Here is a 60,948-nt window from a genome sequence, read left to right as displayed (position 1 = left end):
TTAATCCATGCATCTTGCTGCTGGTTGTCTTCTTCTCTTTCCTTCCATCTTCCCAGCATTAGAGCCTTCTCTAGCGAGCTAGGACTTTGCATAGTGTGTTTGAAGAAAACAACGGAAAAAACACTTGATACAACAGGTTAGCCATCACGTCCTTGGAATTGTCAACATAAGAGAACAAAGGATTTGGTTTTCAGATTAAGTAGTTTCTTTCTTTTTCTCTTTTGTTGGTTTCTACTCAAATGCAGTTTTGATGGAGTGTTTCCATTGCACCATGATATAAAATTTAAGGAACCCGAGCCACAGTGGAATAAATCCAACTGGAAAATATAATAGAAACTACAGCAAGAGTCAGAGTTAAATTTGTAGATATAAATATGCCCAGTGGTGGGATTCAAGTAATTTAACAACCGGTTCTCTGCCCTAATGATTTCTTCCAACAACCACTTTGCCAAACTGCTCAGAAAGTTAACAACCGGTTCTCCCAAAGTGGTGCGAACTGGCTGAATCCCACCACTGAATGTGCTTTCATGAGCATTATTTGGTGTCTTCAACTTTGAAATTTTCTCCTCAATTTACATGTGGGATATCGGACTATTGGTGCTAGAGCAAGATCGGTAAAATTTGAAATGTGCTTTTGTTTAATTGTTGCAGTTCTCCAAGTCCAGTTTAATTAAAGAAGTTTGAAAACCCTAGTAGGTAACATCAACAGTGCAGGAGTTTCGAAGAAGTAAAATTTATTGGCTGGGAAGGGTTATACATCCTTTTGTCTCGATTGCTTTGCAGTTGATTGGATAGGATTGGTGGGATTCCTATGGATGGGTGTCCACTTGCAAGTGATTGATGTCTTGCTTCTGGTAGTTTATTTAGCAGCCAAGGTGCTTGCTCTGTTTATCTATGTGTGAGATAGTGATACAGTAGCTGAGTGATAGGATGGTTTACCAGGAAGATGTTGTAATTGTTGAATTGTAATTGGGTTTTGATCAAAAGGTTGATAAAGAAATACTGGTAGTTTGAGTTTATCTAGGTATTGGCTTTGTCTAGACATTGGTGTAGGGCAGGTGTCAGCAACCTGCGGCTCCGGAGCCACATGCGGCTCTTTGGGTCTTCTGCTGTGGCTCCCTGTCAGGTGATCCCACCACTGGCTGGCCCTGCCCCTCGTCCTCCCCTCCCAGTCATTCCTTGCCTGGCCTGAGAAGGTAAGGGCGACTGCAGGGGATGGAGAAGCGGCCAGGGCAGAGACAGAGAGATACAGAGAAAAGGGGTGAGAGAGAGACATAATGAGATACTGAGAGAGAGGGGGAGAGAGAGGGGTGAGGGAGGGAGAGAGAGAGAAATGTCAAAAGGATTTTGTGGTTCTCACTGTTTTTTAACAACTGGTTCTCTGTCCTAAAGACCGACTGAGTAGGTGTGGCTGGGGTCATGTGACCGGTCGAAGTGAATGACATCGAATTGGCCATTCCCACCCAGGTTTTGTGGCTCCCGGTGTTTTCTTTTCTGTGGAAAACAGGTCCAAATAGCTCTTTGAGTGTTTAAGGTTGCAGACCCCCGGTGTAGGGTCATGAAAAATCCACAGCCCAAAAACCAAGTTCAGAAAATTCCAACAATGCAACATACTAATTGTGAGCTTCAGTGGTGTGATTTTCTTCTCCCACCTGCCTGGAAACATGTTTGAGTCACAGTTTCCTGTGTTTGAAGTTTTGATCAGACAATAGCATAGCAACTCTACTTGAACCTACTTGAGGGGGCCAACCAATTATTGAAGAATTATGATCTCTTGTACTCTTAACTTAGTTTAAAAGTTGGTTTTTTGTGGAAGAGAAAAGCAACTGGATTGGGATTGCAGTTGTGAGGGAAAGGTTTAAACTTTTCCCCAAGTACTCTTTTCAGAATCTAGGCTGTATCTCTCTTCTTTTTCTTCTTTGCTTAGGAAAGCACATACAGTAGTCACTAAGAAACACTGTACTTCATAGAACAGAATCCTTGGTTTACATCACTTTGCTCTGAATTCACTAAACCAGATTTTTCTATCTCAAACCCACTTTTGCAATATAAAGTTAATGATGATGCTTATCTATTTTATAATAGCATTTTTCTAATTTATTAGCCTGTTATGAGGATTATTGAAGTAATACATGTGAAGTACTTGGACTATTCTAAAGCAGGGGTGTCAAACTTACGTCGTCACAGCGGTGTCATGTAACATATTGGGATTTCTCCCCCTTCGCTAAATTGGGCATGGGTGCGGCCAGTGTGTAATGCAGCCCTGTTCTAAAGCATTCAACCCAACCCAGGCTCTGGCTAATTATTTGCCCAATCTACCAGACTCCCTTTCCATTTATTTATTTAGCATATTTTAATTACAAAAAAAAAAAAATGGAAACCTGACGCTTCCTGCATGTAGTTGATCAGAAGTTCTTAGAAAATGAGGGTGACTGCAGTCCAATATATTATTCTGTGTTCCACCAAGAACACAAAAAATAAGTTGGTATGATAGTGAACATCCCATATTTTTCAATTGTACTTAGAAGCCTATTGGTAGACAGTGCAACTCCTGCAATACAGATGTTACTTGGGTTCTGTGTTTTGTACCAGTTGCAGTTCTGAATATTCTTCAGAGGTCTTCTCCTTCAGGAATATCCAAAACTGGTACATGGTATGCCACCTGAAGTTATACAAAGGATCCCTTAGCCACAGCCTCTACCTAGCTGCCTACTATCTACCTACCTATTGTACCTACCTACCTACCTACCTACATCTATCTATCTATCTATCTATCTATCTATCTATCTATTGGTATCTATCTAATCTTATCTATCTATCTAATCTATCCCTATCACCATCATTATCTGTCTGTCTATCTATCTATCTATCTATCTATCTATCTATCTATCATCTATCTAATCTATCTATCTAATCTATCTAATCTAGCTCTATCATCATTATTATCTATTATCTATCTATCTATCTATCATCTATCTAATCTATCTCTATCATCATCATCATCATTATTATCTATTATCTATCTATCTATCTATCATCTATCTATCTATCTATCTATCTATCGGTATCTATCTATCTAATCTATCTATCTAATCTATCTATCTAATCTATCTCGATCATCATCATTATTATCTATTATCTATCTATCTATCTAATCTATCTCGATCATCATCATTATTATCTATTCTCTATTCTATTCTATTCTATTCTATTCTATTCTATTCTATCCTATCCTATCCTATCCTATCCTATCCTATCCTATCCTATCCTATCCTATCCTATCCTATTCTATCTAATCAGTAACCACACTCATGGTTCCCCACCAGGTAAAGGCTGGGGAGATATAAACATTGAATAGATTTAACACATTATTGATAAAGACAAATAATTAGGAAATCTCACACCCCAAATCTCAGTTCTGCGCAACCTGATCTATTTTGCATCATGGTTTCCAATTAGGATTCTGACCTATCAGTCACAAGTAATGTTATATGTGGGACTTGCTATACAATGCAACTTTAAAACAGTGGCATAAAATGGGTAGGAACACATGGATTGCCATCTGAAAAGACATGCTTCTCTTAAAACTGTGTAACAAAATAAAATCAAGAAAAAATGGTTGGTTGGTTGATTAGATTTATATCCAGTTCTTCAATCTGAAACTTGAGGTGGTATACATGCATTTGTGTGCACGCATACATGCACAAATGGGTGAGCATATGTACTGTGCATATACAAATGATCATTTTTTCAGATATAAATACATGCATAATCCTGAGGAGGAATGCAAACACAATACTCATTCATTCCTAACCATCCAAACTGAATGTATAAATCCACAGAAATTGTGCAGCTGACCATCTCACAGGCACTTTAATTCTTTAATTCAAAAAGGTTGATCTCTTGACTGAAATTGTTAGTTTGCATCTGTCCTAGTTGACCAGTTTGGGGACTCTAGCAAAAAAATAAAAATAGACCTGTGATTCCGAAGTCCGTCCCTTTTTTATAGAGAAGGCATGGCTTTAGTTGGAGAGTGGGGGATATGTAATGTTGTTGTTTTTTTGTTTTTTTAACTGACTGAGAGCCACAGTAGGCAGAAAGTTACTGCAAAGTGGGCAAGCCAATTCTGATATATGTGAAGTTGGAGAATCATGGTTCTGACGGATTAGACAGTTTGTTGTTGCTTTTAATTGTGTGAAGCTTATTTTAAGGGGAAGTGAAGTTTCCCAGCTTCAGTGGCTTGATAGGCATACTATTGATTTTCATCCATCATATTGTTAAAATGCAGCTGGGTTGTTGAAGGTTTCCCTGGCCCTAAAAAGGGGATCCTGGGTGTGTCCATTTCCCACCCCAGCTGTAGAGAAGCTGGAAGACGAGAGGCTGATCTTCCAAACAGATCTCCTTGTGGGTTGGCAGAATCACCAGCAGAGGTCAGTGCTAGGAGGCCCCAGCATGGACATCAAGGCCCCTCCTGTTAGGGTTGTGAACAGTGTCTAATCCACATGTCAGATTTCAGGGACAAAAAATAGAGGAGCAACTCTACTAGGGATGAAAAGTAATGTGCTACAAATTGCTTTGGGAGTGAATGTTTGGGATCCACTTAAACTGTCTCCAGCATCCTTCACCCAGGCAGCAATTGTTAGGCAGCCTTACTATTAACAGAAAGGTGAGATTCTTTTTAGCACTCTTTTAAATCACAAACATTTGCTGAAACAGAATAATATAGGGAATCTTGTCACTGTTGAGGACAGTTTTGGTCATGTGCATATCTCTAACTATCATGTTTATATCTTGCTCGACAGTGTTTTTCTTTTTTGTTTTTTACCAATAAAAGAGAATATTTATAACTCAGGGTTGAAATGAGGGATCCTTTGTGCTCTCTGAGCTTGGTTGATTTCTTGCAGCCATTTCATTAACCAAACTAGTTGCAATATCAGTAATTTTTTTTTAAATTTCCTGAGGCATTTGGATGGGCCAATGTTGAAAGCAGAAAAATGATTCCACTGGACTTTTGGATTAACCTGGCTATTCTTGTATCATTTCATCCAGCATCATTGATCAGTGCAGCAGTGCAATTGCCATGAAGTGCAAACTAATTCTAAAACATCCTATTTCTATGGGGGAAAGCCAAAACAACAGCCTTCCAATAAAGCTTTTCAGTTCAACTGTCAGGAATGGAATGGTGCTTGTGCATGGCTATGTACAGGCAACAAGGAAATATTTTGGCTATCAAATAAGAAAATGTGTGATAGCTGTAGCTAACTCTTATGGAGGTTCTCCCAGGGAAACATTTTTTTTTTCTTCAAACTTCCTGTTGGGGCTGAGCCTTCTAAGGAAGCTCAAGATGGTCATACAAAGTGCTCCCTCCTCCTTTGTGTTCTCGCAGCAGCAACCCTGTGAGGTTCGTTGAGTTGTGAAAGTACAACTGGCTCAAGATTATCCACACCAGTCTTGTTTGAAGGAGGAATCAACCCTGCAGCCACTCTTTTTGGCTTCCCTCAGGCATGAAATGGCCTGAGCATTATCCCTAGATTTGATAGGTTTGCTGCTGAGAGTAATCCAGCAAATATGGACCATGCTATATATCAGGGGTGAAATTCAGCAGGTTCTGACAGGTTCTGGAAAACCAGTAGCAGAAATTTTGAGTAGTTCAGAGAACCGGCAAATACCACCTCTGGCTGGCCCCAGAGTGGGGTGGGAATGGAGATTTTGCAATATCCTTCCCCCAGGAGTGGGGATGAAATGGGGATTTTGCAGTATCCTTCCCCTGCCATGCCCACCAAGCCACACCATGCCCACCAAGCCACACTCACAGAACCAGTAGTTAAAAAAAAAATTGAATTCCACCACTCTCTATATTCTATGTATCTCAAAAATTCTTGAACTGCTGCTGCCCTCCAAGATAGCTGCTGCTGACAGACAGACTGAACCACGCATAACAGGTACCAGTGAGTGAAGACTGCTTAATGGTGACACAACCATGAAAAGCTTCAAATGGAGTCCTGGATCAAGCAGTGACATGGATGGAGGCCTTACAGGTCAAATAACTTTCATAAGATTGAAACACTAAATGATTCTTCAAAGGCAAGACTTTCCTGGGGTTTTTTTTGGCTTCCATAATCTATTTGGTGACCTGGAACAAGAGGCATTTGATCTCTCAGGCTCTTATACTCTTATACTTATTGGCAGTTTCAACTATTCTGAGGAGCTCTGCAGTATCCATATCTTTTGTTTTTCACTTTCAACTGCAAAGGGGAACATGACGTGGCCCTAGAGGAGATGGCTGTAAGAAACAAAAAATTGGAGGACAGAGGCCTAAACTCTAGCCTAGGCCCTAGAGCCTAGGGCTTCTCTATGATTACCCTCGCTAGCCAAATCTAATTACTCAATAGCCCTGAATTTAGCAGAGGCCTTCTGCACTCTAGGGCTGGTCTATCATAATGATCTTTTGCAATTGTTTAAACAGGAGAATGCCTTATATCCCATTTGAAAGCATGTGACCTGCTTTATACTATATATGTTAGCCTTCTTGAAACAATTTTTGGCATCACTGAAGATTGAAAGCTGTAGAGCAGACGTAGCATCACTTTGCATCCAATCTCAAAGATGGGCTTTAACTTTGGCCTCTGCTCCTCTCCTTTGCCATCGACTCTTCAACTCTATCAGGTTGCCTTTCTTGTGAAGCACTACAAAGAACATCTTGTTCTTTTCTAGGCAGCCTCTAGGGCAGTGATGGCTAACCTTTTTGTTGTTGCGTGCCAAAAGCAGGCGGCGCGCGAGGGGGTCACGCGTGCACGTGCCCACACCCATAATTCAATGTCCCCCGTGCCCCGCCCCGTTGCACATGTGCGTGTGACACCCCTGTGCTCCCCCCGCTTTTGGCACGCGATGGCAAAAAGGTTACCGGTGGGCCCGGTAGGTCCGTTTTTTGCCCTCCCCAAGCTCCAGAGGCTTTCTTGGAGCCTGGAGAGGGTGAAAACGGCCTTCCACACACAGACACGGAGGCTGTATACAGCCCATTTCTCAACTTCTGGTGGGCCTGGAAGGCCTGAAAATCAGCTGGCCAGCATGCACTGCGCGCCGGAGCTGAGCTATGGCAACGCTTGCGTGCCCACAGATATGGCTCCGTGTGCCACCTGTAGCACACATGCCATAGGTTCGCCATCACGGCTCTAGGGCCTAGGCTAGAGTTTAGGCCTCTGTCCTCCAATTTTTTGTTTCTTACAGCCATCTCCTCTGGGGCCAAGTCATGTTCCCCTTTGCAGTTGAAAGTGAAAAACAAAAGATATGGATACTGCAGTGCTCCTCAGAATAGTTGAAACTGCCAATAACCTGCCTCAGCTGCTCAACATACAAACGTTAGGTCCAAAGCTTCTTGTTTTCAGCACCATCGATGAATGGACAGGTCCCTGCATGGATCTTTCACCTGCTAAGGTGCATAAAGGTATAACTGTATTAGTTGGTTTCCCTCCCCCCTCTTTGGAATATGTAGTAGATAGAGGCCTAAAATGGCAGGTGTCAGTTATCTCAAGATTTATTTCTCAATGGAGTCCTTCCCCGTCTTCTTTTTAAAAAATCAAAATACTGTATGTATTGGCATTCCTGGAACAATTTTTTAATCTGTATTAATAACAAGCCAAGTGCAATACCTGATCATGTAACTATGTCTCTTCAACCAGGCAAATCTGAATTTACCTTTGCTTGAGCTACATGTTTACTTATTCAATAAAATCTTCTTGCTATAAGTGATGAATGAGCCATGATAACATGGCTTTGCTTGTTTACATGTTCTGACCCTGTCACTATTCTTTGAAGAGATGGGCTTCTTAACATAGTAGACACAGTCGTAACAAGACGTTGGAGCCTTGTACATAAACTCAAGCTGGAATTGGAATGCAGCTTTTTAAAAATGCAATAATATTGGAACAGATCAGCAAGGGATGTGGTAAATTATCTAATACTTGGAGACTTTAACTGATGAATGGCTGAGTCCTCCAAATATATGTTCTCATTCAGCTGCAAATAATTGGACTTAAGAGCAAAAGCTGCCAGACAGAACTCCATGATTTGTGTTGAGAGGTCAAATTAGGCATCAAGTGTTCATAATTGCACCAACCTGAACAAGGGTGCCAATCACATCTGTGCACAATCAATGCACAGTTAGATGCAAGATAACGCAAGGCAATCCAGGATCAGGCATTTGAATTTTGTATAGTACAGCAAATACATTAAACTCGGTTAAATTGATAAAAATATATACTTTATTCTTCTCTAAAATGTCGCGAAAAGATTCAGAAACCATAAGTCTAGGAGCAAGAACCTTGCTTCAGGCCTAAAGGAATATGAAACAAGCAATAATAAATATTTTATTTACACACATCTGCAAAATTATTAGCAATCCCAGTCACTTCTTCAGTGCATATTATTTCCGGGGGCGGGGGTTTCTCTGAGTGAGTGGATGACAGAGCAAAATGAAAGGAGGGGGGGAAATGTTTAGAACTGTCGAAAAAACATCAGTATTTTTTAGAAGCATATTTTCTTAACAAAAAGGTTCGAAAGTCAGAAGTCATACACATCCTTGCATGCATGTTCCCCACCTCCACACAGCAGCACAAAAATTGTGTTTGAGAATAGCTGTAAGCACAGGGAGCAACGTGTAATTAAAGGGGAGCCGCCTGTTTCCCTTGGACCTTTGAGAGATCAAAACTCTCTACTGCCACTTTCCTAGATAACAGATGCAGCACCCAAGGCCAGATTCTAGGACAATGACGGCGAAGTGTCATTTAGACACCAAGTGCCCAAACTGTGCGTGCGGGCATGCCCGAACTGAAATGTGCGCACGAGTCTGTGCACATGGCAGACATGTGCACAGACATGCACAAACATGCGCAGGCGTGGACATGCGCGCATGCGCAGCATAGACTCAAAGACCAGCTGGCCAGCAGGAGGCGGGGTATCCCAACACTGGCAGTGTGGCAAGAGGTAAGATCTTTTTCTTTCGGGAGCTTCTGTCGTTTGCAGGGAAAGAGGAGCTCACGAATGAAACGCCAAGATCTGACCTAGGGTGATGGTGCACGTGCCAGCAGAGTGGGCTCTGCATGCCACCTCTGGCACGCATGCCGTAGGTTCGCCATCACGGTTCTAGGACAATCTTCCTCAGCTTGGCTAGTCTTCCGACATGTGGACCGAATAAGCAGAATTAACTGCAATGCTTTTGCTGACAGTGGTCGGTCCACACATCTAGATGGCACCTACGTTGGGAAATGAGCCAAAGGGTCTCTAGTACAAGTAGTCCTCGACTTACGACCACAATTGAGCCCAACATTTTTCTTGCTAAGTGAAACATTTGTCAGGCAAATTTTGCCCCGTTTTACGACCTTTCTTGCCACAGTCGTTAACTACATCAGTGCAGTTGTTAGTAACACAGTTGTTAAGAGAATCGGGCTTCCCCATTGATTTGGCTTGTAAGAAGGTCACAAAAGGGAATTCACACGATTGTGGGATATCACGATCAGAAGTATGAGCCAGTTCTGCCAAGCGTCCGAATTTTGATCATGTGACCATGGGAATGCTGCAATGGTCATAAGTGTGAAAAATGATCCTGTCCATTTTTTTTTTCAGCGCCGTGGCAACTTTGAACAGTCATTAAATGAATTGTTGTACGTCGAGGATTACTTGTACTAATACCATGGAAAATAAGTATCCAAGATAATTTGCTACAAACGTCCCATTAGACCAATGAAAGATGGTCTACATCAGCAGACATTCATTACTATGGGATCAGTCACTGGAGAACCTTCAGCTCAATTGTGCTTCCTCATGTATTCAGAGACCACAGAGGCTCTAATGATATGCTTTGAGTTGCATTTCTCTTGGAGCCACATTAAAAGTAGTTGGGGGGGGGGGAGGGAAGGGAAATAATCTAATTATCATACACAGGGCTTACACCCCTGAAAGTCAGTTCAGAGAAGCTTGTGTGAGGTCTGTAAAATGAAAGGTGTCAAACACCACAGGGAAGACACTTCTTGTGACCTGAGCATGTGTCTCGGATGAGGGAAAGCCATTCTGCCTGAAGTCGGAGGTGTCCCCCCCCCCCCTCGCACCTTCCATTCCAGTCATTCAGGAGGTCCAGAAACAAAGAAAGGAACTAAAGATTTCAACCAATCAAAATGACACCTAATAACCTGGGATAACTGCAATCCCTCAGGGTTGACGTTTTCAGATCTAGTTTAAATTAAGCTCTACGACGACAAATCTCAATTAGCATGCAAAAAAACACAAAAGGAGCTCCTTGCACACTCGGCCCTGGCAAACCTAGGCATAACCGGGTGTTGATTTCTCATGGATATTCTGCAGCCATTTCAACCTGGGTTGATTCTCCCAAGACGGGAGAGGTGAGACATTTGTAACCATAAAGATGTCTGCTATCTGGGCCAAGAAAGGGTACTGTGCTCCTGTGGGGAAATAGGGAGATGAGTGTGTGTGTGTGTGTGTGTGTGAGGCGAGTGCCTGGGCCTTTTCGTGAGGTCTTCTTTTTCTCCGAGCTGGGTGCTTCTTGTTGACTCGTTGGCCAAGCATGTCCTTTGCTTCCCTCACAAGCACTCGTGCAGCACTTGCATGTTGGTGCAGTTCAAGCAGCTGACGTGACAGCACCAGTGGAAGGTGCAGTTGCATCTCTCAGTGACGCGCTGTGTCCGGGTGCGGTAGCCCCTCCCACAGCACAGCAACTCACAGCCGTCCAGAGCTGGGGAGGTGCTGTTGCAAAACCGTCCAGCCGTGCCCGCTGTGCCCGTCTTACCGCTGTAAGTGCAGAAATTGGGAGACTTCTCAAAATAGACCAGGTCGTGAGGAGAAGGAGGCTTGTGAGCTGGATTCTCTGGCTCCAGATGGTGCAGCTCCATGCGGGAAGCTCGGTTGCTGCCTTTGTTGCCGTAGATGACCCGGGAAGCGCCATCAAAGCGATCCTTGAGGAAGTCCCCCACGGTCCGAAAAGTGGGCAGACGCATCCAGCAGGTCTTCACCGTGCAAGAGCCTGACATCCCGTGGCATTTGCATTCCTGGCGCATTTCTGTGAAAACGGTCTGGGGAAGAAAAAAAAACAAAAAAAAAAAAAACAAGAAGACCAAGAAGCCTATTAAGAGTGTCAGAAGAATAATTCGGGGTTCCAACTCGAGACGGGGTTGCGCAAAAATGAATAAAAATGAGATCCAGACAGCTGTGAGGAAAGAAGAAACATTTACTCCTAAAAGCAAATCAGTTTGCCTTTAGGAGCAGGCTGCAGAGAAATGGGGTACAGCAGCAGATTTTTACAGGGGTGGTGGTGGTTTGTCTGGGGCGAAGTATCTATGTGGTGATTCTAGGGTGACACGTGAGAGCCGTGTGTGCGTGCATGCGTGTGTGTTTAGCAATAGCACTGAGACATATTTAGCGCTTCACAGTGCTTTTACAGCCCTCTCTAAGCAGTTTACAGAGTCAGCCTATTGCCCCCCAACAATCTGGGCCCTCATTTTACCCACTTCGGAAGGATGGAAGGCTGAGTCAACCTTGAGCCTGGTGAGATTCGATCTGCCAAACTTGCTGGTAATCAACAGTCAGCAGAAGTAGCCTGCAGTACTGCATTCTAACCACTGAGCCACCACAGCACTACACCACATTCCACAGTGTAGCTATGTTTATTCTTGTGAACATGCAGTTCCTTCTGGGAGACCTAATTTAATTCATTCTGTTTGTGTTTGCAGGCCTTATCCTTTGATATGTGGATTAGGTCTGGGTAACTTATTTGGGGATTTGAGGAAGTTTTGCTAATTTTAATTGATTAACTTAGTTTCAGCTTCACTGTCAATTATCTAATGGAGATACTGATTCTCAGACCATTGTGGGTTCTGGTAATATTGTCAGGGAAGATGGAAACAGTATAAAGAATAAAACATATTTGGATATAAAATTTCGTACAAGAACAAATACACTTTTTCAGCACTCTGGGCTGTCCTGCCCCTAAAGCCCAGCGCCTGGTTCCTAAATTGAGAAACCTGTCATGCTATGATAAAAATAAGGGGTCCCAGACTCCAACACTGCCCTTGTCACAAAACTCACTAGGTAGCTTCAGGCAAGCCAATCTTCCTAGCCTCAGTTTTCCCACTGAGTAAAGAGAACCGATCCATTATAAAAGCTGTGAAGGTGACTGGTGTCAGGCCTAGAGGATTACGATCTTCCAGAAACGGCTGAACTGCAACTCCCAGAAACTTCATTTATGTCCATGTGGGCTAAATCCAGAGGTGGGTTTCAGCAGGTTCTGACCAGTTCTGGAGAAGTTCTGGTAGTGGAAATTTTGAGTAGTTCGGAGAACCGGTAGTAAAAATTCTGACTGGCCCCGCCCCCGTCTATTCTCTGCCTCCCGAGTCCCAGCTGATCGGGAGGAAATGGGGATTTTGCATTAACCTTCCCCTGGATTGGGGAGGGAATGGAGATTTTACAGTATCCTTCCCCTGCCACGCCCACAAAGCCATGCCACACCTACCAAGCCACACCCACAGAACCGGTAGTAAAAAATTTTGAAACCCACCACTGGCTAAGTCTACCGGGAACTGTAGTTCTTCAATTATCTGGACAGCCAGAGAAGTTCTCCAGGCTTTGAACAAGCTAGCTAAAGAAGGCTTTTTCAATCCAAAGCTGTGAGGACTACAATTCCCAGAATTCCTAGTCTTAGTTATGCTGTCTAGAAACTCTGGGAATTGGAAAGGAAGTCAAAAGTGATGATGACAGTGACAATAACAATACAGTACTGTAGCAATGATGGTACTGGTAGTTGAGAAGCTACAGTACGTCCTATTTTTTCTGCTTCTTGGAGCAGAGGTGTCCTGGGTGCCAGGACACCTCTGCTTTTCCCTGGAAGCCATCTCTCCCTTTGTTGTTCTGTTAGCAAATCTCTTTTCCAAAGTCCATTTCTTTCCCCTTTCCTTGCAAATGGGAACAACTGCCCCCCCCTTCCCATCCACACACCACAGATCCCCATCCAGTTAGAAAAATGTGGATGTGTTTCTCCAAGCCCGCAGTTTTTCTTTCCAAAGGGGTTTTTATTGCAATTAGAAGAACTGGAATCATTTCCTTCCAGATGTTTAGGAGCCCACACGTCAGCCTAGCTTGTGGTTCTGGTCTTGGCTAGCCTGCCTAAGGGCTGGCCTGATTAAGGGAGGCTTGCCCCATTTTTGGAGGGGACATCCCATTACCGCAGCCCCACCCCTCTCAGGTTGCTACCACTCTCCTCACAATGTACGCCCTGTAAAAGCAAACAAACATTTGCTTCCCAGTCCGTGCAATAAGCAGAGAAAGGAAATACATTTTTATGCAGCCAAGCCACATACATACACTAAGCAGGTATATTCTCATGCCCAGAATTCAATCTGTTGTTTCAATCTGTTCATCAAGGTAAAAGGCCTTCGCCATGAAGTCAGGCAGCAAATCTGGGCATTTCTAAGGGCAGCAGATAGGCAGATCGCAACCAATCAATTGGGATGTTTTCCTTAAACAACTCTGCTAAACGGCTGGACTTAAGGGACTTAAGGGCAGCTATTCGGTTCCTGCCTTCTGCCAAGGCATAAATACCCCACTGCATTATGTCATCTTAATTAGTAGCAAAGAAGTAGTTTGGATTTTTTTTATATATATTACCTGCAAACTCTAGTTTGCATATCTCACACAAGGCTAAAAGGGGTGTAGCATTGGGGGAGTAGAGTTAAAAGCATCAACAGCTTAGAGTCGCTGTGTTCCCACAAGGACTCCAATCCTTCCTGAATTCCATTGACCCTTATCTGGTGCCAACTTAGTGTTGAACTTTAGTTCATCAGATTCTTCTCTACAGGTAGTCCTCGACTTGTGATCACAATTGAGCCCAAAATTTCTGTTGCTAAGTGAAAGATTTGTTAAGTGCGTTTTGCCCCATTTTACGACTTCTCGTAGGAAATAGCCTGATTTAGCAAAGCAATTCTGTTAGTCATATTTAGGTAGGACAACAGCTTGAGCTGAGTTCTCCTGAAACGAATTCTTCCCTGGATGGAGAGGCGGATTCTTGCACTAGCTCATGCTTGTTCAATAAAGTGCATAAATCATTGCAAGGATTGGAAGGTAAACCCTAATGCAAATTCTCATACAGGAACTGGCAGTCTGTTGCTTCCTTCTGTCGTATTTGTAGGGCAACAGTAAGGCAACTGAGAGCTTGTTATAATGTGCCTGCACGTATTCCCAGCATTCTCGTAAAACAACAAGCTCCGGGAACACATTGTTTAGATTTTACAATACAAACTCTATGCCGTCTTGGACACCAAATCCAATTTCATCCAGGTGAACAATACACAGTAGTGGCCAAAATTGTGGAAATCTTTTGGGAAAAGAGTATTTTTGAGGTTTGATGTCTAATAACACCACTTTTTTGGGGAGTTTCAAGATAATCATATTGCATTGCTGGAATGGCCTGGGAATAGCCCAGACCTTAACCCAATTGAAAATCTATGGAGCTGACTAAAGAAACTTGTTAGTCAGAAGTGAGCCACCAATAAAACCTAGTTAATAGAAGCAATTATTCAATCTTGGTTTCATATTATAACAACTGCAGAACCAAAAGACTTGATTCACTCCATGGGAAGATATTGTAAGGCTCTAATTCTTGCTAAAGGTTACCCAACTAAGCATTAACTGACATGATAATTTTTGTATATCTTGTTTTTTCTACGTATTTCGCTTTTCTTCTTTATACTGTAACTGCTATTCTAATAGCAAATCCTTCATAAAAGTTATTGCATTACAGTCTTGATTAAATTATCTTTCCATTAATTTTATGGTATCGCTCCAAAAAAAAAGTGGTGTTATTAGCTAGTTTTAGAAAATACACTTTTCCCAAAAGGTTTCCACAATTTTGGCCACTACAGTATAGAACTATAATCACATTAACTCAATCACACATCTGCATAAGTGCATAATGATCTGAGTGGGACTTTTTTTGCATGATATAATCTTAATAAAACATTAATTACTTTGGAGGAATTTGATGGCTAGTTTTTCCTAGGAATAGATCAACATAACTAAAATCTTATCTCTACAGAAAACAATGAGCTGGTATGAACAGAGTGAATCATGGTCTGAACATATGTTGAAAGCATTCATGATGCTTGCTGACATGAAAGGCATTTTCAATGCATGCAATTCTACGTAAAACCCCGTACCCCGTAGTGGTCCCCATTCTCCCTACCAGACGTCCTGCCTCGTTGTTGTGTAAATTCATCAAGAAGCGCAGGTCTCTCCCCTTCTCGTTGGAGTCCACAAACTCTCGCCCAAAGACCCGTCCAAAGTCCACATTGTCACTGCAGCCACCCCAGTGCCAGTCGGGACCTCCTGGGCCCCGCCGTCGGTAGTCACAAGTGCAAGATTCGATGGAGCCTTCCGAGCAAGAACGAGCCACCGAGTGGGTGACCCCAGCGCTGGTAATAGCAAAAATGAAGGCAGTCTCTCTGCAACCTGGAGGCAGAAGGGAGACCATACAATGTATCAGTGAACAGCACCGAACCCAGCTTAGTACAGGTAGACCTTGACTTAAAACAGTTCATTTAGTGACGTTTTGAAGTTACAACGGCACTGAAAAAAAGTGGCAGTTTTTCACACTTACGATTGTTGCGGCTTCCCCCTGGTCATGCGATCAAAATTCAGACAGTTGGCAACTGACTCATATTTAATGACGGTTGCAGTGTCCCAGAGTCATTTTGCGACCTTCTGACAAGCAAAGTCAATGGGGAAGCCAGATTCACTTAACATAACTTAACACCTGCAGTGATTCACTTAAGAACAGTGGCGAGAAAGGTCGTAAAATGAGGCAAAACCAGTGGTGGGATTCAGCCAGTTTGCACCACTTTGGGAGAACCGGCTGTTAACTGTCTGAGCAGTTTGGTGAACTGATTGTTGGAAGAAATCATTAGAGCAGAGAACCAGTTGTTAAATTATTTGAATCCCACCACTGGGCAAAACTCACTTAATGTCTCACTTAGCAACAGAAATGCTGGGCTCAATTGTGGCCGTAAGTTGAGGACTACGCGTAGTTCCCAGTGAATCCATAATAAAGGCTGCCTCGTGTGCTTGGAGACCAACAACACATTCCTGACACAATGCAGGAGCAGCAGCATTCCTTAAAGCTTTCTTCCTCGTTTAAAAAAAAAGTGGTATTATTAGTTTCAAGGAATATTCATGGTGGTAGCAACCATAGCAGTAAAAGTGGTAGCAGCAATAAGAATAGTAAGGTGATGATGTTACTCATCAGGCCATTTCAAGCAGCTGTACATTGCTTTGGAACAAATATCAGAGCTGGGTAGGAGGCACTTCATATGAGAAGAAACCTTAAGTGATGTATCATACTCTGCCTTTGTAAGTGAAGCGAATGCATAGTTAGGAGCAGTTGAGATGCTGTGCAGAGATGCAAGGAGACCAACATGGGAAGCATTTAATGGAGGTGGATGTTTAACTCCCCCAACCATCAGTATGAGAATTCCATCTTTCAGTTTCATAAAACCAATGGGCTTGAATCTTCTACTGGTACGTCTATCTATCTATCTATCTATCTATCTATCTATCTATCTATCTATCTATCTATCTATCTATCTATCTATCTATCTATCTATCTATCATCTATCTAATCTATCTATCTATCTATCTATCTATCTATCTATCTATCTATCTATCTATCTATCTATCTATCTATAGATGTAGATAGATGTAGATGTAGATAGATATAGAGATACAGAGATCTAGATGTAGATGTAGATATATAGATATAGATATTTCTTCCTTTGTCAGATTGAGCCTAGCAGGGTTTAGGAAGTGGCGGCTCTTTCTGTCCTCATCCAAGAGCCTCAAAAGTGAAAACAGAAGGGTTACTCTGACTGTAGGGTTACACGCAGCTACTTTTGCATATGAATGGAAGGATTAATAACTTTGAAAGCATGTTTGAAAATGATACCTTCACTATCTTAGAAGAGGCATTGCCTCTTGAATGAAAAAGAAACCCTCTTCCATAAGAGCATAGCACCATGCATGCTGTTTGCAAACATTCTGGCATTGATTTATTTTATTTATATAGCATCTTTCCTTCTGGAAAAAAAAAAAAACCCTTTTCATTTAAATTAAAAATGCTTTAAAGAGCATTCTCCCAAGGGGTGAAATTCAGCAGGTTCTGACAGGTTCTGGAGAACCAGTAGTGGAAATTTTGAGTAGTTCGGAGAACCGGGAAATGCCACCTCTGGCTGGCCCCCGAGTGGGGTGGGAATGGAGATTTTGCAATATCCTTCCCCCAGGAGTGGGGAGGGAATGGAGATTTTGCAGTATCCTTCCCCCAGGAGTGGGGAGGGAATGGAGATTTTGCAATATCCTTCCCCCAGGAGTGGGGAGGGAATGGAGATTTTGCAGTATCCTTCCCCTGGAGTGGGGTAGGAATAGAGATTTTGTGGTATCCTTCCCCTGCCATGGCCACCAAGCCACACCACACCCACCAAGCCATGCCCACAGAACCGGTAGTAAAAAAAAATTGAATTTCACCACTGGTTCTCCACCCCATGCTGCCTAAGAGCATTTTTTTTTACCGGAACGATCTAAAAATCAATGGACTACATGCTGCATCTCATAAAAAAGGAAGACTTGTGGATTATTTTCTGGACTGTGGATCTTTGTTGTATTTCTGATTAATAATCCCCCTTTTCTTATTTTTGCTCAGAAGGGAGAGAGAACTGGAGGGCTAGAAAAGGAACATTCAAGCAATAGAGTTTCAGTTTGTGGGAGAGGAACGCTGCAGCTCTCCACGGAGTGGGATGGGAAAGGGGAAAAGAGAGAGTAACAATCGCTTACTATAAAATCTGACATAATCTATGAAATCTGATGGACGAATCCCAGCTGTGAATATTTGGAATGGATGCCTGGGCTGGGTTTAGATCTTAGAAACAGATTTCTGTACTCTACTCATGCAGCTTCTCTGGGCAAGGTCAATACACAAGTCACTGTTTTGTTGATGGGCAGGGTTAAAGGAAGAGAACCAATATCGGATAAGGACTGATACGTCGAACTAAGGCTGGAGAAATTCAAGTTCAAACTCAGGCAGCCAGGAAGCCCTTGGAAGAAACTCAAAGAGAGGTAAATCAGCTAAAATCTTTTAATCTAAACCAATGGACAAACATTTGGTGGGAACATGTTGTTACATGCATAAAAATTGCATATGTGTTAACAACAACAAAAATATCTTGATATGAATGTATAGTTAATCCTGAGGGACAGCAGTGAGTTACTCCTAAGAAATAGGTGTACATAGCAAGGTCTTCATAGAGAGCCAGTCTGATGTGGTGATTAAGGCCCCAAGTTAGAAACTGGGAGACTGTGAGTTCTAGTCCTGCCTGAGGCACAAAACTGGGTGAAACCTGGGAGCCTTAGGAAGAAGATAATGGCAAACCACTTCCAAAAAGCCTTGCCAAGAAAATGGCAGGGATTATTCTAGGCCAGGGGTTGGCAACCTTAAACACTGAAAGAGCCACAAAGGTCCTAACCAGAAGCCCCCCATTCAATTTTGGAGCCGACCGGAAGTCCGGTTTCTCCACCATAGAGTCTCCTCCTAGCACGGCGTTCTTTTTCCTCTACCTGTCCTAACCGAAAGCCCTATCAATTGTGGAGCCAACTGGCGACAAGGAGCCACAGCAGCAGGATGAAAGAGCCACATGCGGCTCCAGAGCCGCGGGTTGCTGACCCCTGTTCTAGGCAATTGTCAGGCATCATAATGTTGGCCTCTAGCCAGAAAGAAATTGCACACTTTATCACAGGTTTTTATATTCTGGGTTTCCCATTTTTTTGTACAGGTACATAAGGAAATTCTGAGTCAATGACTACAAGTCTCGCTTTTGGATGGAGGGAGGTGCGTCATCTATTTATTGCTCAGAAGATGGAAAAGAACAGCTACAGAAGGATCAACGCCTTCATCGATCAACTGAGGACAGAGATCCTCAATTTTATTTTGATACAATGTATTTAGAATTGGGAAATGCGACTCTCCTAAAGAAATAGTTCCATGCAATGGTCATGGCCAGTCAGAAAACAAATATTTGCCGGTCATGCCTTGATTCCAGAACATGGAATCATTTATTTTTAATTCACAGTTTTCTATTCCAACACAAAAAGAAAAGATTCAGAGTCAGGCCACTTGGCCAAGAGACTGATTACATGGCAGAGGTGAGATCTGACCATCAAAGGCCACCGAATAGCCTACTTACCTCATTAAGCACAAGAGAATACAGGTAGTCCTCGACTTACAACAGTTCATTTAGTGACCATTTGAAGTTACAACATCGCTAAAAAAAGTGACTTATGACCACTTTTCACACTTATGACCATTGCAGCATCCTCATGGTCACGTGATGCTTGACAATTGACTCATATTTATGATGGTTACAGTGTCCCCAGATTTTGTGAACACTTTTTGCGACCTTCTGACAAGCAAAGTCAATGGGGGAAGCCAGATTCACTTAACAACCTGGTTATTAACTTAACAACTGCAAGGATTCACTTAACAACCGTAGCAAGAAAAGTTGTAAAATTCTCACTGAACAAATGTCTCACTTATCAGCGTAAATTTTGGGTTCAATTATGGTTGTTAAGTCGAGGACTACCTGTACTAAAGGCATATCATTATGTTCACGGACACATTTGTAAATTAAACTTTTAAAAACAAATTGAAAGGGGTGGGGACAGGGGTGGGCTGCTGCCGGTTATAACAATCGGTTCACCCGGAATTGAAAATGTGAGTGCATGTGCATGGCATCGAAAAACCGGCAATTATATAGGACGAGATAGCGCCAGAGCAGATGGGCGGGCCCAGCCCTGGTCAGAACAACTGGTTCATCCGAACCGGTCTGAACCGGCAGCAACCCACCACTGGGTGGGGAGGATAGGGCACCAAGACTCAGAGGTATCACACTGGAGTGTCAAGTCTTAGAGGTTCTCTGTGCTTCTCCCAGCTGTTGTCTTTCATCTGGACGGTCTAAATGGCAATTTCCTCAGCCTTCTAACCCAAGTAAAGTATTTCCTTAGTTTATAAACCTATAACCAGCCTTAAATGGTGCTCATGAAGACATACTTTCAGCCATCAGAACCAGTGGTGAAATCCAATTGTTTTTACTACAGGTTCTGTGGGCATAGCTTGGTGGACTTGATGTGGCTTGGTGGGCGTGGCAGGGGAAGGATACTGCAAACTCTCCATTCCCTCTCCACCCCAGGGGAAGGATACTGCAAAATCTCCATTCCCATCCCACTCTGGGGCCAGCCAGAGGTGGTATTTGCCGGTTCTCCGAATTGCTCAAAATTTCCGCTACCAGTTCTCCAGAACCTGTCAGAACCTGCTGGATTTCATCCCTGATCAGAACTCATTTTATCACAATGATCAAGCATACTATTTAGCAAAGTTAACCAAAGGACTTCCCACTAAATAATAATGTTTCCATGGCAACCTATATACAAAGTGAGAAGACTGTAATAAAGCAGATTTTAATAATAGTCAGTGCTGGGATTCAGCCAGTTCTCTCCGGATTGGGTGAACCGGTCGCAGCGACTGCGGGAGGCTCTGCCCACCCACCCAGACGTAATGCGCGAGCACTGTGCATGCACATTTGCGAACCGGTAGGGAAGGTAAGTGAATCCCACCGCTGATAATAGCCAATGGTGTACAGTTATTGTCACTCCACTGGAGATATGCTTGTTGATTGGTCCAAGATTGTAACAGCAGAACAGGAGCGGAGGGGATTCTCAGCCGTTCTTCCGGCTGTTTTCCCCCTCCCATTCTGCTCCAAGGGATTCCCCCAATCTTATGGGATATATTGGAAGGGAGATGGAAGGCTCCCAGGAAACAGGAAGAGATTGAAAATCATTTCCATCCCCACCATTCCATCAGTGGCAGCTTCCCGTAAGGCAGAGATGGGGAACGATGGCCCCTTTATGACTTGTGGACCTTAACTCCCAGAATTCCTGAGCCAACATGGTTCATGCAGGAATTCTGGGAGTTAAAAGTCCACAAGACATAAAAGGGCCATAGTTCCCCACCCCTGCAATTCTACTCATTTATTTGTTTCTCAGGTTTATGTCCCATCTTCTTGTTCAGGGAATATGTCCTGCTTCCTCCTCCCATTTTTCTCCATTACAACCACCTGGTAAGGTCACCTGGGCTGAGAGAGAATGAATGATCCAAAGTTATTTGGTCAGCTTCCATGGCTGAGGGGCAACTAGAACTGTCAATTAATTAATAAGCTGCTGCTGCTGCTGCTGCTGCTGCTGCTGCTGCTGCTGCTGCTACTATTATTATTATTATTATTATTATTATTATTATTATTATTATTATTATCATCATCATCATCATCTCTTTTATTCATTAAACATGAAATTCAGTCACCTGAACATTTAAAAATGCATCACAAATACCATTGACTGGTGCTAATGGTTGATACGGGTTGCTGCCAGCGTCCTAGGTATCAACCAAATACCTTCTTAAGATGTTCGATGTTCCAAGTAGCGCAGTTTTTTGCGCTGGTATTATTGGTGTTATAGCAGGTGTTATAGCTGGCGTTATTGCAGGAAGCTGCAACTTCTTGATTTGTTTTGTAAAATTCTTGGACATGGTACCAAGTGCCCCAATGACAATGGGTATCACTGTGACATGTTTCATCCATAGTCTTGTAGTTTCGATGGCCAGGTCGCGATATTTTGTTATTATTATTATTATTATTAGTATTAGTAGTAGTAGTAGTAGTATCAACATCATCATCATCATCATCATCATTATGGTTGGTCACACATTCAACCAGATGTTTAGACTGGATTTGGCATTTATAACCACCTATTGACTCCTTCCCAAGGACCTGGGATAGGCAGATATTATTTGATGGTGTTAAAAATATTGTTGCAGGATGTAAACCGTGCCAAGTAAGGCTGCCTTTTGTAATTGACTGATGGTGGTTGTGTCAATGCCAATGGTGTTCGTGTGGTGCTCCAGATGTTTTATTTATTTTATTTTATTTATTTACATCCCGCGTTTATTATTTTTACAAATAACGCAAAATGGAGAACATATCCAACATACCTTCATTTCCCTATTTTCCCCACCATAACAAACCTGAAGAGTGACTGGCTGAAGGTCGCCCCATCTGGTTTCATGGCTAAGGTGGGACCTCAACTCACCGTCACCAGCTTTCTAGCCTGCTGCCTTAACCACTGGATCAAACTGGGGGGTTTTTTGGTAGTGGGTGGGGGGGGGAGAAAATTGCATCCAATGAGCAGGTCTTTATATTTTGCTGACATTTTCTGATTTTCTCCAGTTCTTTCTCCTATATTCTGCTGTTGTCCCATTATTCTGTTAGTCTGCTGATCTATGCTGTTAGCAGAGCTCAGTTGCTAAGCCCAGCGTGGGATATCATCGTTAATATCATCATCACGGCTGTGCCATGATCCAAATTTGAAAGAAGGGGAAGAAAGGTGATTCAGAGTGTGCACGGATGCTCATGTTGCATCTGCTGGCAACTCCTTAAGGAAGATGCATCTTCTGGTGGTAGCTACTGTATGCATTCCCAGAAAATACGTATTTGACTTAATGTGCGGTAGAGTATATACCCACGCACGCCCCAAGTCGCCTTTTAATCTTCAACCAGTTTATGTCCGCTTAAGCTGTTGAAATCCCACTGAAATCCATCAGATTTAACCAGGCCAGGTGTGCTAGACTGCAATGACATGATGCTTCTAATCCAAAACAGCAAGTCTGATATTGTTCTTAATAATTCTGAAGTTATATCAATGTATTTTAGCCACATCCAGGGGTGAAATCCAGCAGGTTCTGACAGGTTCTGGAGAACCGGTAGCGGAAATTTTGAGTAGTTCGTAGAACCGGCAAATACAACCTTTGGCTGGTCCCAGAGTGGGGTGGGAATGGAGATTTTTGCAATATCCTTCCCCCAAGAATGGGGAGGGAATGAGGATTTTACAGTATCCTTCCCCTGGAGTGGGGTGGGAATGGAGATTTTGCAATATCCTTCCCCCAGGAGTGGGGAGGGAATGGGTATTTTGCAGTATCCTCCCCCTGGAGCGGGGAGGGAATGGGGATTTTGCAGTATCCTTCCCCTGGAGTGGGGTGGGAATGGGGATTTTACAGTATCCTTTCCCTGCCACGCCACCAAGCCACGCCCACCAAACCACATCACACCCACCAAGCCACGCCGACAGAACCGCTGGTAAAAAAAATTGAATTTCACTACTGGCCACATTCCAGTAATTGCCATGCAGTTTGCTTTAAAAGGTGCCAGCATGGACACCATGAAAAATTCTGAGACATTTTGTTTCTGAAAAAAGGAATGCAGAACAAAGAACAGTCGCCTGATCTTTTACTACCTGACGGTGCTCCCTTGCTCAGTTTCCCCAGGGCTCTTGGCTATTCCCCAAATAGACCTCATATGTCACATGTCCTTTGACCATTCTACAGGGCTTATATTCTGAAGGTGGAAGGCTATATAGGGGATGGGCACATCTGCTATGGTGGACATCCACCAGTTAAAATCTTCCAGAGGAGCAAAATTAAAGAGATGGAAAATTAAGTACAGGTAGTCCTTGACTTACAACAGTTCATTTAGTGACCGTTCAAAGTTACAACGGCACTAAAAAAGTGTGACTTACGACTGTTTTTCAAAGTTATGACCTTTGCAGCATCCCACATTAACATGTGATCAAAATTCAGATGCTTGCTTGGCAACTGATTCATATTTATGACTGTTGAGCTGCGTGTCCCAAGGCCATGTGATTCCCCCTTTGCAACCTTCTGACAATCTGGGGAAGCCAGATTCACTTAACAACCAGGTTATCAATGGCAATGTTTGACTTAACAACGGCGGCAAGAAAGAAAGGTCATAAAATGGGGCAAAAATTCATTTAACAAATGTCTCACTTAGCAATGGAAACTTTGGGCTAATTGTAGTTGTAAGTCGATGACTACCTGTAGAAGGTTCTAGTACGGGGGTGTCAAATGCAATTTGATTGAGGGCCACATCAGGGTTGTGTTTGACCTTGGGGGGCAGGGGGGGTATGGCTGAGGGTGAGGCCAGCTCAACATCACTCGTTGAGGCTCCGTTTTTGGTCGCAACAAGGTCCTGTAGCCCTCTGCCAGCGAAAATGGAGCATGGGTGCGCACGGTCTCTCCGAGCTCCATTTTCGCTGGCGGCGGACTGCAGGAGACCATCTCGGCCAAAAACGGAGCCTTGGAGGGCCGCATGTGGCCTTCCCAATCTCCATTTTTGCTGGCGGAGGTGCCACGGGCCGATCCGCCATTGTTTCCAAATTGGCCTGGCGGGCCAGATCTAAGCACCCTTGAGTTTGACACCCCTGTTCTAGTTGGAGGGGAAACAGCCCTCAAGGACCTGAAGCTTGGGGAGGGAAGAGACTTTGCTCCTCCTTTTCATGCTCCTGTTTTCAGCAGCAGCACAGAAACGTCGTGAGATATACATAGTGCTTCTCAGCTATGGCAGCAAGAGGCACTGGATAATGCACTGCTTTGAGCAGCTCTTACAAGGGATGGAAGTGGCAATGGGACCAGCCATCAGGATTTAGACCCAGTGGTCCAAGTGGCAGGTCAGGAAAGTGGGTGGGTGGGTTTTGTTTGTCCAGCTCTGCCCTTTGAAGCATCTGCTTCACGTAGCTAAACAGGAGAGCTGGTCCTGGTTCCTATTAGGAAGGAAAAACAGAAAACGGGGACGAGAAATTTGCGTGCTCTGTGCAGAAGTCTGCTCTTCTTGAGTGACGCACTCACTTTTGCAGCGCTCCCCATTAAAAATGGAGAGCTAACTACCTATCGCAATGCAACACACTTAGTTTCATGCCTCCCCTTGCTAAATCAGCCAGAATATAGGAGCAAGAACAAACTTCTCGGATCCATGAAGTTCACCTAGGGAACCAAACAGACTTCCATCCATCTCCTCCTCGCCGCCACCACCATTCAAACCCCTTTTCGTATCATCCCCTTACCTCTGTTGACAATCTTGCCGAACACATTGGGGCCTGGGGTAGTAGGGCAGTTCCAGCGGCGGTTGCGGAATTGCCACTTGCACTCCTTGATGGCGCTCTGCAGGCCGCTGCTGATGCTATGCAGGATGCCTGGGTTCTGGCGGATAAGCTTGCGTTGCTTGCGGCTCAGGAGCTGCAAGGAAGGATCTAGCACCAGCTGCACGTTCTTGGAGTCAGTCAGTAGGTTGGTAGACGAGGCCACGTTGATGATTCCCCTGCAAGCAGAGGTTTCAAGAGGATTACATTGTGATCAGGACAGGGTGGTCTTTGGCTCCTTAAGGACTCAGACCTCCAGAATGGACTGAAGACTTCCAGCCGCACCAGGAAAATGCCCGGATACAAACATTTTCACCCAAAATCTTACGATGTTGAATATCAAGTACTGCAAGGGCATTTGGAACGGGAGGAGTTAAGACTTGCTGGTATTCTTTGATGATTCTGAACAGCCTCTATCATGTTTTTTTTTTTTTTTACCTTTGCTTTGGCCTAAAATATCACTGCATTTAATGCTGCTAACATGCCAATGCATGTTCTCTCTATATCTCTATCTATCTATCTATCTATCTATCTATCTATCTATCTATCTATCCATCCATCCATCCATCTATCCATCATCCATCCATCTATCTATTTATCTATCTATCTATCCACACAGGTGTGTATTTAAACTCTCTCTGCCTGGTGATATATAAAACAATGGTCCAAATTGGCAAATAAGAAAATCAATGAAAACCATATTAAATAGCAAGAGAAAAAGAGAAAAACTAACATTCATTAATATACCACATAACAATAGCAATAGCACTTATATACTGCTCCATAGTGTTTTTCAGCCCTCTCTAAGCGGTTTACAAAATCAGCATATTGCCCCCAACAATCTGGATCTTCATTTTACCGACCTCGGTGAGTCCAATCTTGAGCTGGTCAGCATCGAACTGCTGGCAGTGGAATGCAGAATTAGCCTGCAATACTTCATTCTAACCATTGTGCCACCATGGCTCTTAACATCAATTCCTTACCTTTCCTAATTCAAAGAATAAAAATTAAATCTTCCCATAGTATAGCTTCATTCCCAGAAGGATCACAAGATCCATCAAAACATGCCAGATAAATCAACTAATAATCATGAGTTGCCCTTTTTCCTTTCATTGGTGGAAGATAATTAAAGAGTGAATCAGGAAAGCCTCTCTAGACAGGAACTGCCAAAATCTACAGTTGGTCCAGTTGCAAAGAAGTCCCTCTTTTATTCCGGTTCAAGTGCCCAACATACTATATTTTAAGAAGTGAGGTACCTTGCTATCAGGGATGAAATGCTCCCAGTTCGGACCGGATCGCCTGATCTGGTAGCAATGGCGGCGGGTGGTTTGGAGAACCAGTAGCAAAAATCCCTGCCCCCCCCCGCCCATGCCCAGCTGAGCCATGCAATCATCAGAGGCTTTTTTTTTAAAAAAGCATTTTTTTTACAAAGTCTTCGGCCAAAGAGATTGTAGAAAAAAATGCTTTTAAAAGATTAAAAAAAAGGCTCTGACGATTCCAGGTGAGCAGCATGATCGTCAGAGGCTTTTTTTTTACTTTTAAAAGCAATGCTTTTAAAAGTAAAAAAAAAATATTGCGCGCCATAGCTTACCACCCCCCCTCATGCGCTGTTCTACTTACCGCATGCCTCCTTTTGGCGTGCACTGCGCACGCGCACCTTGCATTTGGTGCGTGGTGCGCAGTGCGCATGCACAGCCAGTGAACCAGTAGTAAACCAGTTCAGATTTCACCACTGCCCACTATGATATTAAAACATAATTAAAAGTTTCTGCAAGTCACTTATATCATAGCAGCTGGGGCGATCACACTCTACATGACAAATGAAGAAATCATAGCAGTTTTTGGACAGGTTTTGGCAGGAGATCATGTGGATGAGGAATCAATCTACTTACTGTAATTAATAAGAGGGGAGCAGAGTGTTCCCATCTCTTGCCAGAGCCACCTCAAACATGTGGAAACAGCTAAAGGGGAATTCATATAAATTCCAAATCTAGTGCATCTGGCATTCTTGAATTAAGAAAATCTTGTCTGAGAATTTCTGTCCCCAACTTAAAGTCATCTAGGAGAAATACACATTTACTTAAGAGAGCTATCTAAAAAGCATTTGCTTTACATGATTTCTATTTGGCAGAGGAGGTCCTTGCAGGATTCATAAAGAGAGCAGAGTGTAAGGTGCAAAATTCCTATTGCTCAAGCTTTCCCTAATTTGATATGCTCAAGATGTTTTAGTATTGCAACATCCAGAATTCCCAGTCAGTTCCCTTTTTCTCTTTAAACACCATAGCATTAAACACTGGTATAAACTCCAGTCATTTGCTATAGAAATACAATTAATGCCTGATAATATAAGAGTTACAGTAACAGTACAGTAACCGTTCACTGAAATAAATATAAACTTGGTTACATTTATTTTGTTAACCAACTAGCTGAACTACATAAATGTTTTAAATAAAAATAAATAGGTTGTTATGCATATACAAAACATAGCTGTTATTATCTTACAGCTATTGTTTTTCTATTATTGTTATTAGATTGGATCGAAAATCTGGAATGTGTATTTATTTATAAAATCCATACACTTTACTTTTATTCCAGATAGGATTTCAGAATAATATGATAGCCAGTTAGTGTATTTTGTCTACACACACACACACACACATCGCACACACACAAAACAGACATGTATCACACAAATGTAAAGCCCAATTTGACCATAAGGCTTAAAAGAAATTCAACCACCATTATCCATCACAACTGCAATTCCGTGCTATTGAAAATATTAAAATATTTATTTGAAAATTTAGAACTTATTCTCCAAAGAATGTAGAGGAGGTGCCAGGTACAACAATCAGATAATATCAGAATATAAGAAAAATCATTATAAAACATGTAGAAAAGCATTAGCAAAAAAGTTTTTTAAAAATTGGAATATACAAACCACAATGGAGAGAGGGAAGAAGAGCAGCCACCTATCACCCACAATAAGGGAGCTAGGTTCCTTTAAAAGGTTACTGGTTCTCTGAGATTCCCTCCTCCCAACAATGGCCACAATTATCTTGGGAAGAGAGAGAGAGAAACAATGGCAGCAAAATAAGAAAACAACTATTCTGTATATAGAACTTGAAAGAGTCAAACTACACACCAGGCCCCACCCAGTGGAAGAGATTGCAAACAACATTTCTTCATTTTCTTCATCCAAGTAGCTGCTAGTTATCCTGTCTTCCACCACCCCAGTCCTGCACAGGTAGAGAATCTCTACAGAAGCCCTAAATGCTCTAGGCAGCAGCTCCAATTGCTCTTTGCAATGATACTCCTATTACCTCTAGGATGGAGAGCAAGGAACCCCAATGTTATGCCATTTCAGAAAAGAAAATACATTACTTCGAAGTAGCAGACTTCATCACTGGAGTTAGTATTGAAGGAAAGGGAAACTGTTGGGTACCATAAACCAACTTTCTCAACTTGGCACTCTCAATCCATACCCAACAAACTCCCATAAATTTTAGGTAAGGGAGATTAGGGGGGAAGGATTAAAGTTCATCTGGAGGACAAGACTTTGGGGAAGATTGCATGATCTGCCTTATTCAGAAAATGACTGGTGTTAAACTGTTAATTTGTGGCTGCTGCAAATTGTGGCTTCCTTTGCTTTACAGTAGTGATGGTTCTAAGCCTTTTTTTTAAAAAAATGTAGATGTTTCAACATGAAAAGCAACAATAATCTGATAATTATTAACAATAACAATCAGCTGATAATTATTGTCAGCTGGCTTTTGATGACAGCTATCTTTGATCCTGAAAGGCAAGATAAAAGCAAAGTAAATTTGTTTTAAAAAAACCCAAAATACTTATTTTCCCATGGCCAAAAACACTTTGCTCAGTGCCTAAGTGAAAATAAACTCTTTAGTAATCCAACATGCTAGACACTTGATTTTATAGATCATCACTGCTCTCTATTATTCATTCACTTTAGTTTCTGTCGGTTGATGTTTTAGAAGGAATTGTTACAGGAAGAGCTTTATCTGAGAGCTCAAATAAGGAAGGGCTATACCACTCATAGATTATTTTTGATAAACAGAATAAAAAAAAAAACCCGATAACCAACAGATATATGGTACAGGCATACTAAAATAGTGAAAGTATTTCCTATTGAGCTATGGAATTAAAATGCAGCACATATGTTTTAAGAGTATTTGTGATGGAACAATGTTTTCCCAATAAACTGTCTGTGCAACTTCTCCTTAAAACATTGTAGAGGGGTTTGTAATACTGCATACAATAGTCCAAGTACTCCCCTGAAAACCTAACTCTAAATGTGAAAGAGGATCAAAACAAACATTTCCAGGTATTTCTAAGCAACCAGAACAATTGAACCCAAAGATGCTTTTTCAAAAGGCAACTGGACTTCCTTGTTCTTCCTTGAAAACATTTCGCTTCTCATCCAAGAAATTTCTTCAGTTCTGAACTGAAGCGAAACTTCTTCAAGAAAAAAACAAGAAAGTCCAGTTGCCTTTTGAAAAAGCACCTTTGGGACAACCATGACCTGGATGACTGAGAATCTCCATAGACAAACAGCTGAATTTGCTGTCTCTCCTAACTCCTTATTCCAACACAACTCTTTCAAAGGAAAGGAGGCTCTCACCACATCTCAGGCAGAATATTGGACTTCCAGTCCATTGTCAAATTTGGTGGCAGGGAGCTGGAACAAACAGCCTCTCGCACTAAGAAGCATGGAAATCCTTCGTCTTTTTTTCTTTTCTTTTTTTCCCTTTTACTAGTACTAGCAAGGACCTTTGGGCCTCACTGACTCACTCACTGACTCACTTCACTTGGAGTACTAAAATGGTTGGGTTAATTTTCCAAAGCACTGCAGCCCTGAAATTTGGTACTATACATATGTCATCTGAGACATTTTAATAGCTTAAAACAGTTTGGAAAATTGTAGAATTCCTCCTCAAAAGATGGGATGGAGGAATTGTATTGCCTCCAAAGAGTTAGAGTGGGGTTTCCCAAACTGCAGGTCAGGACTCTCCCTCCAGGGAATCACAACCAACTTTGTGCTTGTATATGTGTGCGTGTGTGTGATCATTTTCTTTAAAGCCTGATCAGGTTGGTTCCGGCCAAGTGGAAGCAAATACATTCTTAGACTTTGTTCCTCACCTTGCCTGCAGAAAACCACTGTGGGAAGTTCCCGTGCCACAAAGTTTGGGAACTTCTGCGATATATAGATTATATTATAAAAATAAAATATAAAGTGTTGTATTTCTTTTTCGCCCAGCTCAAACCCAAATGAAAAAATTAGTTTTATTCATACAGAGCTGATCCTGGATCCTGCAAGGTTTGAGGCTATTGAGTATTTTATGCTTATGCAGATATGCCAGTTACTTGAAACTATTGATAATCTAGAATACTCTTCTTTGAAATAGGAAAGAAGAAATGTATCTGCTTCACACATGTGACACAAATGCACTTAGTCATTACTGTATCACCATGCTACCCTTATAAGCAGATATTTAATACTTATGCATCTCAAACCATACTGATTACTAGCAGCATCTGAGAAACAGGCATTCTTTTCTTCTTTCAATCGAAACCTAGAACATGACCTTCACTTCATTCCAGAAAAGACCGTGCAACATTGATCCAGTGGTTAAGGCATCAGGTGGGTGGCTATGAGTTCTAGTCCTGATTTAGGCATGAAAGACAGCTAAGTCAGTCACTCTCTCTCTCTCTCTCTCTCTGCCCAACTCACCTCACAGGCTTATTGTGGAGAAAATAGGAGAAGGAAGGAGTATTAGATATGTTTGCTATCTTGAGTTATTTATTAATTCATAAAGACAGTGTTAAAAAAACCTTAAATAAATGTGGGAATTCTCCATATATGCCTCAACGCATTTGGAGAACGGAACACTTCCATTAACTGCAATTCCCTTTTCATTTCTACATTGAACAACCTATAACTCAGCTCTTTTTTCTTCTTCTTGTTTTGTACTGAGCTGGCAGATCTGGCAATTTCAGATTCCATGCACCTGCCCTGATTCAAACATAACTTAATGGGATCTCACAGCTACCCTTCCCAGATCCCATGTTGCTGCTTCAGTCCCACATGCAGAATGCTAGTGCTCAGGCATGAGACCGAGTGGGTTATGCAGCTGGGTGAGTGGCCAGATCCAAATCACTGATGACTGGCAGTAAAAATTATATTGGAAGATATCACACCCACAAGGTACCGTATGTCGCCATTGAATTTAGATGTGAAACTTCCATTTGGTCAGGATGCTTACTGAAATGATCATTGCTTTTCCTTATTGATTCTTCCATTGGACCAAAAATCAGACATGCATTGCAGTAGAGGGGCTAAAATTTGAAATGAGATTCCTTTGCTTTCTCGGGGTTTCAGGAGATATTTCAGCAGAACCGTCAGGAATCAAAACTGAAAATGAGAGTCATATCTCTCTTCTCTGAACTATGATTGGAGGAAATATCTGCAGAACTATTTTTACTTGATTTGTCCTGGTGTCAGAACAGGCATGCAACGAAAATTGAAAGAAAGAATACAGACATGAAACACTTGAATAACATTAGCAATAACGGAAATTCATGCAACAGTAAATAGCACATCATTATAAATAATTATAGTGAGAGTGCAACATACTTCAGTTATAGGGAAAACATTTCTGTATTAATAGATAGAGGCAAAAGTAGAAGTAGTGATAGTTATTAGCAATTCTTTGGTCTAATTCCAACTACAAATTTGGCCACCCCATGTGGGCAGAGCTAAAGACCCATTTGGGGGCTTTGGACCCTATCCTTGCCTCTTGCAAACGACAGCCGGATGCTCAAGTCTTCCAAGCTTCCACCGAGCAATATCCCGCAGAAACCGAAAAGGGAATCCAGATCGCTAAAGGCAAGAACCAGCGCCTGGTCCTGCTCCGCTTCTCCACTTGGCCATTCGTCACTGCTTCAGAAGCCGAGTTTCGGGCAGCGCGAAGTTGCCAATTCGGGAGCCTCGAAACAGCAGCAGGTTCGATTTCCCTCCCCGTCCCATCATTTAACTAAGGCGATCCGGTTTCGCCAAAGGCGCAGCCGCGCGTAAAGCGCACTTACCACCATCGGCCGCTGTTATTCACCGCTAGAGTGTTGGAAAGAGAGGAAAAAGCCAAAACCCACAAGGTCTTCAAGCCTAGCATTAATGCCACGGGGCTCATCGCTTCGCCTGCCTGCTCGGCGGAACCGCAGGAGAGGGGGGTGGAGGGGTTGGAAGCGGCGAATGATAGATGGGTGGGTGGAGAGGTGGGATGGCGATGCGGTCTCCAAAGCGCTCCGCTGGCGAGGCGCGCACCGTGCGCCCGGGAAGTGGCCGTCGCTCGTCAAGAAGATGTGAGAGCCCAAGTTGAAGTTTTTAGGGGAGGGAAAGGGGAAAAGGGAGAGAGAGAAAAAAAGGGAGAAGCTGCAGGAGGAAAAAGTCCCCTTGGGCCTCACTTGCTGGCAATCCCGCCGGCTGATGACTCCCAGAAGAGAAATTAAGACGCTAGAAGGGGAGAAGCGCCGTGCGTCCTGCTAACTGTGGGCTCCTTGCAGCATGTCTGCGAACCCCTCGCCAGGGCCGGCTTCTTATAGAGGCTGCGAGGAGGGTCGCCATAGAGTGAGCCATCCAGTCAGGAAGACCCGGCGCGGTGCGCGCCCGCGAATAATGCGCCCTTGCGCAAAAGGGACGCATCACAGCTTTGGCGGGCGGGCGGGGGGAAGGGGGGGCTGTATAAAAAAAAAGAAAAGAAAAAAGCAAGGAGGCTTTTGACGGGGCCGCTCCCCTCCGCTTCAGATTAAGTTCCCGGAGTCCCGAGAGGCCGAAATCAGCTCATTCGGGAGGAGGGGGGAGGCTACCTCATGCTCGTCACTCACCCCACCCCAGTGCCTCATCCCACCCCACCCCAAAACGGGACCACGACCAGTCATTCGCTCCGAAGAACGTGTCGCCAGTCGCTCAGCTCTGTCCTTCATGACCCACGTGGAGGAGAATCCAGACAGCGCGGAAGGCACCCGAGAAGGCAGCCGTCCCGGGCACAGGCACGGAAGAGCCGGAACGCCGAGCCCGTCACGGCATCGCCCCTGCCCTGACCGCGATCTTCAACGGCCGCCTCTGCTCGTGCAGTGCCATCCCGCGGGGATCGCCTCTCTCCGGGGGACTCCCACAGCTCGCCGCACTTGGCCGGCCAGGCTTTTGCGGTGGTTTTCGTTCCTCCTCTCCGGAGTCTTTTGGCTGCCGCTAGCCAGACGTCATCCCCGCTTGGGCTTGGCCTGCAGAGTCCTCAGCGCCTCCTTTCATCCCGCGGTGGCGGAGAGAGAGAAAGAGAAAGCGGGTGGGGGTGGGGGGGTCAGCAGCAGATGGAGCGAATTAAAGCTGTTGCCACCGCCGCCGCCGCCGCCACTCGTGCGCTCAGCCCCGACGGCGCACTTCCAGCCCGAGAAATAGCAGCCGCCGAGAAAGTTCAGAGGCCCCGGTTGGAGGTAGTCCTCCGGAACTACCTTTAATGCGAGGCGTCCCACGTCCTGCGCTGGGTTAATGCTTTGCGTCATTCCAAAGGGCTCCAGGGTTCTCGCTCTCTCTTATTTATTTTTTATTATTAGTTGTTAAACTAATAATAAACTTCCGGTAGGTGAGGTGCGCTTGCGCTCTTTGTCGTCCTATTAATCAATAAACTTCTTGGACATCTTTATGTGTATGTGAGCTAATTCTTGGACCCCTAAATTCCTTTAAGGGAAGGGGGTACTGAACACCGCGGCCTAAAGACCAATGTAGATCAGTTGGACTAGAAGCGGAAGACAATCTTAACACCCTTCAGAGGCTTTGGCTTAATAGTTTTTCCTGTTGCTTGCCACTGGTGATGGTCGCATGCATTAGCTGTCTACGGAGCATAGCCTGTGTCCTCTTCGTGGCCACTTCTAGCCCTCCAAAGTCTCATTGAATCGATTCAGGGTAATTTTAAATTTTAATTTTACATTTAGTTCAGTGAAGTTTTAAGTTTTTGTCTGGACTATGCCAATCTTCTGGAGTGTGGCCCATGGATCAAATGTGGCCCTTGCAGGAAAAATGGCTTTCTGCATAATGGGCAATCTGCTTCATACCCTGATGGTCATCATTTGTTCTCTGATGGTCTCTTCAGACACTTATCATGCCTTGACATGGCAGAGATGAACAGTTACATACAAACAAAACCAGAATACATGATCTCTTCTCACACAAGCACACATATAAAAACTTCACACACTTCTGACCAATGCATAACTCTAGGCAGCTAAGTCCTCTTGCAATGCCAGAGCTCTTTTGTAGGCCATAATTTTAGGTGGGTTCAAACTAACTTGGTTCATAGTTCTGCACATTTAGCTAACCCACGCCCCCATCGGAAATACCTGGCTTGATCGAAGTGGGTCCTGCTCCTAGGGAATAATTTTTGGCTGGGGGAAATCCGCCTCCTTCTCATTGCCAGTTCCTAGCTCTCCTTCAATTAAATGTAGCATTAGTAATAGTATTTTCCATTAAATGAAAATGAATGGAATCCCAGTATTCCACTGCTTCATTATTTCATCTACGGGATTTTTTTGTGGCTGATTCATATATTAATTCTCACACAGATTGTGAAACAGGCCTCTTGCCAATTTGAAGAAGGAAAATGAAGATCAAGAAATTCAAGTCTCCAAATCTTAGGAACACATCCATCTGCGTTTGCAAGAGCAATTCAGGAGATTGTATAATGAAGAAATAAAATCCTGGTAGCTACATAAAAGATCCATTGAAAAATTCTGTTAAAAAAAATTAATGGGTCTTGCTGCAACAGCTCTCTTATCTAATATCTTTAAAAAAGCCATGAGGCCAATGCAAAAGTGTATAATGAAGCCTTGGCAGAGATCTTAAAACAAAACAATAACTTGAGAGATTTGTTTGATTCATGAGTAACCTGTAGCTTGTGAACTGCACACTAGACCCCTATCCACATTCAATCAGCTGATCAGCAACAGGTAGTCCTCAATCTACAACCACAATTGAGCCCAAAATTTATGTTGCCAAGTGAGAAATTTTACAACCTTTCTTGTCCCCCGATTGTTAAGTGAATCATTGCCGTTGTTAAATCAGTAACAAGAGTTGTGAAATGAATCTGGCTTCCCCACTGACTGTCAGATGGTTGCAAAAGGTGATCACATGATCCCGGGACATTGCAACCGTCATGAGTCTCCAAGCATCTTAATTTTGATCACGTGACCATGGGGATTCTGCAACAGTTAAGTGTGAAAAAAGGTCATATGTCACTTTTTTTCAATGCTGTTGTAACTTTGAACGGTCACTAAATGTATTGTTGTAAATTGAGGACTACCTGTGTCAGGCAGTTGGGAGGTAACAGATTACTCTTCCTTTCCTGTTTAGTTTTGATCACATCCCTCCAACTTTCCTCTTTGATTCTCTCCAGCAGTTTCCTCACGCACCCTCATCCAGGAATGTTCCAGTTGCGCGCCTACGGTATCGTTGCCAGGTTCTTCCCAAGGGATTCAGTAGGCCTTATCTATGGAACAGCTATAGCGTTATGGTTGTCACTAAAATGAGAAGTGGGCCTGCTAGATGGCAGCACTTAGCTGACAACATCTGATTTTGGAAAGTTAAGCAGCAAGATCTGGTCAGAGTTTGGAGAGGAGACCATCAGGAAATCAGAGAATTTTATAAATAAAAAAATCACAAAATCTCAAGTTAGCCACATCAAACCACCTCAGTATTTATGCTCCCAAATTAACATGGATGTGTTAATGTAGTCATTGGAATTCAAACTCAAATTATAAGGAATTTATTTAACGTTAATATCACTGGCAAGAAAGATCTTGGAATATGCATTAAGCCACTGTTTAATTTTGTCTAATTAAAATAGAAAGTTCCAAATCAAATTGTTCGTATGTTCAAAATCAATTTATACCAATGTAAGTTTGTGAACTACTGGCACAGTGAGAAGTTATCTACAGGCACACTCAAATAAAAAAATCTGTTGCCTTAAATGCTTTTCAAATATGTAAAGAATATACAGGTAGTCCTCGACTTACAACAGTTCGTTTAGTGACCAGTTACAATGGCACTGAAAAAAGTAACTCATGACCGTTTTTTTACACTTATGACCATTGCAGCATCCCTGTGGTCACGTGATCAAAATTCAAATGCCTGGCAACTGATTCATATTTATGACAGTTGCAGTATCCCAGGGTCATGTGATCCAGAGCTGAAATGTAAAATTTGTTACTACTGGTTCTGTGGGCATGGCTTGGTGGTGGGGGGGTAATGTGACGGTGGGTGTGGCCAACTTTTTTTAAAAAAACTTTTCAAAGCATTTTTTCTAATGCTTTGAAAATCCTCTGCCGATCAGGAAACTCAGCTGGGATCATCAGAGGCTTTTCAAAGCATTTTTTTTACCACCTCTTCGACCAAGAGGTTGCAGAAAAAAATGCTTTGAAAAGCCTGACTATCCCAGCTGAGCCGTGCGATCATCAGAGGCTTTTTTTTTTTACTTTTAAAAGCATTTTTTCGTCGGAAGAGGTTGTAGAAAAAATGCTTTTAAAAGTAAAAAAAAAAAAGCCTCTGATGATCCTGTGGCTCAGCTGGGCATGGTGGGGGTGGTGCAGGGATTTTTGCTACCGGTTCTCCGAACCACCCACCGCCATCGCTACCGGATCAGGCAATCCGGTCCGAACCGGGAGCATTTCACCCCTGATGTGATCGCCTTTTGCAGCCTTCTCCCAAGCAAACTCAGTGGGGATTCACCTCACGATTGCATTGATTCACATCCAGGACAAGAAAAATTGTAAAATGCAGCAAAACTCACTTAATGAATGTCTCACTTAGCAACAGAAATTTGGGGTTCAAGTATGGTCATAAGTTGAGGACTACCTATACCTATACAAGTGTTTGGCCATTCCAGAAGGACTATGATTTAGAAACACATATTTTCGTGTGTGTGTGTGTGTGTTTGAAAAAAATTACATGAATAAAAATAATATGAAAAATGTATAGCAGAAATTTAAGAAAAAAGATTAAAGAAAAAGTGCAAGAATGAAAAAAGGTACTAGAAAAAAGCTTCTGATCTTCATAGCAGTTACAAACAAGCTTATTTTCTCCCACCCTCTTTAAAATTTCATACATATCGGTATTTCTCTACTCCTCACATTTAACCATTTTAATTAATAAAAACAAAACCACCCATTACCCACATTATGTCATTTTTAACCATTTTCAGCAAAAACTCCAACTGCAAATATTTCGGTCAGTAAAGTTGTCACTGGCTTTATAATATTCTTCCCCCATTCCTCAAACATCCTTTGTATCAACCCTGGTGCAATGTTTTTTCCTGGTGTTTGCTATATTAGTGGTCCTCTTCTCTCTTCTTTCATTGCTTCCATGATAATATCCATCTTTCTCTTTTTTTAAAATTTGTCCAACAAAGAAAAGCAACAGCCAAAATGGAGCCCTTCTTCTTTCCTCCTTTTTCTCTATGGTCTTAATTCATTAGTACCATTCAACGTGTTCTATATGCACTTGAATGTCAATCCCCATTTTATTTAGAAAAAAATGACCCATCATTCCATCTTGAAGAATCCAAACAGTTCTTTTTCCAACAAAGGTCAGCATTTTTTAAAATTTGAAAATACTTTACAATAAGTCATGGATTTGACTTCAGCCAAACCCTTTATTCATTTCTAATTTTCATAGGCCAAACTCTTAGAAAACCTTTCGCTGTAGATTATTTTTAAATCCTTGTAGTTAATTTTTTCCCAGTTTTCCCTTATTCATGCCCAGGGTCATAGGAGCACTCAACAGGAGACCTCATTTTGCTGCTGCTTCAAAGATCTCTGTAACTTTTAAATAATGCAGATGTATTTTAGAAAGTGAAGTTAAGTCAGACCCAGTGTCCATTACAGGCTCCACTGAGACTGCACACTGAGGCTGTACACCTATTTCTTCCTTGGCTTCTGGTGCTTATTCCCAAGATGCCTGCAGGGTCTTTTCAGACTTCCTCATGAGAAGCTGTTCCGAATTTATCTCTTCAGCTTCTCCTTTTCCAAAGAATTCCACTAGTCTGGGATCACTACAGTCATAATTCTCCACCTCAGTATCATTCCTGCTCTTCAAAGATGCATCCGTTTCCACTTGGATGCTCAGACACCCATATTTCCATTTGATGGAATAGAAGTTAGGGAATGAAACTAAAGCCCAAATTACATCTGATGTAAGATAAAGTACTCAAATAAGCGCTGGGCTGTTAAGTGTGCAGATTTAATACACAAACAACCAGCATTTTATATAATATGCACATTTAAAATGCATTTTTATATAGTATGCACATTTAAATGCATAAGGACAGCTTATTTGAGCACATGTTTGAATCAAGTTCAATCGCTCATCTCATTTTAGCAGGGATAGGTTTAGTTTATTTATGGCCAGAATGATGCAGGTGTTCCATAATCCTGTGGAGTCCACTGAAGTTAATTCAAAGAGTTGGGAACTAAAGAGCCTCTTGACGTGGGTGAAGGAGGAGAGTGCAAAAGTTGGCTTGAAACTCAACATTAAGAAAACTAAGATCATGGCATCCAGCCCTCTCAATTCCTGGCAAATAGATGGGGAAGAAATGGAGGTAGTGGCAGATTTTATTTTCCTGGGCTCCAAGATAACTGCAAATGGAGACTGCAGCCAAGAAATTAAAAGATGCTTGCTCCTGGGGAGGAAAGCTATGGCAAATCTAGACAGCATACTAAAAAGCAAACACATCACCCTGCCAACAAAAGTGCGTATAGTCAAGGGTATGGTTTTCCCAGTTGCAATGTATGGCTGTGAAAGTTGGACCATAAAAATGGCTGAGCGCCAAAGAATTGAAGCCTTTGAACTATGGGGCTGGAGAAGACTTCTGTGAGTCCCTTGGACTGCAAGGCGATCAAACTGGTCAGTCCTAGAGGAGATCAACCCTGACTGCTCTTTAGAAGGCCAGGTCCTGAAGATGAAACTCAAATACTTTGGCCACCTAATGAGAAGGAAGGACTCACTGGAGAAGAGCCTAATGCTGGGAAAGATTGAGGGCAAAAAAAGAACGGGACGACAGAGAATGAGGTGGCTGGATGGAATCACTGAAATAGTAGGTGTGAGCTTAAATGGACTCCAGAGGATGGTAGAGAACAGGAAAGCCTGGAGGAATGTTGTCCATGGGGTCTTGATGAGTCGGACACAACTTCACAACTAACAACAACAACACAATATCAAAGTCTGGTTGAGATTGAATAGATAGAAAAGAATAAGTATCAATACTGCTAGAGAGGCACACAACTATGGGGTAGAATCAGATTTAAAGATAGAGAAAGGTGATGAGAAGAGAATAAATTAGCTGTAGAGATTAAGACATCAGGCTGGAAACCAGGAGATCATGAGTTTTAGTCCTGCTTTAGGCACAAAGCCAGCTGTGACCTTGGACCAGTCTCTCTTTCTTAGCCCTAAGAGGTAGGCAATGGCAAATTTCTTCCAAATTCTTGCCAAGAAAACTTCAAGGACTTGTCCAGATAGTTACCAAAAGTCAAGACTAACTTGAAAGCATGAAAAATAAAAAAAAAAAAAGCAGTGAAAAATCTGAAATGATCCTCTTTTTTGTTGGTGATGGGGAAGGTACAGTACTAGAAAATCTTCCCTAAGCACTTTTCCCATCCATAAAATGCAGGGTAAATTTACCTAGCTGAACTGTTTTATTTGCCGGCTGCTCAGTTACTATATTTGAATTATTGCCAGCCAGTTCCAGAATATGTGTCAAGGCTCCAACAATCTGTCCCAGATATTTACATTAAATTTCACATGAATATGGCTTATTCAGAATGTTACCTTCATCTCCAGCAGCATAGAAAGTGAGTGAGAATATAGCTCAGTCTTAAAGACATTTAATCTGGTTTGCAGAAAAAAACAGATTGGATGAGGGATTAATTATGAAGTATCTGAATGTTTCCCTAAACTCCTAGAACAAGTGTTGTTGTTCTAATTAATTTATTAGTAAGTAGTGATCAGTAAGTAGCAAACTTTAAAAAGAATGGATATCCTATGACTCTCTAAATACTGCTGAATTAAAATATATATTTAATTGTTGGTCATTTTGTCTCTTCCTGTGAAGTTCAATATCTAGAAAACTACGGATTATCCACTCTTGCATTAAAACACAAAGAATAATGAAATTCAGATTTGCTCCATTCAGACTCCTGCAAAGCAATTTGGAGAGATTTCTCATGCTTCGAGTAGTTGTTTGAAATAAACAGGGATTAATGTAACCTGCATCCCGTTGATTTCTATCAGTGGCTGAAAGGCTGAGTGTGTCTGGCTCCAATGGGAAGGCCTTTCCCTCGTCCTTCCTATGTCACTCCTTGACCCATTTCAGCCAAATGCCATTTTGTCTTTTGTTCCAACTTTTGTTCCAACTTTAATAGCCCCCTCCTCCCCATCTTGTTGCTGGGCATACTTTATGACAGCTCCTTTGTGAGGGGCAATGGGATCTTAATTTGTTCCGCCTCATTCCACATTCTTAGAAGAATTGCTAGAGAAAAGCTTCACCTCAAAAATCAGAATGACTGAGTGGCTGCTCTCTTTGCTTCTTGTTGTATACAATCTCCTTAGATTAAGAACTTTTGGAGGGGGTCTCTGGTACAACAAGAGTTAGCCTAGCCGTAATAAATCTTTGAAGATCCTCACCAAGTCTTGAGTGTGTCAACATATGTAACTCTGGTCACATTAAACTTTGGCTATTCATGTCTTCTACTCCTTGAGCATTCTGATCTCTAGGATTGATTTTAGATTGTAAAGTCCTTGACGGCAGCTTGGCTCCTAATCTTTTCCTCACACAAATGCAAAATATTGTGGAGACTGATGGTGACTGTGTAATTTACATTAACAATAGTCATCCTGAAATGAAGATTGTTATCAATTCAGTTTCAAAATATTGTGTGCGTGTTGAGTCTTGTTATTTCAAAACGGTAAGCCCACTTGCATCCTCCAAGTAAAAAGCAGCACCAAGCGCTCAAACTTCTTGAAGCTTTTTGCATGGAAAGGCATACAAGATAAAATCTTTGCGTGACATTGTACTTTCTCCCCATCAGTCGTGTCAGAACCTTGAGCTCAATGCCAGATTTGGCCAGCAGGGGCTGTTACAGGATTGGCTGTAACAATTATTATTATGGGTCTTATAGTCAGCCAGATGTTTACACTGTATTTGACATTTTGTCCACCTATCGAGTTCTTCCAAAGGGATAGACAAATGTTTTACAATATTAAAGATATCATCACGGGATATAAGCTGTTTCAAGTACAGCTGCCTTTTGCAATTGACTGATGGTGATTTTGTCAATGCCAGTGGTGTTCAAATGGTGCTCCAGATGAATTGAAAAGAATAATTATTGTTGTCATTCTCTTCTATCTCATCATCGTCGTCATCATCCAAGGCTGGGGAGAACCTCCAGTTTGACAAAACCTCCTGCTGCTGGGATTGTTCCTCTGAACAGTCAGCCGTCCCTTTGCATGAAAGGATCTTTGGGGGACGAAGAGCATTGAGAGAGGCAGGATCTCCAGTTCTGCCCTCCAGACTCAACATTCCCCCAAAATGTCATTCCATTTCTTGAGTCCATTGATCTCTTCCAAAGGATTCTCTCCCAATCATCACTCTATAGTTCTTAGAGAGGAATTAGCAGTAGCTATGAGTGAAAAGAGTAGCCAGACAAATGTTTCTTCCTCTGCTTACCCAAGAACTCTTGCATCCTTTGAGATGAAGATGAAACTTTGGGAGCCATGGAATGTTCCACAAATACGACTCTTTCTCTTCCTTCTATTGATTCACAGCCATCCCATTTTGGAGCCAAGAAATGGCTCCAATGAAAAAAAATTAATTAAAAATACAATAAAACATGTATTTTTTAAACATAAAGACTTTATAAATATAATAAGCACAATCAAACCAGTCCCTACTCCATCTCCACTTTCTGCAAAAATTCACACGTGAATAAGTTACTTTAGAGTTGAACTTGAGTCCTTGTGAATTCATGGACACACCTGTGTAATTTTTTTGCCACTGCCTTCTGCCATACACACACTAGTAGCATACAATCCTGGGGTTTCCTGATTTTTTCATTCAAGTATCAACACAGTTCAATTAATTTTAGTTTTTCAAGGTCAACTAAGTTAGCTGGTGATTACATTTGCCTAAGTAAGAGCATATTTACTTGATGGTATAAAAAAATGAGGACATTAGTATGACTGGAATTCATTGGCTTTGGTGACACCACAAAAAAAGGACTCTCACATTATCACAGAAAAAAAATGCTTTCCTGTGGCAAACCAGAAAAATGACACTTCTTGAAAACATTAAACTCTAAAGCAGCTTTTAAGGGAAAAGTAATTATACATACTGTATATGTATCTTGGTGCATAATACATATTCATAACTCTTCCGTTATGTTTCATATTATTTCCTAAATAAATAAACTTTGAATGTGAGATGCAGTAGGAGAAACTTTCTCGCTTGAGCTTAATGTAACACTACCAACAGCTGAAGAGTGCTTTGAAGCTTTTATTTTCTGCAACTACAGGGTGTTCTTAGAGGAAAGACAAAAATGATGTGCAAACAAGCATTTTTATCAAACAGGTTACATACGTCATCATCTTCCTGCGTACTGTATTAGTCACAACAATATCAATTTAAGGTAAAAATAGCCTTGTCTTTGATCAGGCATAGTTAATTCTAATGTGCTTCTTTCTCTGGGACATTGAACAAGCAGCTTATTTCTAATTCTTGGATAGTTGTTATGTGCAATTCATCTGTTATTGTAATGGCTTCTAGCTTATTGTATTGTGCACCCTAAATATCACTTTAGTTACACTTGCTATTGTTTACTGATTTGGGGGTCGCCCCTTTTGTTCTTATTGGTACAAAAGCCATATTGTTTTGTTGTTTACATTGAATAATTTACTGTTGAGAGTTTTTTACTTGTTTGTCTCAATGCTTTTAAGAGTGGCATGCATCCATGGATCAATGAATGGCCTGCATCAGCCTTTGAAGCTAGATTCACAATCTCTTCTATTGCCTTGCCTAATGTTTCCTTCCTTCCTTCCTTCCTTCCTTCCTTCCTTCCTTCCTTCCTAGTTTTGCAATCCAAGCAAACAATTTCAATTCATTTTGGTGTGTGTGTGTGTGTGTGTGTGTGTGTGTGTGTGTGAGAGAGAGAGAGAGAGAGAGAGAGAGAGAGAGAGAGAGAGAGAGAGAGAGAGAGAGAGAGAGAGAGAGAGATAGATGAGGGATACACATATATATACATTAGACAGACCCAGGCCATCTCTTTTTAGCCCATTTGTTTCAATAAATGGTGGTTACCCAGGAGAAGAGAGAAGGTGTGGTTCAGAAATACAGAAAGAAAATCATAATTCAAGAGAGGAATATCCCTCATGGCAAGAAAACATTGATGTACAAGTTACACCAAGACTCTGATTATTATTCTAACAAGTATTCCCCCGAACCTTACAGCAGGATGGAAAAGACAAGAAATGCCTTAAATCTTCTGCTTTCACTCAAGACATGAGCTCTTTATCTGATTAATCACCATCGGCCACAGTTTAAAGGAGCTACAGAAAAGATACAGAAAAGGGCATGTAAAGAAACATATGTAAGGTAAGTTAGCTCAGGAATCCTCCCCTCAAGCCTTGCTAGACTGCCTCATCAGGCTGAGGAGATTGTTCCTGGGAGAAATGACTGAAGAATATCAGGAATGTATACTTAAGAATATACAGAGAATCCTCAACTTGCAAGCGTGCATTTAAAGATGGTTTTAACTTACTAATCCCTTGGAAAAAGTGATTTACGAAGGCTGTTGCATCACCCTGCAGGCACATGATCATAATTTGGCCACTTGGCCACTGGCTCTCATTTACAATGGCTGCAGCGTCTTCTGGCCACATGATAGTGTTTTGTGATCTTCCCCGCCAGTTTCTAACAAGCAAAGTCAATTGGGAAAGATTTCACATAATACCCGTGTGATTCACTAAACCACCACATGATTCATTTAATAACCATGGTAAAAATTGTTATAAAATTGGGTCCAGTCATGTGATGCCTCACTTAAAGACAGCTTCGTTTAGCGACCTAAATGACCGTGTGATTTACTAAACCACAAGATTCATTTAATAAACACAGTAAAATGTCTTTAATTGCTCTGTTCTTTATCTAAAATGCAATAAATTACCTAAAATCTGAAGAATTTTAAACTTCTTCTATAGACCTGAGGACAAAAGCATGCTATATAAGGAGCTTAACCATGGAATAGTGAAATAATAGGAAGGTTTCATGAAAGAGAAGACAACCATTATTTCGGCTAGTCTAGTGGTTAAGACACCAGGCTAGACAGTGGGAGACTGTGAGGTAAAGTCCTGCCTTAGCTATGAAAGCCAGTTAGCTGGGAGGCTTTGGGCCAGTCACTCTCTCTAAGGCCAACTCTCCTCACAGGATTGTTGTGCGGAAAATAGGAAAGCGGATAGGTTCACTGACTTGAGTTATTCGTAAAAATAATAAAGGTGGGATATGAATAAATAAATGAAATAAATAGAAGAGTAAAAAGTAAAGAGTGTTTGACAGAGAATTCAAGGTAGAGAAACTGCAAACATAAAAAGACAACTATTAGCAGAACAACCACTGTACAAAACATCACAAACCTATAAAATACCCAAGAGTTGGAAGTTTGCGTTCCAACGGACACAATGATAAAAAAAATATTTCACACAGTACCATTTGGTGTCACAGTGAGGTTTAAAATGGTATTTTTTAAGGAATCGTCATGTATCAGCAGGACAGCCAATCCCTGTCAAGCAGGAGACAGAATTGTTTCTTACCAATTCCAATTTCCAGGTTTCTGGCTCAAGTAACTTTGCCTTTCTTCTGTAACTGGACGTTGCAATATTGGCCAAGTCCAAGACCGTCCAGATATAAAAGCAAGAATAAGTTGTTGGGGAAACAGAAATTTTTGAGTTAGGACAGCTCAGGATATTTTCCAAAGAGCCAGGATTCAAGTTCAAATTTAAGGCTTCCAACAGAAGGCATACAGTATTTTTCCAGAACCATCCACAAGGGGGGAACCTGTACAGCGAGAAAGAGAGAGAGAATGGGGTGGGGAAAGGGGGGATTGGAAAGAAAAGGAACAATAAATTGAATATCTTGCCCATATGTTCTGGAGAAAAATCTAAAATCCAGCACCGTGTACTTCAACCTTACTTAAGTATGGAGCTGGAAAGAGGTTCTTCCATTTCTTTAGCTGGACAAATATTCCTTCTGTGGCTCATATATATATATATACTCTATTTCCTTTGTCAGGCTAAATTTGGTTAAACTTTTCCCAGATTTCTATTGCATTCCCTAAAATATAGGCTAATAGGATAGGCAAGTATTTAGCCCAATTCTGCTTTTCATTGTACCGGATTTTTATGCAATTCTCATAATCAACTTCATTCACTCAGGAAACAGGGGTGTGTATGTGTTTGAGGTTCGTGGGGGTGGAAGGTGCCTTCAAGTCAGTACTGACTTCTGGTAATTGCCTGGTCAAGTCTCTGCAGCTATTTCGGCAAGATTTTTCAGAAATGGTTTACCATTTCCTCCTTTCTGGGGCTGAGATATAGTGACTAGCCCATGTCGCCCAGCTGGCTTTGTGCCTAAACTAGGACTGTAACTCGTAGTCTCCTGTTTTTTAGCTGGAGCTTTAACCACTATACCAATTGGTTTGCCATTCAAAAAGTCTCATAAAGCTCTTTTGTTACCTATTTGATGAAGTATGACCTTCTGTTACTATTTATATTTATATTTTCAGTCATGTGGCACAGTGTTTACAAGATACACCTGCTTTTCTACTAAGGTTTACCTCACCATATCTCCTGTGAGAAAACATAGCAAAATCACAACCAAGTCAATAGAAAAATATAAAGCAACCCATTCAATGATCAAGGATTTTGCATGAGATATTGCAGATGGTCAAGGGTTAAAAATGAGCAAAGTGTAGAGGAAGATTAGTAGGGTCATAAAAGAAGACTGTAAATAAAATGTAGAAACTCCTACAATCCAGCAGATCAGAAATACAATATTGAAACACCAAAATAAAACAAATGTCTTATAATGAGGACTCATGTTTGATGAGAAATTATTGATTGCAAATATCTTTTGGCAAGAGATGCTGTAAAACACATTTAGTTTTCATGAGTTTCTAGTTCCCAGAATAATATTTATAGTGGACAACTTCACATAGGGACCAATCTTATCTGCATCCAGTGTGTGATGCTGCTCCTAATTCAAAACCTGGTTTTCCTTAGTCAAAATTATTTTACCATACCCAAAATAATTAATTATGTGAAAAAAATCAGTCTAGTTTTAGTTCAAAGTGAAGAAAAATGCTGTTCCGGGAGCAACTATGACCTCCTTTTGTGAAAGTCCTTCTGATAATAAACACATTATTGTTTGAAAACATTCCTTCCTTACAAGAATTCAAAATAAAACACTACATCACTCTTTTGAAGTACCTGAAATAAAAATTGACTTAGCAGTGGGTATGCAATGGAATCTTAAAAAGATCTTCTCTAAGCTTGCTCAACAAAGACACACAGTATTCCAGTTGAGTTATTTCAGTTGCAAGAATCCTGATACTTACTGGTTCCTTATAATTTCCCCAAAAGTTGTACCTGTAAGACTGGAAGGAAAAAGTCTGTGTACAGTATTTGCATAAGTCCTTTTCCCACAATTAGTTCAGAACCAAAAGTTGCACTTCAAACACATATCCACACGTTTTTTTATGTAGACCATATATATATGGTCTACATAAATACATATATACTGTATATATACAGTATTACATTTTTCCTAAAGTAACACCTCTCATTTGCTCATTATGTGGTGTGTTATAGAACAAAGGTGCAACCCAGCAACGCCTCTCTCCCCAGCAATACAATATAATATTAAAGTGACTCCAATCCATCTTTTTTCAGTACATTATCTTTCAACTCTGAGCTAACACCAAATTCAGGTGATTACCTAGTTTCTCCTTTTTGCTATGTCTGCCTTTTACCACTTCTAGTCTGTCTGTCATCTGCACCTCTATAACTGTCTGGTTTGGTTCTGCAACCCAACAAGACAGACATAGACTTCAGAGGATAATTTGAACTGAAGAAAAAGCAATTACTACCAACCTGCCTTTCATTGAGGACCTGTATACTGCACGAGTCAAAAGGAGAGCTGTGAAAATATTTACAGACCCCTCGCATCCTGGACATAAATTGTTTCAACTCCTACCCTCAAAATGACGCTATAGAGCACTGCACACCAAAACAACTAGACACAAGAACAGGTTTTTCCCAAATGCCATCACTCTGCTAAACAAATAATTCCCTCAACACTATCAAACTATTCACTAAGTCTGCATTACTATTACTATTAGTGTTCTCATCATTCCTGTCACCCATCTCCTCCCACTTATGACTGTGTGGCTGTAATTTTGTTGCTTGTATCCTTACGATTTATATTGATTGTTTCCTAGTATGATTTGATTGCTTATTTGTACCCTATGATTATCATTAAGTGTTGTACCTTATGATTCTTGATGAATGTATCTTGTCTTTTTATGTATACTGAGAGCATATGCACCAAAGACAAATTCCTTGTGTGTCCAATCACACTTGGCCAATAAAGAATTCTATTCTATTCTATTCTATTCTATTCTATTCTATTCTATTCTATTCTATTCTATTCTATTCTATTCTATTCTATTCTATTCTATTCTATTCCAACATTTTCCATTTTTGTAGAAAAGGCATCGCAAATATACATACATAAGAAATGAACATATTTAACATAAATTATAGCAGAGAGACCCGACAGAGAGCCAGTTTGGTCTAGTGGTTAAGGCTTGAAACCAGGAGACTGAGTTCTAGTTCTGATTTAAGTATGAAAGTCAGCTAGGTGACTTTGAGTTAGTCCCACTCTCTCAGCCCACCATATCAGGCTTGGGTAACAAGCCTGTCTGTCAATCAATACTAAAGTAGATTTAAAAAAAAAAGCAGATCCTGCTCTTGTGGAGAAATACTAGGAAGAAAATAAAAAGTAGATAGACCAAATCCAAGGAATAGGAATTAAAACAACAACAACTCCAATGAATCAATAATCAACAAATCCATTTACCAACCATCCTTTCCAAGGTCTTAATTAAACCAAAAAAGCCCCAACCCACCAACCACATGTGACAATTTTCTCTCGTGCTGAATGAATGTTTATAGATGGCAGGAGTCTTTCAAATCCTGCTCTTTGCACTATTTGTAATAAACCAAAGAAAGAGAAGTGCTTTTGACAGAACAGCACTCAGTGGGTGAAATCTGTTAATCGCATGGAATGTGCACGCTTGTTCTCCACTGAGCGCTCAACAAAGAGAAGAAACTTAACAGTGCATTGTGCTCCAGGAAACAATTCTACTATCCACATACTTTTCCCCCTTCCATATGCTGATGTTCTATTTCTCACTTCTCCTTGACTTCTTCCCTAAGTATGCCAATCTGTCTTCCTCACAATGTCCCTGTGATAAATGGCAATTTCAAAGTTCCTTTTTACTATTTTCTCCCACAGCACAGACTTGCATTGTCCCTACCGTACTACATGACTTAACTGAGTACTCTGTCTCCTTGTCTTTTTCACCTGTAGTTATCCTACCACTGATGGAAATTACACCAATACACATGGAGAAAATGTGTCTCAGAGGCTATATACTCTTAGGTGAGGTGATCTCAGGTATAGAATACACATTTGTCCAGCCAATTACATATTATTCATGCTACAACACTCACTGCTTACTGGATGATTGTGATGTCCAGTTTGGATCAGTTAAGGGGGGAGGGGTTATCTGGAATAGTTCAACACACACACACACACAAAACACAAAGCATATATTTGTGTGAGCATCTTAGGCAAAGGAGGGTCAAGGTTGGTGGCTCCCTGGTACAGGAAACCATCAATGGCCTCTTACTTATCTCCATTTGACGTCTTGAGTATTGAACTTCCAACCCCATGAAGCACGATAAGAGAGGTCCTCTTTGCTGAGATCAGCTTTCTCCTAACAAGCTTAGCAAGTCTTCAGCCTGGTCAGATGCTGGAGTAGCGTTAAGGTGAGAACCTGATAAAATCACAGCAGAATAGACTCAGTGGAGTTCTCTTGATCCCAGCATCCTTTGTGAGGCCAAAGCTGTAGGGAAAACTTTCTCTCTTGATCTTAATCTAACGCCACCAACAGCTGAAGAGTACTTGAAAGCTTTTATTATCTTTAGCTACAGGGTGTTGTCTTATAGAAGACAAAAATGACACGCAAACAAGTACTTTTATCCAACTGGTTACATACGTCATCTTTCTGCTTGCCTTATTATAAGGAACAAACAACGGTAGGTTTAGGATAAAAACAGCCTTGTCTTTGATCACGCATGATTGCTAACTTGCTTCTTTTTCTATGAATTTGAACAGAGAGAGACTGTTTATCATTCTTGGGTTGCCTGATTGTCCTTATCACTTTTCTGCGCAGTTTATTTGCTACTGTAATGGCTTCTACCTTATTCTACCATAGAGCCTAAATATGACTTCAGTTATGTATGTGAATGCTTACTGGCCTTCAAGTTCCAGAGTGCTTTTGACACTTCATACTGTAAGCGCAACTCATGACAGCTTAAGAACTTAATGAGAAACAAATAGGCATGTTTAGGTTTTTTAAAACTTTAAAAAGAGAAATGCATTTCGGTGGGGTGGGCTCATACACCATTTTAAACATAACATCCTCAATCCTCACAACAATTCCAATCAAATGTGTAGCTCTTTTTGAATCGTAGAATTGTAGAATTTCCTCTACAATGGTGTTGTGTGAAGGATTTTGATTTTTTTTTTTTGCCAGTACTTAAATCACTTCTTAAAATGCCTAATGCTCCTCCCCAAATGTATTTATTTATGTATGTATATGATTTATATGGCTTCCCATCTTACTGGGACTCTCTATGGTGGTGAAAAATGAAATTGAAACAAAAAAAAAATAAAGAACTCAAATTAAAACTTTGATCAATTAATAATGTCACACGCCAGAGGTCCCAAAATATCATTCTTTCAATCAGAAAAAATAAAAAAGCAAAAACCAAATCAACCAATCCAACTTACTTAACATGCCTGCCCAAATGTCTGAGGGAGTAACTAGGTCTTTAGTATTTTATGAAAGGCCAACATGGTTGGATGGGGAGGGGGGAGGAGGAGATACTGTTCAATAAGGCAGGCCATAGCAGAGAAGACACATCTCCTGAGTCCCACAAGATGGCACTGTTTAATGGGAGGAACCTGGAGCACACCAATCCTTGTGAAATGAGCAGAAACAATTGGGGGGGGAGGGGTTAAATAATTTGACCCTGTGCCGTGTATTATATTATTTTATGAATAATAACCAGCATCTTGAATTGCACCTGAATGGAGAAGCAGTTTTATATGAGCGTACCATGGAACACAATGAATAGTTCCTCCTGCTGCACTCAATTGCAACTTCCAAAGTCTTCAAGGGAAACCCTTGACAGCATATTTACAATAATCCAAACAGGAGGTAATTAAGGCAGGAGTTCTAATAATGGGTGTGTAATTAGTAGGATCTTCCAAACTAAAAATGGAAGCCATTGTTCCACAATATCTATGGAGATTCTCAATCATCCAAGTCATGGTTGTTTGGTGCTTTTCAAAAGGCAACTGGACTTTTATATTTATATTCCTTAGCAGTCATCTGGTTGTTATCACGCTGAAGGTCGGTCATTAGCTCTCTGAGAGTCATTAAGGCCACTTGGCGGTCTATCTGTACCCTCTTGGTCACCTGAATCAGAGGTGTGTGGAATTAAATGTATGTGGAACTTTCTTGGGTCTGCTGAAAGGACTTGTAGACTTGTGTATATAGGATAGATACACATTCTATCTTACAGATATGCTACCTATTTCCTGTCTACAACACAGTCCTTTCAGAAGTCCCAAAAAGGTTACACACCCATTTGCACTCTGACTCAGGTGACCCTGAGGCTGGCCTCAACTATTCTCAGAGAGCTAATGACCGATGACCTTCAGAGTGCTAATGACCAGATGACTGCTAAGGAATATAAATCCTTCCATTCCCCACCATTCAGCAGAATTGAAGAAGCTTCTTGGATGAGAATGAAAGGTCTTCAAGGAAAAAAACCAAGGAAGTCCAGTTGCCTTTTGAAAAGCACCTCTGGAACAATTGGCCCACAAAATTAAAGTGCAACAAAGAAGACTTTGTTGAGTAGGTAGTACATGAGCCTTGGTAGTACAGTGGTCTAAAGCACCCTGTTATTAAGACCAGCTGCCTGCAATTACTGCAGGTTCGAATCTCGCCAGGCTCAAGGTTGACTCAGCCTTCCATCCTTTCTAAGGTAGGTAAATTGAGGACCCAGTTGTGGGGGCAATAAGCTGACTTTGTATAAATATACAAAAGGATGAAGGCTATTGCTTAGCACATTGTAAGCCGCCCTGTGTCTCCGGAGAAGGGCAGCATATAAATCAAATTTTTTTAAAAAAAGAGCCCTAAATTGCATATCAATGAGTTTAGGCGGTGTTCAGGTGAGTGCAACCCCATTCATAACTGAGGATATATCCCAATCCTCAATCTTGCCAGGATTGAGTTGAAAATCTATTCTACCCCATCCAGACTCCTACAGCCTCTACTTACTGAAAAACAACTTTGACAACATTCCTTGGTCAACCTGGGACAGACAGGGATGTATAATTGGATATCATTGATATATGAAACCTCACCCTGCATCAACAGATACAGTCACCCAGTAGTTTCATGTAGACATTAAAAGGGAACATAGTAGAGCCCTAAGGCACCACGCAAATCATATCCTAAGGCTTGATCTCTTTCCCTCTTTCAAAAGCAACTGGAAACAGCCCAGAGGAATGAATGAGGAATGAAGGAGAAGCATTGCATCACCATATTTCTCACTGCCAATTTTCTAGTCAGTCCAAAAGAAAATACGATTAATCATCAAGAAGCACAATTTCAACTATGAAATCAGGCCTGATACCTGACTGAAAAGGGTCCTGATAATCTGCTTCCTCCAGGAAACTCTAGAGATGCAAGATAAATACCGGTCTAGTTTCACTGGATTCAGTGATGACATCTTGAGAAGATGGTGGAGAATCGCCTCTTTCCAAGCAAGTGGAACTACTTCCTCGCATGAAGAAGTATCAACCACTTCTTGGCCCCAACCATGTCACTGCTTGGGAGGTCATCACTAATCAGGAGGGATATAGTTATAAAACTATTCATATTACCCCATACGCTTCATCAGGACTAATAGGCTCAAACTCCTTCCTGATAGCCAGGCAAGACCATGCCCCAAGCAACTCCATGGCATGTATACATCTCCAATTCTAGATGAATCCTAGTGACTTTATCTGATAGATGCCTAAAATAATCCCCAGAGTAACTCTACAATTGTTCTCCTAGTCCAGGGGTGTCAAACTCGATCTCATTGAGGGCCACATCAGGGTTGTACTTGACCTGGGGGGGGGGGGGCAGGAAGGCGTGACCAGGATGGGCATGGCCAACAGGACATCACTCGTATTGGGAGGCACCTATGGTGGCCTGAGCAGTCTGCCAGCGAAAATGGAGCTCAGGAGGGCCGCATGTGGCTCTTGCAAGCTCAGTTTTCACTGACAGAGGCGCTGCGGGCCGGCTCTGCGCTGTTTCCAGGATGCCCCACGGGCCAGATCCAAGCACCCTGCAAGCCAGATCTGGCCCCTGGGTCTTGAGTTTGACACCTATCCTAGTCTCTTTTTATTTTGGGAGAACCATGTGACCTAAAAGAGGAGTGCTGGACTGCAATCTGCAGATGCAGTAAGGATGGAGCATCATAGCTGCCTCAGGATACAAGGCAAATTTAACCCCCATCGTGAGTTGAGCCAGAGATAATTTGGGTCCAGTCCATAGTTGCCATAATGGTCGTAACTCTCAAGCTCCCCCCCAATTCTGCACTTAAGAAAGGACGATTAAAGTTCCCCAATACCCTCAGTGGGGTGATAAACAATCTTTTGCATACTGATAATATGTGCCACCCTCCACCTGCGTTACACAAAAAGGCAGTGTAGTCAAGTATAGGAACAGGCTACTTGATGTATCCAAATATTTTGATCTTCAGTTCCCATCAGCCCCAGCCTACTGGACCCTGGAACAGAAATTCTAAGATGAGGTGTTCCAATTTGGCCAACAATCATCCTTCATGCTCAAATTATGGGAAGAGGCAAACTTTGCTAAGGTAGGATGAAAATGTGCAAAAAATACCATAAAAGAATACCTATTAAACCCCAAAGTTGCTTGTGGGAACTTTCTGGTCTCTTGTAGTTTCTGAGACAAAATATAAGATCAGAAGTAATTTTGAGCCCAACTGTGATCTCAAAAAGGTCAATTTACGCTTTATTGAATGGCATGTTTTCTTTGAGCAGACAAGATGCTTGAAACCACTCCAGTTGATTAATATTTGTCAGAGGGGTGAAATCCAGCAGGTTCTGACAGGTTCTGAAGAACCGGCAGCGGAAATTTTGAGTAGTTTGGAGAATTGGCAAATACTACCTCTGGCTGGACCCAGAATGGGGTGGGAATGGAGATTTTGCAATATCCTTCCCCTGCCACACCCACCAAGCCACGCCACGCCACGCCCACAGAACCGGTAGTAAGAAAATTTGGATTTCATCACTGGTTTGTCATGACATATGCCCATTACATAAAGACACCACGTTATGCTGTTCATGCAAGAATCAATGACAAGAATTAGGAAAATTCACTAACCATTTTCAAGAGAAAAACTACTTTTGCTTCGGGTTTGCGGAGGTATAACTGAAAATGTGAAAACCAAATGAGAAAGTGGGGAAGGGTTTTGTTTTGTTTTTCATGTGCCATCAAGTTAGTGTTGAACCACATAGGTAGGCCTTCTCCAGAACGATCTGTCCCCAATCTGTTTCTTCGGGTCTCCAAACCATGCACCCATCACTATTGCACAATGTTGAGACACCAGAATGGCCAGTAGGGGACAGACTATCTTGGAGAAGGTCTGCTGATGTGGTCACTAAGCATTTCCTTCAACATCCAGGAATCCTAGCAGAATCTCAAATTGCACAGCAGCTCCTACAACCTGGGGTGGTAAATAATCTTTTGTATACCAAAAATATGCACCCCTCCCACCTCTAAACCCTGAAGCTACACACTGCAAAGCCTGATTCTTACCAAGGTCATCAAACATTAATTCCTCTCAAGGAAAATTATGTATCTCTAGAACATGTTAAGGCACATCTCTTCCATCTGCTGATCCACAGGAAACCTTGGAGACTGGGACAGGGTTACACTGGGGAGGTGGACATCTAATTGAGGAATAGAGCCAAACAAATTTGTACAAAAAGAACATACAGCTTTCCAATGGGTTGGGTCTCCTAAGGGCATTTGATTGATTGATTGATGAGCTGTCCTTTTCGTTTAGAGGTGATTCTGGGTGGCTTAAAATCATTAAAACCAGTAGACATTAAAATGATAAAACAATAAGTAACAACAAGTACAGTTAAAAGATGGGGGCGAGAGCACGAAGCATAAAGGGAGAAGTGGGGGCTTCTCTTAATCCAACCACCACCTCCAGGATGACACACCCATGTTGGGGCTCCAGGCCAATTGGCAAAACCAGACCATCCTTACAGAAGGTCAGCAGGGTGAGCACAGATCTCACTTGGGGGGGGGCGGGGTACAATGTTCCAAAGGGCAGGAGTCCCAGCAGAAATGGCTCTTCTCCTGGACCCCGTCAGCTGAAATTCCTTGATCGATGGAGCCCACAGCATGCCCCTTCTATGGGCAAAGGGCAGACCAATCCTATTGGGGTGAGATAGTTCTTCAGATAACCTGGACCTATACCAGTGATGGCTAACCATTTCTGGACCGAGTGCCCAAAGGGCATGCGCACCCAAACCCCCCCCAATTCAATGCGCCCCCGCTCCTGCCCCCATGCATGCCCCCCCGGCACACCTCTGCCCCCCCCATTTCCTTTAACTCTTAAATGTCCCATTAATTCATAGCAACATCTGGCTTATAGCATAGAGCCGTGATGGCATGTGCCCTGCCCCCTGCGCATGCGCAGCAGAGACCCAATGACTATCTGGCCGGCGGGAGGCATGCACACATGCGCAGCGGAGCTGAACTAGGGCGATGGCTCACGTGCCCACAGAGAGGGCGCTGTGTGCCACCTGTGGCATGCGTGCCATAGGTTCGCCATCACGGACCTGAACCGTGAAGGGCTTTAACAGCATGAATTGTATCCGGAAGCAAACTGCAGCTAATGCAGCTCACGAAACAGTGGTGCAACATGGGCCACTCTAGGAGCCAAATGACTGCCTGTGCTGCTGCAATCTGCACCCGATGTACCTTCCGAATACTCTTCAAAGGTAGCCCCATGTACAGTGTATTGCAATAGTCCAGATGTGAGATGACCAGGGCTTGAATGACTTTGAGCACAAGGACTCCCAATCGAAGAAAAGTCACAATTGGTGCACAACACAGTGTGATGCAAAGGCTCTCCTAGCTCAATTGCCAACTGCTCTTTGAGCAGGAGTCACGAGTCTAGGAGAACCCCTAAGTCGTGGACTCAGTCTGTCTGGAGTACTGTCACCCTATCCAGAATTAAGTTGGCTAAAGTCCTGGATCTTGACGATCCATGCACCCAGAGCCATTCAGTCTTGCCAGGGTTCAGCTGAAGCCTGTTGACCCCCATCCAGGCTGGTTTTCATACCGTAGTTCTTCTCCCTTAACCTTTGTTAGACAACAAACTTTACCCATTTCTCAGTATCCAAAAAGAGGATTGTTTTACTCCTATCTTTCTACAGCCATATTTGCTCAATAGTGGAGCAGCACAAGTCCTATTTACAGCCAAACACATCTCATTTACGTTGCCAATGCTGCTGACTGGTGGGTAGAAAGAGAAAGAAGATGACAACAGGAGGGGAAAGCAGAAAGCTGGAACACCCGGGATGTGTGGCCCAGTAGGCACCTCGACCAGTGTTTTCCATACTGTAACCTCTCCCTGCAAACCAGAAGTAGGTTTCAGCAGGTTCTGACCAGTTCTGGAGAACCGGTAGCGGAAATTTTGAGTAGTTCAGAGAACCGGTAAATACCACTTCTGACTGGCCCCGCCCCTATCTATTCTCTGCCTCCGGAGTCCCAGCTGATCGGGAGGAAATGGGGATTTTGCAGTAACCTTCCCCTGGAGTGGGGAAGGAATGAAGATTTTACAGTATCCTTCCCCTGCCATGTCCACCAAGCCATGCCACGCACACCAAGCCACACCCACAGAACCGGTAATAAAAAAAATTGAATCCCACCACTACTGTAAAACAATGGCAAGAGGTCCTTTTGGCCAGGGGAAGGCAAAGGAAGAAACTGCAGGTTGTGTTAGGGCTGTTTGTGGCTTCTTTCTCTCTTTCACCAGACACATCCTAATATATGAGGAAAAACTAGTGGATGCAAACCAGCTCGTTTAGTTCCACCTAGGTCATAAACTGACATGCTGCACTGATTGAAGGTACCCATTGTACACCACTACTCTAAAGCACTCTTATTTCTGCACAATCCAAGACAACCAAGAGTTCAGCGTTGAAAGTAACTGCAAGGTCATAACCGCATTGTGATGTCGTATTTCATTGATAGTCACTAATAAATGTCTTTGGGCCACCCCATTGCTGTTTGGAATGTTCTCTAAGGAACGGTGAACATAGCAAAGAGGAGTCTGGTGGTTCAAATATATTCAAGTAAAGCTTTCACAATGGCTGCTAATACATGACCTTGTGCAAATAAAGGGGACACCTTCATTCACCTCTTCCCCATCAAGTCAGCCTGTCTCCATGCTGATCCCAATGGTGGTATTTTATCATTTCCAGCCATGTGAAGCTCAGACTGAGTTTTTCTGGAAACTGCACACCTCCAGCCTTGTTCCAGATCTGTGGTGACTGCAAAAGAACTACATTTTTCCCCCACTCAGTCTCCATTAGGAATTTTCCTCCCCATTTAGTTTCCACAGCAGGAAAAGCTTCCTGTGACAGAAATTCTCTATTAAAAAACTTAGGGGTGGGGGGGGGGAAGCTTCATATACACAGGTGGTGCCACACTATGTTATAAGCCCCAAAGATCCCTAACACACAGCAATCTTTGCCACAAAGGGCATCAGAACAATGCTCAGAAAATGATAAAATAGCAGTTCTCCTCATCAACGAAGGTTTTGGTGGTCTACACACCGCCTCTGAGAGCCAGTTTCATGTACAGATAATCCTTGCTGACTTGTTCACCAACCCAAAGTTACAAGACTGCTAAATGAGGAGATTTACGACCAATCCTCATAGTTGTGACTGTTGCAGAATCCCCGAGGTCGCATGATTACAATGGGGACACTTGGCAATTGGCTGTTGCAATTATAAGGGTCACAGTGTTCCACAGTGATCATAATTTGCAATCTTCATCGGCGGCTTCCAACAAGCACTGTCAATGGGAAAGCCAGCAGGATGTCACAAATGACCATCAAGTGATGTTGTGCTTAACAACCATGCAGAAGTCACTTAACAATAGCTACTGGAATCACCAGAACTACCATTGTAAGTTGGCATAGTCCTATGGCATCCTGTTTTACAATCATATGGCTTAGCGATGAAGTTATCAGCCCCAATTATCAAGGATAAGCATGGTCTACCTGTAGTGGTTAAAGCATCAAGGTCGAAACCAGGAGATCATGTGTTCTAGTCCTGCTTTAGGCAGGAAGGCAGCTGGATGATCTGGGGCCAGTCCACAGTCCCAGGAAGGAGACAAGGGCAAAACACCTCTGAAAACTTACCAAGAGAACTGTAGTCTTCTTCTGGCAGCCTCCAGCAGTGAATATCGACTTGAAGGTGTGTGCACCCATACAAACTGAATGAAAAATCCCACCACACATCATACTCATTAATCACAGATCCACCACTTATACTGAGATGTTCTCTACTCCCTTTTTAAAGCCACATCCTGTTGCCCCTTGTTAGCTTCATTTCTAAACAGGATGGATTTGATTTAAATCGAGTTGATTTAAATTACAATTTAAATCATGATTTAAATCACTAGTAAAAAGGCTTGATTTAAATCAACTCGATTTAAATCATAATTTTTAAAGAGTAACTGTCATCTCTGCTACTCCTTTGACTCACTGTTGACTCACCGATAGTCCCAGTGTTGCAGAATATAGCCTCATGCTACATAACTAAGCTCCATTTCATGCTGAATAAACTAAATTATTTATATATCTTAAACAGAAAACTATCTTACGATAGATTTTTACCCCAAGTTTTTTATTAAAATAAATTCGATAAAAATCAAAAAAATCCGATTTAAATAAAAAAAAATCTGATTTTTTTGATTTTTTAAAAAAAATAATTGATTTTTATCCACCCTGTTTCTAAAGCAAAACTGGAGTCAACCAAATCAGGTCTGGAAGAACCTGATAGGAATTATCCTTTTCTTCTAGTCTTCCATACAGGCTTGACAGAGAGCAAAATCCAGCTGGATCCTGATTATGACCACAAAGATGAAACAAATTTAAGGCTCTCTGCATCTGCCCCATTTCCGGCATGAATGTCCTTATCCTTGGCAGCTACTTGTTAATGAAAAATCAACCATGCCAGGTTGACTGACAGGATATATTTAATTTGGTCCCCCATTAGTTGCTGGATTAGGTCAGTTACTGTATAAACCACACCGCTGGACTGGTGCCACGTTCCAAGCCAAACTGGTTTACATCTGGAGAAGCAAGGCGTGAGCAAATTGTGATTTTAGGCCTGTTTCTTTATCACATAACTCTTTGAAGTGGCAGAATGGTTCAGGCTGGGTGGCCATAGTAACCCATGCAGGTGTTTTTTTTTGGGGGGGGGAATGTCAATACAACCAGAATGAGTTTATTTTATGAGTGATGATGATGGGAGAAATTCTGAATAGCGGCACTACTGACCAATCTGTAAACAATCCAGAATATAGTCCTGGAAAACTCCACACCAGAGCCTTCCGCTCTAAAACTCAGTCCTGTATCTTTTTCCTGAGTCCAGGCAAAACATTCAAGAGTTGGGTCTTCTTCTCCGGTCCGGTCTAACTCCTAATTTCTAACTCCTCGCTCGGTTTTACGGACCGAGTCTAGGCCTGGCGCCTAAACCCTACAGGTCACCTACTCCAGGGCGGAGGGCGAGCCCGTCCCGTCCGTCTCTCAAATAATCCCACCCTCGGCGCCTCACCTTTCCTCCTGACTGAGTCACACATAATCATTCCCCGCAGCCAAGATAAACGGGTTGGGGGGAAAAAGGGAGGACGGAGGAAGCAAGCGCTGCGAGCGACGCAATTGCAACTAGCTGCCGCGCGCGCCGTTAAGCAGCACCCCGCTCCGCCCCTGCTTCAAATCTCACTCCGGGAAGGCCCCGGCTTGTGGGGAACCGGCACAGGCAAAGCCCACCAGCAAGCCTGGAGATTAACCGACCCCGCCCTGGAAAGTCCCTGTCTTGCAGATGAAGCGGGCAGGGCGGTTTTTCCCTTCACGCCAGCTCGACTGTTGTGGAGCCTGGGAGAGGGGAAGGGGGAGGGGGGGCGCGCGTCAGGAGCTCCCGGGGCCGGGACGCGCCCGGCCTCCAGCGGCCTGGAAACTTGAAGAGCGTCCCGTGGGCAAAGCAAATAATAATAAAAGCTGCCAAAGGCGGAAAACATCCACCCGCTAGTGGCGGCGCAACGCTTTTCACGGTGCAATAATGCAAAACCTTGCCTCTTTCTTACTGCTTAGGATGGCTTCCTTGCTTAAGTCGTTTAAAATGATTTTAAAAGTGCTCGTTAGGCAGAGCTACATCCGAGTTGCACCTGTCCCTCGCAGTAGTTTGCATGGGAGTCTATAGAGTCGATGGGGGGGTGGGGGGCGCGAGGTGGACAAGCGGGCTAATCGGCTTCGACTTCCATATTCTCATTTGCACGTGTGCTAAGCGCGCTTAAGTCTCCAAATGGGATATTGATTGTGATGAAGTTAGCTTTGCCTTCGTAAAAGTGTTTATACTTGCTTGTCACTTAATACTTAAGCCAAAAGCAGGCAGCACCTAAATAGCCGGCGAACCTTGCTTTGCAAACCGATCGTGCCCGGCGCTCTAGAAAGCAATGACTCGACCGCGCAGCTAAAATCGCCGATTGGAGGCGCCAGCTCTGAACGCGTGAGCTGTTGCTCTTCTTCCTGTGCTTCGTCAGAACCAGGCCCACGTTTCTGATGCCTACGGTACTTGCTCCAAGGCTTGCAAACTATACTCTCGGTAGCCACGTGCCAGTCACTTTCCCCCCTCCCCACGCCTTATGAACGCGTTTCCTTTCACTTCGACGGACTGCATAATAGTCCTAAGAAGAAACGCTTTTCCCCTGGGTAAAATTCTTGCAATTCTATACAATGAATATAAAACATTGGGAGCGCCAAGAATGATGTTTTTAAGTGCTCGGACAATCGAGTAATACTTCCAGCGGTGGGGAAGAGGAATACCGTAAGAAGACTTTCGCTTCGATCTTTTTTTTTTTTTTAAAGCAGAAATCAGAAAAGCGACTGAGCAATTGCGGGATCCTCTGCTTGTAAAGCGAGTGGGGAGTCCCTGTGTCCTTTTCAAGTGTTACTATATCGTGTTTTCC

At 42.4% G+C, this 60,948-nt stretch overlaps 2 protein-coding genes across 7 annotated transcripts in view; one reads left to right on the top strand and one right to left on the bottom strand.

Moving 5' to 3' along the window:
• Positions 1–8,238: 8,238 nt before the first annotated feature.
• WNT1 (Wnt family member 1) lies at positions 8,239–33,418 on the bottom strand. The gene is made up of 4 exons (XM_034412324.3): positions 32,239–33,418; positions 25,060–25,313; positions 15,242–15,507; positions 8,239–11,081 (listed from the first exon to the last, which is right to left on the bottom strand). Exons 1-4 carry the CDS (start codon positions 32,337–32,339, stop codon positions 10,593–10,595), a joined length of 1,110 nt encoding a protein of 369 aa, XP_034268215.1. The 5' UTR covers positions 32,340–33,418; the 3' UTR covers positions 8,239–10,592.
• A 26,440-nt stretch (positions 33,419–59,858) lies between these two features.
• The window catches only part of WNT10B (Wnt family member 10B), a 23,736-nt gene continuing 22,646 nt past the window's right edge, over positions 59,859–60,948 (top strand). For 2 of the 6 annotated variants that reach the window (XM_087886857.1, XM_087886859.1), the window contains exon 1: positions 59,859–60,948. This exon is cut by the window's right edge and continues 185 nt beyond it. The gene's annotated coding sequence lies outside the window, so the exon portion shown is untranslated. The other 4 variants (XM_034412322.3, XM_034412321.3, XM_087886858.1 and 1 more) reach the window with 3 other exon arrangements.

This window comes from Pantherophis guttatus, chromosome 2, assembly GCF_059756535.1.
Source record: "Pantherophis guttatus breed Tessera chromosome 2, ASM5975653v1, whole genome shotgun sequence".
In the NCBI taxonomy this organism is placed as follows: Eukaryota; Metazoa; Chordata; class Lepidosauria; order Squamata; family Colubridae; genus Pantherophis; species Pantherophis guttatus.
This window is presented reverse-complemented; position numbering and strand designations above follow the sequence as displayed.

Coding starts and splice junctions, on each gene's coding strand:
- WNT1 (XM_034412324.3), bottom strand. CDS start 32,339: ATGAGCCCCGTGGCATTAATGCTAGGCTTGAAGACCTTGTGGGTTTTG. Junction 25,314..32,238: donor AATAACAGCGGCCGATGGTG/GTAAGTGCGCTT, acceptor CTCTGCTTGCAG/GGGAATCATCAACGTGGCCT. Junction 15,508..25,059: donor CGGCAAGATTGTCAACAGAG/GTAAGGGGATGA, acceptor TTCTGCCTCCAG/GTTGCAGAGAGACTGCCTTC.